The 72,089-nt window shown below is 40.9% G+C and overlaps 1 non-coding gene across 1 annotated transcript; it reads left to right on the top strand.

The window, feature by feature from the left end:
* The first annotated feature begins 37,160 nt into the window (after positions 1 to 37,160).
* Positions 37,161 to 37,267, top strand: LOC125996689 (U6 spliceosomal RNA). Its single transcript, XR_007491370.1, has one exon. It is a non-coding gene; the product is annotated as a U6 spliceosomal RNA (small nuclear RNA).
* Positions 37,268 to 72,089: the final 34,822 nt, after the last annotated feature.

Below are 72,089 nucleotides of genomic sequence, written 5' to 3'. Positions count from 1 at the left end.
CTGAAAAGTGTTACTGTTGATTAGCAGACATGTGGAAATAAAAGTCCAATTCAAAATATTTGCTTAGGCAAAGTTGAACCTCTTTTTTAAAAGAAGAATTATGGGGCCAGGGCAATAGTACAGTAAGGAGGGCTCTTGCTTTGAAGTATGAGGCCGACCTGGGTTCAATCCTCAGCATCCTATAAGTTCCCCTGATCCTACCAGGAGTAATTCCTAAGTTCAGAACCTGGAATATCCCCGAAGCACTGCCGAATGCACCCCTCCAAAAAAAAAAAAAAAAAAAGAACAAATATATATGTATGAAATTTAAGAGGCAGATAAATGGCAACCAGAAATAATAGTATAGCTTGTTCTGTAGTGTGCTTGTCTTGCATGAGACTGATTCAGGTTCCATCTTTGAAATCCCAGATGGTCTTCCAAGCACCATCATAAGTAACTCCTGAGTGCAGAGCTAGGAGTCACCCCTGATCATCTCCAGGTGTGGCCTCCCCCAAAACAAAACGAACTAAACATAAGACAAGTTGAGCACCCATCTACTTTGCTTTGAGTTCTGCAGAAGGCTAGAATGCTCTGATTGTCAGAACTGTCCAACTTTGTCCATGTGATGGATCATTCCTGTATGTGGAATCCACTTCACTGGGGATGGGGATCTGCTCCATGGCTTGTTTGGTAGATATGTTCCTGGTGACATAGGCTTTCAGTACCTTAATATTGTGATGATATTAGAGAAAGGCAACTTTCAGTGACCTTCTGCTGTGATCCACCTTGAGTTTATTAAGATTTTGCAGGGCTGAGAGGACTGTTTATTGTACTTTTTCCAGTAGGTGGCAACATTTCCTAAAGAATTTTCAGGAAGCTGTGCAGCTTCAAGAACCGATCTTTTCTCTCCAGACACAGCGTTTTTGTTTGCTATTGAAAGGCACGGTACAGAATGCACGGCCCCTCTGAACCCCACGCCTCGCTTATGCTTGCCAGATTCAAAGAAGAGTTATTTTCTCTCTTCTCTCTGCCTCTCTCTCAAATTTAAATCATCAACATTATCAGGGTAGGATGAGCTTATGCTGAAATGAATTTACATCCCTGGTGATTTTACATATTAACCTCCCTAGCTCATATCAGACTAAGAAAGGGGGTGTATTTTGGAAGAAGCTGTCTGAAGTCACATTTTAAGCAGTTCACGGAGAGGCCTACTTACAGCCATGAAACCCCCAGTGAACCTCAAGATAAAGTCTTTGCACTGAACATACTTTTCCCCAAGAGATGGCTCTCTTCATGGCTATAGCTCACGAAGCAGATAGAAGCAAGATGAAAGAGAGTCAAAGCCTTTAGTCAAAAGCTCAGGTTGTGAAAATTAAACCGATGGTGGATTAGATTGTTTAGATGCCAATCTTCAGCTTCAGTTCAATGTCTCAACAGCAAGTTAGAGATTAGTGTTTTGAGAACTGCAAATGCTGATGTGTAGTTTTCCTGCCTCCAACTCTATCTGGTTCGTTCCCCCATTCCTATTTGCCAGTCAATTTTATTATTTATTATGATCCTATTTTTTTATGTTTTTGGCCACACCCGGTGACCTCAGGGGTTAATTATGGCTCTACGCTCAGAAATCACTCCTGGCTTGGGGAACAAATGGACACTGAGAGATCAAACTATCTTGGGTCAGCTGTGTGCAAGGCAAACACCCTACCACTGCACCATCGCTCCAGCCCTCCCTGTCTATTTTAATTGTCAGAAAGCATAATGAATCTGGGCTTAAAACAAGTGTCGGGGCTCAAGTATTTTTTGGAAATGAATTTCTTTTGTCTGGGCCAAAAATGTATTTGTATGATATATAATCTTCCTGATTAGAAAAGAAAGTTGGAATTAAATATCATTCAGCTAGAGGACCTAAAGAATTGTTCTAACTTCAAAGGAACATGGATTTTAAGTGTATTTAAGTGATTCCGTTAATGTGTTAACTTCTGTCTTTCTATGTCAGAAAGAGGAGCTATATATTTATGTAGAGGAAATATGACTGCAGCCAGCCCTGCTGTTCAGAATCAAGTCCTCTTTTCTGTCTGTATCTCTCTCTCTTTCTCTCTCTCTCTCTCTTTCTCTCTCTCTCTCTCTCTCTCTCTCTCTCTCTCTCTCTCACACACACACACACACACACACACACAAACACACTTTCTAGTAATGAGCACTATAACTTTCTAGCTTTCATGCTCCAAAATATACTGATTGATTGCAAGCAATAATTCTCCATGGTCTGAGAATGGAAGTAGTTTTTCCAACCTGGGGTTCTGCCTGTCTCCCCGAGACATGTATAAGAATCTTCCCTCTTTCTTGCTGCAGTCACCCATGCATTAGTTTCGTTGGGTTTCAAGAAATCTCATTCCCAAGATTCTCTCTCTATCCCTCACCCACAGACCTGGGGATTCCTCCTCCTCTTCTTTAGCTCTGCTCGACAACTAGGTCACCTATTGTATTCCTGGAGAGAAGCCGCCTGGATAGGAGAGGGCCCTTCCTGATTACCCTAGAGGCTGTGTGCATTTGTGGGTGGCCCAGAGAGGGCATGAAAAAGGAAGAGGAAAATGTCTTGTGATACAGCCCGTCACCTTAAAATAATAAAAAATTTAAAAATTGCATAGATCAACTGTAAACCTATACTACAGTATAAAATCAGCACCACCATACAAAGTAACATTGCTAAGAGTGCTTTTTGGCGTTTTTTGTTTGATTTTTTTTTTGTACTGTTGTTATGTTTTTCTTCCTTTTTCTGTCTCTTCTCTTAAATTGACATTTATAGCCTCTAGAAGGACTCCACCCAATTTTTTGTTTGAGTTTTGCCCCCCCCTTTTGTTTCTTCAAACAGAACCACATAACTTGAATCATCTTGTTCTGTCTCATGAATTGAAGGGGAAGTAATGGATGATACTGAGACCAATCATTTGTATGAACATTGAGTAGAAATCAGAAAATGATCAGACTTAAACAACAAATCCAAAGCCAACAACAACAGAATCGATACCCAATCTACAACAAGGTAGACACAGAGGGGACCATCTATACTAGCAGCTCAGGGGGCAAAGAAGGGGTATATGGGAATATACGGGTATATGCTGGGAACAGGGGTGGAGGCAGAACAACACTGGTGGTGGGAATGCCCCTGATTCAATGTCACTATGTACCTAAAATATTACTGTGAAAGATTTGTAATCCATTTTGGTCAAAATTAAAAATTATTTAAAAAAATGTTTAATGCTATCTAAACCTGGAACATAAACTCTTCTGAAAGTCAAGAATTTTCCATGTGTGTAGCTGATTCAGACTTAAAAAATTATTTTTATTTCAAAGCATTGTGATTTAGAGTTATTCATAGTTAAATTTTAGACATACAATGTCCTAGCATCAATAGATTCTGACTTCTCTTGAAGCAATTGGATCCAAAGTGCAAATTTGCTCTTGCAACACTCCTCTGGTCCAAGAAAAATATGAAACCTCACCTTTTGTTCTGCTTAACTTATCACCAGCTCCTGCCTGTTGGATGGGCCTCAGGGATCCCCTTTGGAAAAAGTTCTGTGAATGCAGCCTTGTGCCTATGTTTGCCTTTGCTTTTTTTTTTTTTTTTTTTTTGTCTCCCCTAAGGCTCACCCCTGCTTCTGTTCCTCTTGCAGATGGCTTGTGTTTCTTGGAAATGGCATAATCTATATCTCTACTGTCTTCTCAGACAGGCTGACTGGCATTTCCTGCTCCTGGGTGTGATGACCTCTGAGGTGTGGTTCATTGCTTTCAGTTTTGGTTGGGGGGCACTGATGTGTTTGGGGACCATTTTCCCCTTTATCTTAATGTTTCTAACAGACAGTTGAATCATTCTGCCCAAGCCTGAGTTGGCATCATCCTCGAACAGGGCACAGAGGTTCTGTTCCCCTGCAATCTACTAAAAAGGACACTTAGGTGCCTACCACTATGGAGCACTGTTATATCATTTCCACTGATGAGCTGTACTGTCCCCTGGGCACCACTCCTGCCTCACCTGGGATCATGCCCAGGGTTCGTGGCATCTCTCCCATCTTTCTAGATACTTCAAAAGCTCTGCTCTGCCCTCAGGATAAGGAGTGGACTACAGGAACTTTGATACTGGAACTTGCTCGATGTGACTCCTTTCTTCTCTTCTTCCCACAGTCCCCTGCTAGGAAAGGCAACTTCTAAGCTTGCTTAGGGTTTAGAATATTTCACTGGCTGTTTTCTCCTATGGGATCTCTTCTTGCTACATGAAGCTCACAAGTGTAATCATAGAGGGTCACAAGCAGAAGAGAAAATCTTGTGTGTGTTAAGAGAGAAACACTCAGAGCTGTTTCCTGTTACGCTAAGGGAACGTGGTTTCTTTTCAGGAAACTTGCATTTCTTGCACCCTTTTTACAAATTCTACCTTAAGTAATGTGTTTCTCAAGTTTGAGTGCTGCATGTCAAATGCAGACCCTTTTTTCCTTTATTTATCTATATCTATCTATCTATCCATCCATACATACATCCATCTACCTACCTACCTACCTACCTACCTACCTACCTACCTACCTACCTACCTACCTGCCTGTCTGTCTGCCTGTCTGTCTGTCTGTCTGTCTGTCTGCCTGCCTATCTATCTTTTTCTTTCTTTCTTTTTCTTTCTCTTTCTTTCTTTCTTTTTTCTTTCTTTCTTTCTTTCTCTTTCTTTCTTTCTTTCTTTCTTCTTTCTTTCTTTCTTTCTTTCTTTCTTTCTTTTTTCTTTCTTTCTTTCTTTCTTTCTTTCTTTCTTTTTTCTTTCTTTCTTTTCTTTCTTTCTTTCTTCCTTCCTTCCTTCCTTCCTTCCTTCCTTCCTTCCTTCCTTCCTTCCTTCCTTCCTTCCTTCCTCCTTCCTTCCTTCCTTCCTTCCTTCCTTCCTTCCTTTCTTCCTTTCTTCTTCTTTTCTTTCTTTTTCTTTCTTTCTTTCTTTCTTCTTCCTTTTTTCTTTCTTTCTTTCTTTCTTTCTTTCTTTCTTTCTTTCTTTCTTTCTTTCTTTCTTTCTTCTTTCTTTCTTTCTTTCTTTCTTCTTTCTTTCTTTCTTTCTTTCTTTCTTTCTTTCTTTCTTTCTTTCTTTCTTTCTTTCTTTCTTTCTTTCTTTCTTTCTTTCTTTCTTTCTTTCTTTCTTTCTTTCTTTCTTTCTTTCTTTCTTTCTCTTTCTTTCTCTCTCTATCTATCTATCTATCTATCTATCTATCTATCTATCTATCTATCTATCTATCTATCTATCTATCTATCTATCTATCTATCTATCTATCTATGTCACACTTGGTGGTGCTCAGGAGTTACCCTTGTCTCTGTGCTTAGGGATCACTCCTGGTCGTACTTGAGGGGCTATATGAGATGCCAGGAATCAAACTCAGATTGGCTGCATGCAATTGCCCTAACTGCTATGATATCTCTCTGGCCCTCTCTTCAGACCTTTGTCTGATTAATTCTTTTGCTTTATACCACCTCTGAATTTAAACAGATATTTTTGCATGAGAGAAGCTTGTGCAGACTGAAAGATGGAAGAAAATCGATTTGATGCTACCTTCTCCAAACTTGAAAAAGGCACCTCCTTGGGGCCGGAGAGATAGCATGGAGGTAAGGCGTTTGCCTTTCATGCAGGAGGTCATCGGTTCGAATCCCGGCGCCCCATATGGTCCCCCGTGCCTGCCAGGAGCAATTTCTGAGCCTGGAGCCAGGAATAACCCCTGAGCACTGCCGGGTGTGACCCAAAAACCACAAAAAAAAAAAAAAGAAAAAGGCACCTCCTTACTCCTTCTAGGCAAAGGTGAAATGCTCCTTCCCCATTCTGTTATTCCCATGGGTGCAACAGCAGTTGCACAGAGTTGAACAGAATTGCAGGATCTCTGGGTGCGGTGAGGATGTGGGGAATGTGAGCCTGGGTGTATTAACTTTTAAAGTAGCTGCGTGACTTAGTCTAACTCCCATCCACCAGGATGCAATAACTCATTTCCATCTGGTACATTCTAAATAGCATATGTGGGAGGCAGAGTGGGGAGGGAGGTGTGGGGATACAGGTGTTGGGACAGGCAGAGAGGAGTGTGTCGGGAATGCAGGTCCTTTATCCACTTGATCTTTAACTTACTGCTGGAAACCAAGGACACCCATGGGTGTGGTCCTACTAGGGGTAACTTTGATTCCGCCCACCAATCTGGGCTGACATTTGGGAGAGAAAGAATAACCCTTCTTGGCTAAGTTGCTTGCCTTGCACCCAACTCACCTAGGTTTGATCTCCAGCACCACATAGGTTCCTGCCAACCTTGCCAAAAGTGATCCCTGAGCACAAAATCAGGAGTAAGCCCTGAGTACAGCTAAGTGTAACCCCCAAACCCAAAAGGTGAAAGATAGCTCATCACTAATGCTTTGTCATTCTAATGGCAGGCAATCTCATAAAGAAAAACCTATTACTAGAAAAACTCTAGCATGTGGTATTGGGAATGTCACAGGTTCATGGAAACTTCTAGGAGCTGCTGTCCTTTCAACTTCCTCCTGGTACTTTGAGGAGGTTGAATCTGGAAAAGGACCTTTGCCTTGAGAAGTCTTCAAGGTCACTGGATGATGAAATAGCTCAAGTTCTGTGCAAAACTTCTGCTGGCTGAGCTCAGCTGGTCTGTAGAAAATAGAAACATGCCAGCATGCTCATGTGCTCTGGGATCACGTTGGCTCCTGTGCAATGTCCATCTGTCTATCTGTCTTAGTGGTTGTCCATTTTGAGGTCCTGGCTTATTATTTGCTGCTGGTTGGCACGAGATGAAGAACTTGCACTTCATTGGCATGTTTGAGGTTCAGCCATAGTCAATATTTACACATAATGATGATTCTCATCAAGGCATAAGGACTTCGATAGTTATGAAATGATTAGACATCACAGCCCATCTATAAACAGGATTTTAATTATCATCAGCAGTGGCAACAACAAACATATTGAGGAGTTACCCTGTGCTGTAATTGAATTAATGGATTTGCTAATCGTTGCTTCCACTTCTTGTAAACATTTGTTTAAGTTCAATCTTAGTCTAATCATCAAGGCACAAGACGGATACCTTGTCATTTCCAAAGATGAGCTGAGCGATCCTCTCACCATGTCCAGAGGTCTTTGCTTGGGTTTGAAAGTGTAACTAAAGTTTCTGACTGGAGGGCCAGAGAGATAGCACAGAGCTAGGGTATTTGCCTGCACATGGCCAACCCAGGACGGACCTTGGTTCGATTCCCAACATCCCATATAGTCCCCTGAGCCTGCCTGGAGTGATTTCTGAGAGCAAAACCAGGAGTAATCCCTGAGCACTGCCAGGTATGACCCAAAAACCAAAAGAAAAAAAGTTTCTGCCTGGGCACAGTAAGAAGTGTCTGTGTAGACACTGCAGCAGTCAATTGGGACACTTTTAGAGACTCTAAGAAGGTGAGATCTCTCTGGATATTAAGTCTGGTTGTCTGACATATATGCAGATAAGACATGTTTGCCCTATTAGAGTGTTATTTTGGTGTGATATTGGCCATATCCAGCTGTGCTCAGTGTTTACTCCTGGCTCTGTGTTCAGGGATCATTTCTTAGGGAAATCACATATGATGTTAAGTATTGAACCAGGGTTGGCGCCATGGAAGGCAAGCATTTTATCCTCTCTCTCTGTACTCTTTCCAGTTCAGGAAATTTACTTCTAGTTTGTTTTGGCCTATACCTAGTAAGACTCAGGGGCTATCCCAAAACTGTGCTCTGGAGATCATCTTGGCTGCACCCAGAAGTTTATAAACAGTGCCAAGGATGCAACTGGAGCCTTCCACATGCCTTGCATTTGCTTAGCCTGTGGAGATCTTTCCAGCCTGTGGGAAAATTTCTGTTGTTTGTTTGCTTGCGTTTGGAGTCATTTCTGTGATTCTCAGGGATGACTTCTGATTCTATGCTCAGGGATCACTCCTGAAAGTGCTTAGGGTCTCAAGGATCCAGCTATGATTGCATGTGAACAAGGGAAATAATCTCTATGGTAATCTATTTCTCAGGTCATGGCTTTACCTGACTCTTGTAGTGGTTTCCTCATGTTGCTTGTCTGCAGTGTATTTTCTTTCCACCTCTTAGCACCACTTTGTAAATGACATTTCATCTCTCTTGCTTCCTTTGTAAAGCTCTTTCAATCTGGCTCTGGGCAGAGACACAGTTAAGTGGCCATGTATTTCTCTTCCTCAGTGTCTCATGGTGACCAAAAGCTATGGTCTTAGATGGGATAACTTCTATGCAAATATTTAGTTAAATTTTACAAATATACAGTTAAATTGTAGACTCCAAGGTATAATCGTCTTGTATTTGTAGATTGCTGATATATATTTTGGAATGATGATTCTTCAACTTTATCTCCCTGGTTCCATTTAATCTACTCCTACTCCCAACCCAATTCTGCCAGGAGCACGCGAGAGATGGGTGGGGAGACACATTGGGGCGTTACTCTCAGGTACCCAGGTGTGTTTCTACATCCTCACATTTATCCCAACACTTTACAGAAGCTGCTTCCCAACAATAGTTCCAAACCTCATCCCCATGTTAGGAAGTCAAGGGCCATCTTGTCTCCTCTTTGTTTAAGAGCCCTCTGTGACAGGAGCATCACTTGCAATTTCAAAGTTTGCTTCCTTTTTGATCAATAATTTCTGTTTGGAACTGAAATTTGACATGTGTTTTCACTCCCTTCAAAAATCCAGGAGTGATTGAAGAGGAGCCCTTTCTGGCTTTGGTGAAAGCCCAAGCTTTGAGGAATCTTCTGAGAAGGAGAGGAGAGATGTGGGTTTATAGCTGAGCACTGCGTATAGTGAAGAGAACAGTCTTTTCTTCCAGGCTGTAAGATTGAAGGTTGACCCACTTTGTCAATCTAAGTGAGTTTGTACCCACAAAGGCTGCTACTCTAGCAGCATCACTTAGAAGGAATGTTCGTTTGATTCACTCAGGATCTGCTGGTTCATATGTTCTGAGTCCCATGAAAGGAGCAGAAGTGAGTCAACTTGTATAATTCCAAGGACCAGAATCAGGAAAATTCCATTAATCTAAAGATTGGGGATATCAGGCCCAATAGTATACCTCTCTTAGGGTTCAAGTTAGCTGATAGCCTGAATGTGGAGGAGACTCATGACTGTATTTGACTGAATAGGATCTGAGAATTATAATTTGATTGAGATAAAAAAAAAATGAGATGAATTATGTCTTGCATGGTCCTCGTGACTGGTCTTTGGCTAAACATGGTCCAGTCCTTGCACCTCCCAGAAGGTGGAAATAAATACTTCCATCTTGACAATCTTGATTTCATATTGTGGGTGTGTGCAACCATGGGCAACCACACAGGGTTCTGATGCCCTCAGATTTATTAACTATTTATTAGAATCTATATTCTCAGTTCTTAACCTAGAAAGGTTTTTGGTGGTGATGCACAGTCTAGTTTAGGTGACATGAAGCAGGTTAGACTTGTTATGCGTGGTAGGTTTGCTTAGTACTTGTGAACAGAAAAGCAGGGCCCTGCAGAGAGCAAGAAGCAGAGCATGTGGGTAGACAATGGTTGCGATTGGGACACTGAGACTTTGCATTTGATGGTCTGGTTTGGGAGGGGAACTTGATTCATTATTCATGTCTACCTATTGCTTTTACGCTGTGTTCTAATAGTTGCCCATGTGGCGTTAGATTAAATAAGGTAGTGTCACAGTGAGATCTATCTTTTTGTATTTTGATCTGGAACTAAACACAATGACAGCTGCCTTCTCTTTCTTACCTGCATTGCATGATAGATGAAGATAATAAACAATACAGGAGATTGAGAAGTGCTTCTTTTGGGCTCTTTGATACTGCAAACAGGCTTGGGGGAGAGCCTAGTGGCAAAATGACATTTGTAAATTCCTCTCCACATGTCTCTCTTCTTTTTTTTTTCTTTAAATAAAACTACTTCCATTGAAACCATTGTGATTTACAAAGTTCTTCATAGTTGTATTTCAGACATACAATGAATCAGGGTCAATCCCACCACTGATATCAACCTCTCTCCACCAATGTTCCCAAGTGCATCCCATACCACTCCATTTTTCTCATTTCTAAAAAAAGAATAAGTGATGCAAGATCAGGGGGAACAAAATAAAATTCTATTATATGTGTATGAAGAAAATCGTCTAATTTCCTTCTCCTATATTATTCACCCTTTTTCATGGGTGTGGCTTGCTACTGACCGCTCTACACTTACTCCCCCTTAAAAGTCTCTATTTAAACTATATTACAATAATGCTAATTTATAAATGATGGATTAAATTAAAAAATAATTTTACTCTCTGATCATCATGTGCATGAAGGACCTTTTCATTCTCATCACTTTCTTATTTTTACTAATCAGTCTTATTTTTTACAGTATTAAACAATTACTTTATTAAACACCATGGATATGAGATTGTTCGTAATACATTTGTTGTTTTTTCCACAGTTAAAGTCATACAATATACAATACCCTTTACCAGTGCACATTTCCCACCACTGATGTCTCCAATTTCCCTCCCATCCTTCTTTATGCCTTCTCCCCTGCCTGTCTCTGGGACATACATTTTCTCTTTTCTCTCCTTTCCTCCACTCCCCTACTTTCTCCTCTCCTCTTCTCCCTCTTCTTCCTCCCTCTCCCTACATCCAGAATGTCTGGACTAACTTTAACTAAATTGAATCATCCAGAGGAAATAAACATAGTTTTAGAATCTCACAGCCATTCAAGACTTAATGGAACAAATAGTAAAAAACACCAACAGACATATTCAATTAAAGGTTTAGAGTCAAAGGAGCACTGTAAAAACAGTGTTAGAGTGGCAATTATTGTTTGCATAGGCCTACCAAAGTATCGGAGACATGGAAAGGAAAAACATTGGCCTAAATACAAGGAGACCTTACCCCCGAAGTTTTCTGACATAAGTCCAATTCTAGACTCCTGGCAAACTAGTTTGTCCAATCCAGGTCATTGTCTGTAGTGTCAGTACTACTAATCAGTGTCTTTTAGAAATAAAAGGCACAGATATGCTTTCCTTTAAAATATTTTATTTTTACACTTTTGCTTTTCTTACTCTCTGTTTCCCCCCCTTGTAGATAAATAAGACATGGTCTAGCTACTGAAATAAACATCACTGACAAATCACTCTTCTAGATACAGAGAAAACAGTTGAGGGCAGATCAGGGAATGACACAGGCACAAATTCAGTGGCCCAGTTGGTGTCAGGAATCAGACATAGGCCACAAATTATATGTCCGATACCCCAGAGGTATCAGACACAGGCCTAAATTAAATGGCCCAGGTATCAGACATAGGCCATATCAACAACTTTTTGAAAGACATTCATGTCATTGTTTTACAGAAACGTAGCTTTCAACTCATTCAAATGCTTAGGAAGGCAGATAGACCATTCAATGAAACCAGAAACCAAACATGCATCTCTCTCTTCAGACTCAAGTCTAGGATCACCTTACAGTTCAGCATAAATGCTTAGACTTAGGAATCAAAATAGATAGCAGAGTTGTTTCAAGAAGAGATAGGGCAAGAATCCCACAACTGCAGGATTTAATAGATTGGATAAAAAAAAAATGGAACCTACAAAATAACTGGCCAATTATCTGATCACGTAATGAGACAGAGGTCTGACAGCTTATCCCAAAGCATGGTTTAGAATGGTTGTTTAGATGAAAGTGTACAAGAAATTCACAAGAGGGTTAAAGTATAATCACTTTCTATTGCTTTATTTAAGTCATAAAAAAGATTAACATGTACTGAGCTGAACTGAAATTACAGGGGCAAAGCTAACAAGAAGTAATTTTGCTTTTGACAGATTCCTTCCTTATTCCTCCACTCGCTCCAGATGGAGGATAATGTAAACTTTATATCATAGGAATAAATGCCTATTGATTGATTAAACATTGATGACGGCACTCTGTCTCCATCTGTATGGGAAAGTGGCTGTTTGCAAAATTAACCCTTTTATGGGACTGACACATGCTATCAAGATGCCGCCCGAATTTTGGAAGGCAGACTGCCCACAGCTGTGCAATTATGCAAACTAGGCTATTTTCCAGGCTTCATTTGCATGCAATGGTAAAAAGCTACTTTTGTAGTTTAGTTTAGATACAACACACATTGAAATATTGTTATTGACTTCCATTCTTTGGGATTGCAGGATGCATCCCAATTATTTGGGCCTTTCCTTTTACTCTATAGTGCACAGATTTTTTTTTCCCCCTGAGGACAAGATCACCCTACAGGGGTTCCCCAGTAATCCAAATAAGAATCTTTCACTTGAGATTATTATCTCTTCTCTAGGCAGTTTATTTTGGCCAGATGACAAATGCCCTATGCTTCTCCTTGCAGTCAGCATAGAAATGGAATGAAAGGTTTCTATTTTGACTGTCATGCGCAAAACTTCATTTGGTTTCTGACACTCACACATGTGAATTGTTGTTGTATGCAACCTCTCATCTATCCCACCCAGGGCTCTTTCTCCAAATTTACTTAGTGCATAGATTCGATAGCACATCGATCTAAAACAATAAGTGATGAAACTCTAAATGTTCTTTGTTTATTGTTGGTGCCGTGCCCAGGATTGAACCCAGCGCCTCACACCTCAAAGCATGCACTGAACCGCAGTTCTGGGTCTCCAAGTATACGTTGCTTTATTTTTTATTGCTTCAATTTTTAGTGAGGGACAGTGATTTATAATGTTTTTGATAATAAGGGTTTAGGGGCACAATGTTCCAATACCAAACCTGTCATCACAATGTCAGCTCTTCTCTGCCAATGTTTCAAAGTCCTTTCCCACCTACCAATTTCACCTAATAGACAAAGTTAGTTCTGTTGGTAGGCTTTCAGGGTCTGTGATACTATTGGACATTTTTTTGTTCCTTTAATATATAAATGTATATATATACATAAATATATTTATATGACAGTGCAGTCATTGTTTTAATTTTGTCACATCAGCTCTCTGAGCAAGGCATTGGTATACAATATGGAGAACACTCAAATGTATGATAAAAAACACTACCTTTAGGGGAAAAAAATTGTGCATCTACAGACCTGCATATAGGAGTGTGAGGTATCAGCTTGCAGTTTTGCACAAGAAATAAGACAGAGTTACAGGAATAGGTACTTTATGGCCAGGGGAGTAGAGAGCAGTTTCTTGGATCTTACTGATCCAGCCAAGTTTCTTTATTCTTTTCTTTCTTTTTTTTTTTTTCTGCTTTCCCTGCCACTTTTATTAGCCAGAGTTTAACATAAATCATGTGAGGGCCAGGGTTGATGTAATTAAGGGTTCTTATGCTAATTAACTCAGAAAAAGTGAAAGAAAAAAAAGTAAAGTGATTTTTACAGATATATGACAACATAAGGGAGTCAACATCATTTTCCATAAAAGGAAAAATTCAATTCAAGTGGGAAGTGATGTTCTCTTAACAGAGATATTTAATATAAGCTATGTACTATCTATACCTTCTGCATGCATCTGTCTAATCTTTCTGGAACCTCAACTTTTCTTTTCTTTTTGGTTTTTTTTTTTTTTTGGGTCACACCCGGCGGTGCTCAGGGGTTACTCCTGGCTCAGGGGTTTCCTGTCTGCTCAGAAATAGCTCCTGGCAGGCATGAGGGACCATATGGGACACCGGGATTCGAACCAACCACCTTTGGTCCTAGATCGGCTGCTTGCAAGGCAAACGCTGCTGTGCTATCTCTCCGGGCCCACCTCAACTTTTCTTAAAGAGAATTTTTATTTAAGGAAATAGTGAACTTCTGGGAGGCATTTCATAAGTGTATACTCTCTGAAATATCCACCTTCTTTTGGTCTGTGTCTCTTTTGTTCCTTGGTATCACCTGACCTCAAACTTGCCTTTAAGATTTACTTTGACCTCAAACATTTTTTTTCACATTTGTCCTCATTACTCTTTTAAAAATTAAACACTCATTTTTAAAATAAAATTTAAAGATCTTGATGCTGATATATAGTAATTTCATGGCCTCCATGTTCAACATGTAATGAAGTTATTTAATAGAATTTAGCATATAATGAGGTGTTGAGTGATTTTAGTTTCTTAAGGACAGCCTATAGGAAGACTCCTTAGCCGTAGATACCTTTAGGTTAGCAAGACACGTGATTTAACAGGTAGGATGAAATATTGGCCATGACTTCCAATTCTGCCACTTGTTCATTGAGCAGTCACTTAGTTGTTTTGCATGTAAATTTTCAAGACAATAACATACATATATTTTGATTTTTGCGCCATCACCAGAAATTGATGGTAGGAAAGTCTTTTGAATCCTGATATTAAAAGGAACCTCTGAACAATGTCAGATAAAATATACAGGTAGAGATGTTTAAGGACACTTAGAGTAATTATGAGCATTTATGAATGGATAAAACTATCTTCAAAAAACTGGATAAAAACTTTGGCAGCTAGAGAGAGAATGAAGCCAACGGAAGCACATGCTAGAGGCCTGGTTAGATCCCTGGCACGGCATGGTTCTCCAAGTTCTGAGCCAAGCCTAGATTTCACCCAGCAAAGCAAATGCTTTACTTTTGTGTTCTATCCCTAATATTAAGATAATTTTTCTGATGATGATCTGTCTCAGGCATTATAGGGGACTCTAAACTGAAATTATGTTTCAGAGCCCTCTGGCTTTGAAGGATTCCCTTTCTCCTCCATAATTTTGTCACAAAGCAAATATGGTCTTAAATTAGCTACATGGAAGAAAATATCTACTCTACAAATAGTCACAACTTCTAGGATCTCTGGGGTTCTATAAAATAATTGCTCATCTGCTTCTTACTTTTATCTCAAGTTCAGAAGAAAAGTTTTAGGACCAGGGAGGTATGCAGCTTAGTGGTAAAGGAAGTTCTTTTCAGATATGAGGGAGGTCCTGGGTTCAGACAATTCACATCATGCAGAACCACAAATATGTATGCACATATTTCTTTCACATGATAATCTGCTTGGATACTATATTTCTAGCAAGAGCTAACCTAAGAAAACCTGCATGTTGACAATGATGTCTGTGAATGATTCTTTCCAACTTTAGTCCTAGAAAATAACCAAGCTTCCTTAAGAAATTAAAAACTGTCCTCATAGCCTTAAGCCTGTAGAGAAAATAATTCTGATCTCCGCCACCTAAAATATGTGCAGAGAAGGGGACTTGTACAACTGCGTCTGCCATACCTCAAGATCCTGAGAAAGCAAATTAAATGCTACATGTGTACAAGACCTCAGAGATCATTGCATGGGACAACCATAAATCAGCTTCTTTGAACTGCATGGACCTCATCCCTCATCCCGAAAATCTTCCAGAGATGAATGAACCTACTGTAGATGTACATATCCAGGCTAAAAAGCTAGACAAGAAAAGGCCATCTGCAGAGCAACAGAGCTAAAATCCTAAGCATGTAGCTATGAGGGGTGCATTCATTTACTTGTCAGGTTCCATGTTGAATATGTGGGGCAAGAGGTAGGAAGTGAGGAGAGTTGGCTTGGGACCAGTATTGATGCTTCTGCTAAATTTTTAATCAAATATTATATTTTGTTTAGTATGCCATATATTTAAGCAATATTACATATATGGTTTTGCAGTACAGATTTCCACACTTCACCACCACCAGTGTCCAAAATCATCCAAAAGTGTCCTCATGCTCCTTTCAGTCCACCTGTTTATTCCCCCCTGTCACACTAACACCTGTAAATAAAACCCATGGCTTGTAATATCACTCCACGCACTATATTTCTTTCTTTCTTTTTTCTTTTTTTTTCTTTTTTCTTTTTTTTGGTTTTTGGGCCATACCCGGCAGTGCTCAGGGGTTACTCCTGGCTGTCTGCTCAGAAATAGCTCCTGGCAGGCACGGGGGACCATATGGGACACTGGGATTCAAACCAACCACCTTAGGTCCTGAATCGGCTGCTTGCAAGGCAAACACCGCTGTGCTATCTCTCCAGGCCCCAGGCACTATATTTCTAAACCCCATGCAAAGGGTTCTGAAGAAACAGAGTAGCAGTGAAGAAAAAATAAACCAAGTTAATCAGGATAGGATGATCATGGCATCTGTGAACCTTTGCCTCGTGTTCTCTGACTGATCCAAAAGCCAGAACTGCTCTTTCTTTATTAAACCAATTCCCAATACCAGGAGGGGGAAGGCTGGATAATCCAGATGGGCTTTTACAAATCAAAAGAGAGATTTATGGGAAAGAGGAAAATGGAGAACATCTTTGTTTTGAGTTAATAGCTGGGTGTCATCTTACACACTGAACTTGACAGTTCAGTTCTATCACCCAGGACTCCAGGACTCAGGGTTTGTTGTCATTGATATTGTCCATTCTTTGTTTTATTTTTTAATATATCATAGGTGAGTGAGATCATTAATATTTATTCTTCCTCTGACTTATTTTAACATGTGATCATCCAGTTTCCACCAAGTTGTAGTGAAATTCATGAATCTACTCTTTCTTATGGCTATGTAGTGTTCTATCCTGTTTATATGCCACAACTTTTTGATCCATTTATCTCTTGACAATGAAATTGTTTCCAAATCCAGTCCAATAGTGGCTATTGGACTAAGTGATGTAATGACCATAGGTGTGCATGTATCTTTTTGAATTAATGCTCTTGTGTTTTGGAGGAGGTCAGATGCCAAGAAGTAAAATCACTAGGTCATATGATAGGTCTACCCTTAATTTATTGGTTAAAATGCAGTTTAATTTTCAATAGATACCGCATCCACTCCAACACTGGCAGTTTCTGGTATTTTTGATATAGATTCTATTCTGACTGGAGTAAGATGACATGTCATCATTGTTTTGATTTACATTTCCCTGATAATAAGTGATGGTAGCATTTTCCCAAGGTTAAGAGATAATACAACAGATAGGTCATTTACTTGCCTGTAGCTAACTCCAATTCAAACCCTGGGACTACATATGATCACCAAGCCCATCATGAATGATCCTTGTCTGTAAAGCCAGGATTAAGCCACAACTACCACTAGGTGTACCCCCCCCCAGTAAACAATAAAACTTTTATTGGTGGTCTTCCCATCATAAAAAGATAGGAATAATCTCATTTTGTCCAAGATATATGTCCTATCTATTGGGCATATCTAACTGGTTTGGTATCTTGATTTAGAATTTTAAAGTATTCAGAGATATATGGACTTCTGTGGGTATTCTGGTCCTGTGCTCAGGATAGGTTAGTGGAGAGGTATGTAGTCACCCACCCATAGCTAGGACTGCCTTGCCTGAATGAGTCCTCATCCTGCTTTCCTTTAGACTCCAGGGACTAGTGCCTCATCTCAGGATCAAACCTAACTCCTTGATTCCAGCTTCTCATAGCATTATGGTCTTTCATCATAAATTTTCCTCAAAACTTTACTATTTTCTTTGGCTTCTTAATAAGTCGCTTCTGTTCCCTTGGAAACAGAAATAAAGATGGACAGAATTTTTATTGACTATTAGTATTCTCTTCTCCTTCACAGTTAAATTTATTTCAAGTTTCTTTTCTACATAGCTTTGTCTTACTATCTTTACCTTACACTTTTCACTCTTCATTATCTTCATTATTGATAAATTCTAAGATTCAATAATGGCTGTTCTGTGAATAATTAATTCAATAGCTTTATTTTTAGATGCATTTGATTGTTGATTGCCTCAATCACCTTCTGAATCTTGAACTAAATAAGTTTTTCACATCAAACTGTGTGATGTTTCTTTTCATCTATGGCCATTTGTCCTTTGACTTCTCTTAAAATTTGGTGAGCCTTAGGATGCTGGTCTGTATTCATTATCCTAAAATTAGGAAGTATCAACCAATGTGGGATGTTTCCCATCTCTCTAATGAGACTATACATTCTATCTTGCTAGTTTGTGGTCTATTCTCAACCTTGAACCCATACATTCAAATGAACATAGGTTAGATCTCATTTAAAATGCTATTAGATATTCATGTTGACATGTTAGTCTAGACTCAGCACCTTTCGTATGCATTTTCTCACTTCTTCACTTGGGAATCTCCTAAGTTTCTTCTTTTCTTATGTCAATCTTATAACTAAATCCTGATAACTTAACATCATAAATGTTTCTCAAATCTGTGTCATCTTTTCCACTTCTTTTGCTATTGCCACAGATTAATCTTTTCTTTTAAAATTCCATTATCCTACTAGTTACTCTGCTTTCTATTTTTCTCCAAATACTTTCCCTTTTCCCATTTCTGCCAGAATAACTTATCGAACATACAAATGTGGTCAAGCCATTCTGCTCTTAAAAATCATTGGTAGTTCGAGAATCATGCTAAAGTTCCCTGGTGTAGCATCCACAGCCATCTGGAATCAGCTTTGCGAACCCTGGCCACAATTTGCAATAAAATTAGGTTCCAGTAATATTGCCTTGTTGTTTAGAGTCTGCTTCAAAACACACACACACACACACACACACACACACACACACACACACACACACATGTCTGCACTAGGGAGCTTCTTTTCCAATGTACTTTCTGCTTGAAATGCTTTCTTAAATCCTATTTCTTGTTCTAAATTCATGCACTAAATCATGTCTTCTGGAAAAAAAAAATTATTTTAGCTCACTGTCCCTAAAAGTTGAGCTAGACAGTCTCCACTTCTGTGATTTTATTATATCTGCTTATGCTGTATATTACTAAAAAAGAAGCCAGGGGTTAAGGGCTTTCTATACAAAGAGTGAAATTAAAACTCCTTCAAATAACCAACAAATGCATAAGGTCTCTGTCTCATGTCCAATGGACCTATCCCTTCCTTGCTTCTCTAGCCCTGATTAATTGTGTCCCCACTTTCTCTTTTCCCTCTTTATCACTCATTCTACTGAAGTGAGGCTGGACTCAGGTATGATTTGACCTACAAGACAAAATATGGTGAAAGTAACCGTTTGTCCAAATGAAACGTTGCCTTTGGAAGAGCTGGTAGCTTCTGTTGCTTTCATCTGTGACCTTGGCTGCTGACATATTGGAGGAAGCCCAAACAATGGTGTGGGAAGGCCACAGAAGGAAAATCACGAACCCAGACCGACAGCTCAATCTGAGCATTCAGAGGAGAACCAGCACCAGATTTTTGGCCACGTGTGCTTACCATGCTGGAAGTCTTTTTCAGATTTAGCTGCCATGTCATGATTGATAGCTCAGTGATAAATTGATAGGTCAATGATAAATTGTCTTTACTGGCCCTATTCAAGTTGAAAAGCTGCAAATAACAGGGTGGCACAAAGATCTTCAGACACCCATTCTCTTTTTACTTTGGGGTAGGGGAATTACACCTGGTGTTCAAAGCTTCTACCTGGCTCAGGGATCACATCTGGTGGTGCTTGGGAGATCATATGTCATGCTGGGAATTGAACTGTTGTTGGCCATATGTAAGGTCTTATAACTTATGCACTATCTCTTCAGCTCCTACCAAGATATTTCTCAGATCTATGCCCAAGTCTTTTCTCTACAGAAAATCATTCTTTCCCTCCTATCTTCTCAATTACAGTTGCAACTTTTAATCTTTGTTGTCTCCATACACATGGATTGAAGTAATTGATTGAAACTAGATTCTATTTTAATCTCTGATATGCCACTTATGTTTTAGATTTAGTCCAATTGCTCAAAAATGGCTGAGTCTCTCTGCTCCTTGCCTCTTAACAAGGGGGTTGTATTGATCATACCTCTCCACCTAAGCCCATGCATGAAAGCAAATGAAATAATGCATGTGAAGCACTTAATGGAATGCCCAATGTGTATGAGTTCCTTAATATTAATCAGCATGATGGACAATCTCATTCAGAGAGAGAACTATCTCTGGACTCATCTTTGGCTTCTAGGCACTTAAGCATATTGGGAGAAAAGAGATGTGGGAGGCTCTTAATACATTCATTCTTTGAGAGTCAGGACAGCCAGGCATCACTCATGATGATCTTCGGACCCTCAAGTGCTTTGGAACTGGAGCTGAAAATGGCTCCTCTTGGAATGAGACTCAGGTCTGGTGTGAGGTTATAATTCAACCATTATAGCCCTGGTCATCTCCTTCTATTTGTCCAGCTCTTGTCCTACACTGAACAGGAGAGCCCAGGAAGATAATGATCCTCATTTGTATCAGTTAGTCCCTCAACCTGCTCTGAAATGCTCTTCATTAGCCTGGGAGGCAGTATTTGTTTTCATTACTCTTATACTTGCAGGGCTATTTGCTGGTGCCTTTTTCCACCCCTTTTCCCCCCACTCCTTCTTGCTGTGATCTTCTCCTGCTATGTGAGAAATACACCTTTCTACTGCTCTCTGTGGCATTGAGCACTATTTTTAGAAAATAGGGACACACTTATCATTGATAGACACTCGCCTCCTGTAACCAGATTTGGTTCCAAGTTGAGCCTAAGTCAAGGATGCTTTTTAGCAGAAGAGTCTTACATGTGGGAAGCCCTGTGCCTAGCATCTCCTTTGCTGTATCAGAGAGTTAACTTGGCATTCATTGTCCTCTAATTGTTTGAATTGTTCAATAGCTCTTTGGATCCATCTGCTAAGCACCGTGGAGTTAAAGGGAAAACATAAATGTTGAAAAATGTGCTCTCCCCCCTTCCACCTCCTCATAAACAGTGAAACATTGCTTCCCACAGGCAGGTCTATGTATACTCTCCGAGGAGAGAGACATCAACCCAATACATATCACAGTCAAGGGCACAGCATTGAGGGGGCCGCGGCATTGCCTGTAGCAAAAAAACTACATCTACTGGAACTGAGCCAGGGCTGGGAGAGCTGAATCCCACCAGGAGGCAGTAAGGGGCTGGTCCATTCTCTGTTCCTGGCTCTCTGAAAGGCTTCTGGACCCCCCTCATCATCTAAAGCGCTGCTGAACACAGCCACAGACCCCCTCCAAAGTGCAGGCAAGCAAAGAAAATTCTCCTTCAAGGTACCACGGAGCAAGTGGAAACCTATTTGGTATTTCCTACAGCCCTCGCTCCCACGTGGTCTTCTCACTGTACCAAATGTAATTCTGCTAGTAACTGTTTTGGTAAATGAGTCATAGTGTAGCAATCTTCATGAATCAAAGATAATTATATTTTTACTCAGCTAGCACTGGTTAAGAAAACTCTCATTCTTCAATTAGCCGTCTTTTCTCTCGGGTGCAGCATGTCGACCTCATGATTACGCTGGTCCTTTTGTCTGAGCCTTTTTGAATTTCATGTTTCTGATGCTTTCCTAGATGCTCCTTTGAAGGAAGATACTGAGGTAGATTCAATGAGGCCTGCTTGGAGGGGACAGAGGCTGGAGGTTCTCAGACCCTGAGAGTTCTTTACTAACCATAATAGAAGGTTTACACTCTGCAGGGAGAAGGTCATGGTTCCCATCTCATCTGTCCCCTGATAAGAATGTCCCTGAACTTGAAACCAAATGTCTAATTAGTGCAACAACTCTGGTGCATCGTATATTTATAAGTTATACTATTACTATTACATGGATCTATATGACACATACATTATATTATGCGTCGTACATTATACATTTAGTTCCTGGTAGGTTATTCTTTTCTCCATTTTACAAATGAGATAACTGAAACCAAGAGGTAAACTCATGTATCTGAGATTATAGTGTGGAGGCAGCCATGTTGATTGTATCAGCAAAGATCTACAGCTTGTCGCTCCCTTCCCTTCTCTACCCAGACTGAATATGGCACATAGATGGCAAATCACCGCCCCATGGTTGCCTATTGATCTTAAAACTAATTCAGTTAGTGTTTTCCACACTCACCAAAACTTAATCAGAAACAATACAGATGAGCTCTCAGACAGATTGAAGAGTGCATGCCTCCATACCCCATGTTCTCAACAAGGGAACAAGATTGTGACGGCAACTCAGTGAGGGGGTCCATATCTCTGACACATTGCATCTGTCTCTCTCAGGCCTTCCAGCCTCCAGGACCTTGTCAGAAATGCAGATTCATTTGTTTCTTTGCTTGCATGCTTGCTTTGTAACATATCTGGCTAAGTTCAGGGGCTACTCTTAACTCTGCACTCAGATATTATTCCTGGCAGGCTTAGGGGACAATATGGGTAGTGGGATTGGCCATGTGCAAGGCAAACATGCTACCCACTGTGCTATTGACCTGACCCCAGAAACACAGGTTCTTAAATGGAAACGAGGGTGATCTCCATAATTTTTAGGCTCAGGAACCTTCTGCGTGGAAAGATCCACATAAACTTCCTAAGCCTGAGACTGAGGAGTCCCTCAAATAACCAAACTTCCCAAATCAACATAAATTAGTGGATCTTTGTCTATACCAACGAAGCAGGAAAGAGTGTCTTTTCTTGTGGGATATTCAAGACATGCTGCATGTTATCATCGGCTGATGTACAAATGTATAGACCTGAATTCACCTGGAATTTCAAACACACATCAAAAAATTCTAGAGCCGTGGAGTCTGCTGTGATTTGCTCTAGATCATCCAGCTAAGCTGGGTGAACAAGCTCTCTCCAGCTTTTATATTCTCATTGCCACACTGCTGGGCATGTCCATGCCTTTGTTAAACTAACCAGGATCCATTTGTCTTCCAGGCCTTTGAGTTGAAATAGTTTTGTCCTATTTTGCTCCCTGTAGTTCTCCTCTCTAGATAAATCACCCAGGCAGGCCTCATGCTTTGTGTGATTCCGGTTTTTGTGATCTAGATATGAGGTGGGTCTCACTGGCAGGCTGGGCAGTACCTTCCAGAAGTGAATGACCAGCGTCATCAGCCAGGCTGGATTCAATTGCAGGGGGTGGAGCCTATGAGTCTGCTTGTCTGATGCCTCTCCAGAGGCTGAAAAACTGCAGAGACTGGAATTCCTTTTGTCAGGGCTTGGCTCCATCCTCAGCCTTTCTTACAGGAATTCTAAGGAACAACCCATCTTGAGAACTTCTGTGTGGGATTTATCTGGCCTTTCTCTCCAGGTATTTCAAACCTGAAAACTTATGGATCAGGAAGATTTATCTAGGAATCTTATTCTCTGTCTGTCTGTCTGTCTGTCTCTCTGTTTGGGCTACATCAAGCAGTCCTAAGGGTTTACTTCTGGCTCTGCATTCAGGCATCACTCCTGGCAAGCTTAAGGTACAGTAGGGGGTGTTGGGGATTGAACCCAGTTGGCCATGTGCAAGGCAAGTGCCTGTACTATCTCCGTGGTTCTAAATAAATGACTCTCCTCCTTCCCTCTCTCTCAACATTGTTTTCTATCAAACTTTCACCCTCCACCAGAGCTTGCTCACTACTCAAACCCCAAAGTCCAAACCCCAATTTGCCTGCTAGGGCACCTTGAACAAATCTCTTTTTCTTCTTAGCTGGAGAGATAGTACAGGAGGTGAGATCTTGCATATGGCCACTTCAACTGATGTTGGTTCAATCCGCAGCACATTGTTTGGGCTCCTAAGCATTGTCAGGAATCTTTGGGTGTGGCCCAGTGCCACCCGTCAACAACAACCACCCCTTCAAAATAAATCTTCTCACTTCTCTGGGCCTTAGCTAAAAAGTGAGTAATATCAAGTGCTTATAAATATGTGTTTTTTTTTGCCAAAATATTTAAATTTAAAATAATGTATTTGGGAGACCATTTGATGTGCTAAGGGACCATGCAGTGCTAGGGACTGAAGCCAGACCTTCTGCATACCAGGTACATGTGTGTAAATACATTCAACTGAGTCATCTCTCTGGCCCAAGACACTCAATTATTATACTGAATCAGTGTCAAACTGGGGGTAGGGTTATCACTAATGGGGATCATTGAGCTTATGGGAGAGCAATTGGAGGAGAAGGGCATGGGGTACAGCTAGTTTGCTAACCTTCCCAGTGGGAATACTTCCTAGCACAGTCAGCTTGGAGATGGACCCTGGGGGTCTCAGCCCCACCTTGCCAATCACTGGGGCCTTGAAATGTAGGAGCCATGGTGCATTATTGGGAAATTCTGATTAGCTCCTCAACTGGCTTCTAAGTCAGTATAGCAGGAAGCACAGGAACATTTGCAAAGCAGCTTTTGAGCTCATTTTTGGGGCTGGGAGGAGTGCCACCCAGGCACCCATCCCTACCCTGGAAAGGGGGTAACTGAGGATGCGGGCAAGCTGCCCATCTTTGCAGGGTTCCATCAGTAGCTTTCAAGTTCAAGATATCTGCGAGAACCAGGAAGCTCTTTTCCCATCTCATTCCCATAATAGAGAAGATGAGAAAGTAGCTGTAAGATGAGCAACCCGGAAGCTGTTCATTTGGTCACAATAAAAAAGACTCTGGCTGCTGCCGTAGCACTGCCTTCAGGCATGTGACCTGGGAGGCTCCACCTCTCCCCAAGTTTCCTTTTGTGATTTTCCAGCTGAATCTATGAGTCTGAGGTGAAATGGGGGTCATAGGAAAGCTTTGCTCCTGGATAGCTCCCCAGGACTGTGGCACATTTTTGCACCCCCTGGTCTCTACCCCAAACCCATCAAGACCTGCTGGATCTGGGACCCCTGATTCATATCAAATTCCCAGGGGGGGTGTTATTCCTCATTCAATTTTGCAGCAAAGGGACCTTAAAAAGTTTTGGGGAATCTTGCAACTGTGCAAGAAGGTCCTTTGCCTGAGGATCAAAGAAACCAGGGATGTTAGGACCCCCACCTCCCAATCTCCAAGTCTTCTTTTGGGGTCCGGCAGTTCCCTGGCTATGGAGCGAAGCTGGCCTTGTGTGGTTGTGTTCATACTCTAAGAGCTGGTGGAGGAGCTACCCCCATCACCATACACAGAAGGAAGAGCTTCAAGGCTCTTCCTTGGAGCACCTTCTTCCTGGTATCTAATATTGAGTAAAGATGTGGATGTCAGGGGTGCAGAGGTAGAGGAAAGAATACAGGACTAGAGCAGAGAGTGAATGTATGGGGCCTGCAAGCTCAAGATGTGGGCACCCTGCTGCCCATGCTTGGGGTATGAAACAGGCTTTGTATTCTGTGAATGTTACTCCACCCTGGATTTAGGTGTAGCTACCTGAGACCCACTCATTTCTGGGAGGGGTCTTGGGAACCAGATATTAGGTGTAACCTTACCTGGAAGACGCCTCCCATTCCCGGGAGTGGTCTTGGAAGGTTATATAAAGCCTTTGACCCAGAAGATTAGGGTCTCTGGGCCCTGCTGCGCTCCCTGGCTTGAGGTGCTTTGCCTCTTTTGGTCTCTGACCAGGATGGAGGTCAAAGAAAGATGGCTGAAAGGAGTTAAGATGCAGGGTAGCTAAGAATGGCTGAATACTTACTTAAAAGGTTATGAGATAGGCCACACACATGTGGTGAATAGGGCATGAATAAAGCTGATGGTTCCTGAAGCCTGCCTGTGAGTGAGTGATTTCGCCTTTCACCTGGGCTGGATGGGGTTGCGGAGCCACGTGGCCTGGGATGGCATCCACTTCCATCCAGCCCCATCTTTAATTATTTACTACTACACCCCTTTTCTGAGGGGGTGTTGTTAATGAGCCACACTTAGTTGTACTCAGGTCTTACTCCTGGTGGCAGTTTTGGGGAGGATAGAACCAAGGTCAGCACCTTGGTTCTGTGCATCAATCCAGTCTACTTGTCTGTTGGCTCCTGTCTGCAGGGCAAATATCAGTCAGTGAGGCTTCAGCCACCGCGGGTGGATGGTCACACATTCAGTTGTGGGGGACAAGTCTGGGCTGGGCCGAATAGTTCTTTCTGGATACTCAAATGGGGGTACCTGGCTCTTGTCTTTCAGAGCTTCTGGGTCTTGCTGGCTTGTGTTCCTGCACCTTTTCCCCTGGCATCATCTCTGAGAAGACATCAGCATCTCTTTGGGAGGATCACGGATGCAGGAACACAACCTTGACCAGAGCTGAAGTATTTTTTGGTCAGTTGCTCTGCCTCTGGGCCAAGAGACAGAAATTTTCCTTGTTTCCATCTCCCCTCTTCTGGACCACTTTTGGCGTGCAGAAGGTGGGCTCTGGACTGGTGCATCGCGTGGGCAGGACCACTGGAAGAGAAAGCAAGAGCGGAACCCACCCACTCTAGGTTGCTTCTTCTTCTTCTTGTTGTTGTTGTTGTTGTTTAATGTTTAGAAAACTAAAGAAAAGGAAATCAATTATGGGGCCTACCTGAATTTTATTTCCTCACCCCAAACCAAATTACTCAGCAAACTTATCGCTTGCTGTTGCAGGCTTTGGTATTAAAGAAAACAATCAGGCAGGCAGGATTAATCTCTGACAGGCGCCTTATCTTTAACTTGCACCTTTGTTATTTTCTGATGAGCGGCTGCTTTTTTGCTGCCACGTTGTACCATACCTCACTGGTTCCTTTCATTTTATCATCAGGCAAGAGCGGAGGACCTTTCAGTTTATTAAAAAACCTTTATTTGTGAAGAACAAAGAGAGGGGGAAAGGCAAACAATGAGGTCAGACAATCTCCCGCCTGCCAGGAGTCACTCACCTGTTATTTAGAGAGTTATCAGTAGGGAGACGGGCAGCGTGGAAAGGAGGGTCTGAAGGGAGATTTGGTAGCACAATTCCACTCAAACACACACACACACACACACACACACACACACACACACACATGCTTCCCAAATCTGACGGACACACAACAGCCTTCACAAAAGGTCTGTCCTTGACAAGCAAAGCTGCCCTATTTGTTTCTGTCTCACAGCCTCTAAGTGGCAAAGGCCTGACTCTCTCTTCATGCTTGAACTTAAGCCAAGAATTCCCTGGAAGGGTAACCCCCTTGCCTGACCATTCTGGGGGGGGCCTCATAATTGTGTGGGCTGAGGGTAATTAGGTTGCCCTTCAGGGGTACTTGTGTTTCTCTGCTGCTGCTGCTGTTGCTGCTACTACTATTGCTGTGGTTGCTGTTTCATTTGGGGATCCCTGGAAAGGCTGGATTTGGGGTCCACACTGTTGGGCATGTGATTCGTGGTTGTTTGGCTGTCCAGAGCATGCTGACATGCTTGTGCTCATTGCATAGGTCCTTGCAAGAGGTTCAATGTCCTTGCCTCGCTTTCCACAAATGGAGAAGTTTCAATTAGCTGAGAATTGAGGCAACAGCAGTTTCCAGGACTCTGGACTCAAGTCTGCTTGTACAGAGGAGCTGCTTCAAGGCAGTGCAGGGCAAAGACTGGAAAGTCTGGGCTCTGAACTTGCCTAAGATCTACAGGAAGATGGGCAGCAAGTTTCCAACCCAGCGTTTTTCAACTAGGGCTCAGATAATGAGATTCCAAGAAGGCTACAAGTAAACACTGCTGGAATTGGAGAGAAGGCACAACACAGGACCAGGGGAAGAACTAGAGCCAGAGGACAGTGGAGAGGGGGTAGAGGAAGGAAACAAGGTCAGAATGGAACCAACGTAAGCCAATGGCTGAGAAAGGCAGCCATGAACCATTTTGAGCATTGGATGAGATGTACTCTCTGGGTTCATGTGACCTAGAATCTCAGACACCCCCCCAAGAGGCACTGGAAATTCAATTTTGTATGCTCATTTTAAAAATATGTGCCTACATAAATATATAATGTTTAATATATAACATTCAATATATAAATATTAATACATAAATGTTTAACTATTTTAATTAGTTATTTCATTTTATAACCACACTTTAACTATTTCAATATTTTAATAATTTAGTATTTAAGGATGATATTCATACACAAATATTGATATTTCTAGATAACATTAATATATAACCCAAAGATTTACGTAGTTTGTTTATTTATATATTTAGTTGATTTATTTATCGAGTTCTCATGAAATTATAAACTTATTCATGTTAGGCATCAGGCCCACAAGGCTTTAGCACTGATCCCTTCACCCATGTCCATGTCCCTCCATTAATGCCCCCCACCTTTGTTTGCCTCCTATCTCCCTCCAGTCTGCTTCTACAAGATGTACCCCCCCCCCTTTCAGATTTTGCACTATGGTTTGCAGTACAGTTGCTGACAGAGTTTCATACTTATAGCTTTACCACTTTTCATGTTTCCTCTTCCTGTTAAGTGCTTCACCCCACCAATTATTGCCATCTCCTTATCCTCTTCCTTCAATCCCCTCAGGTGAAATGTTTCCTCCTGAGGGACAGAGACCAACACCCAATGAAACATAATGCTCAAATAATGCTGACTGCCCAAAGACAATGAGAACAAAGAATAAGGGAATTTCACCTTTGTGCTGCATAGCAGAATTCCACCCCGGGTGGCCCAGTTCTGGGGGCAGTAGCCCCTGCAAGATTTAGCTGGGGTCTCTGCTCAAGGTCTCCTAGGCTATAACATTCAGGCACTGGCTGGGAGGAGGTTGAACTTTCAGCAGAAATTAGTCTCTGGGCCAGGGAGATGCGTCCCAGTGCTAGAACACCTACTTTACTTGTGGAGACCCTGAGTGGGGTCCCCTGCACTGTATGGTCCTTCTTCTCCTCCTTACTCTCACAAGCATTGAGCCTGTTGGTCTTGGAATACTGCTGGGGTGATCCCCATAATCTCTAGTACTATGGTGCCTAAGCAGACTCGAACACAAGGCAAGAACTTTTGAGCCCACTGGGAGGAGGCTTCACCCCAAAACCCGAGATTCAGAATTTCTTGTCAGGGGCCACACTCTGCAGACAGAGGTTCCCCACAGTTCTGTGTTATAGGCCCCCACTACATTTTTTCCAGGACATCAGGAGAAAGAATGTTTTTCTGCTGCTGCTATTTGAAAAGCCTCCTCTGATTGGGTGAGGAACACTCAGGATATCCCTCTTTCTGCATGGTAGGGGGCGAATATCCCATTATTTTCCCTGCTCTTTAGATGCTCAAGACAGAGGATCAGAACACTTGACCATCCATCAGCAGGTGGACATCTGTGGACCCATCTTAGGGACTATTGCACCATGTCCCCAAATTCTTCCCTCTTAACCTTTCTCTATGATGCATTACCCCCCTAATTCCAACCTTTAGATTTCCTTCCTGTTGGCTTCGAGTTCACTTGGTTGGTGAAAGAAACTCTAATGGTTCTCTGCTTCATCCTCTCCTATCACTGAAGACATATAAATGAAATGTTAGGAGTTATGGAAGGAACAGCCCTTTATGGAATCCACCTCTCCTTGGGGTTGATTGTTCTCTGGATGGGGATTGGGGTGGAAGTCATTCCATGGGTGGCAGATCACTATGGAGAAGAGAATAGACTTCAGGACACAGGTGGAGTTATTGGGGAGCCCAACTTAGTGTGGATGAACCATTCTGACTTTCCAGTGATCATAAGGGAGTGGCCCTATAAGCCCCAGGGTCGTCTTTAATTTCTTTCTTTCTGCCAGTAATTTGCTCTATCCACAATCCCAATATAGAAGCCCAGCATGGGCTGTCTTGTGTTTTGACCTCGTTTCCTGTTATTTTCTGTCGACTTGACTCCAGATCCGAATCTCTGAGGTTCTGACCTCTCAGGTTCTGAGAAAACCTGACCCGGATTCTGAATTTCACCCTTGTTTTGTATTTGATTCTATCTTTGAGTCTGAGCCGGAACCTGATGGGCTATAATTAGCTGTGACGACTCATTAAGAGGAACACCATCATTTCCTGGAGATGCTGGGGAGCCAATAAGTCCCAGAGCTGGACCAAGATGGGGTTCTGATATGCACTCTGACCCTTCTGTCCCCTCTTCTCTACCCTATTTTTTTTCATTCCCTTCAAGGTTCTGAAAGACCTCTGGGCATGCATTTTAGAAGGTATGACAATAATTCAGCTTTGCAGCTGAATTTGAGTCTCATAAACTCTTGTGAACTTGCCCGTAGTCTCTGGGTTGAGATCAAGAGTTTCATCCTCTCTCCGGGGACCAATGTCTTGCCCTTACCAAAAGGACAGAGATCAGAATTTAATAATGACAGTGGACATTTATGCCCCAAGAGAATCTGCAATTCTCTATCTTTAGTGACAGAGACACACATAGAGGAACAGCAAAAATGGTAACGAGATGCCACTTCCTCTCCTTTAAGATGGTCATTATTAGATGCAAAATTCAAAATAAACATTGTTGATGAACATGTGAAAAAAATCCCTTGGATGTTGCCACTGAGGCTTTAAGATGATGCAGTGAAAGAATATGCTAGAGAAAGGACATGGTAAGACTCTACTTTCAGGGATCATTTCTATAGTATGAGAAAGGATATGGTGTGGTTCTTGGAAAGGTATGGAGAGAATTAACACATGCATCTCAAATTCACTTGGTGTGGGCTGATATATAAAGAGTCAAACATGTTCTGGGCCTCCGTTGTTCATGGCAACTTTATTTACATAAGACAAAGGCTGAAAATCACTTCTGTGCTTCTCAGCAGATGAATAGAAAGATCAAATGTTTTTCACACACCATGATACATACATACAAATAAATATTATTTATCTTGTGGCAGAAGAAAATTCCTTTCGCTAGACTGGAACATGTGAGGAGCTCATACTCAGTAAAATGAGTCTGATCAAATAGGACAAAAGTAGAATTCCAGTTGGATGATGATCCATATAAGAACTCACAGGAACAGAAAATGGAATGGTGGTTGCCAGGACCTGGGAGAGCCAAGGAGGAGTTCTTATTTGGTTGGTTCAAGATTTCTATTTGGGAAGATATAAAAGAGTCCTAGACATGAAAGGTGTTGATGGTTGTACAGAAATGTCAATACATTGTGTTGTCTTCACATTTTTACCATGCCCAGCAGTGCTCAGATCCTGTTTTCCCCTAATTCCTTAAATGAACAGAGCTTACATCCTACTTTTCTTTAAACTGATCAGCTGAAGCAGAGTATAAGTATCCTACTGTCACCTAATATAAGCTAGTAATGTCCTCAAAGTTGTTCCCAGGTGGTTTGAATCTACATGCACCCATCTTCTGCTGTTCTGCACCATGCTAAACCACCTAGTCATGAACTGGCTTGGGATCCAATATTTCTGGCTTCATCTGCAGTGATCAAGGCTTACTCCTGGCTCTGAATTCAGGAATCACTCCTGAAGGGCTAGGGGGACCACCTGGAGTACCAGAAATTGAACCTAGATTGGCTGCATGCAAGGCAAGTTTGCTACTCATTATTCTATCATTCAAGAGGCCCCATCAATGTATTTTATAGCACTGATCCTTTTAGAAAGGTTCAAGTTGGGGCTGGAGCAGTGGTAGGGCATTTGCCTTGCACGTGGCTGAACCTAGGATGGATCACAGTTTGATCCACTGGCATTCATATGGTCACCCAAGCCAGGAGAAATTTCTGAGCCAGGAGAAACCCCTGAGATTCATCAGGTGTGGCCCACCCCCCAAAAAAAGAAAGGTTCAAGTGGCAAATCTAATGTGATCTATATTCCACTACATTGACATCCCCAAATATACGAGCATATTTTTGTGTGTGCTTTGAAAGTTTCCAATACACACATGATATAATAGGTCTTGTAGAGTTCATTTTTTGGAAGAATGTCATATTTAGTTCATGACACACAGCCAAAAGGAGAACAGTTGGTGAAAGCACTTCCGAGTATGGGAATTCTTTCCAACTAGGAGACTCTATAGACAGCTGTCTGCAGTTCATATCTAATAATCAGATACAAGAACAACATCCTAAAGAAATGCCCCATACCCCTTGCTTATGTAATCAAGTCTTTAAACTTGGGCAAAGATAACTCCTCAGGACTTCCTGACCTGCTCTACTGTTATAGAAAATGCTTAAGGGAAATAGGAGTCCCTTAAATATCTATTGAAGGATCCCAAGAGAAAGACTAAATAAACTGGACCTCTCAGCTAGGAGAAGATGGCAGAGGCCAGTTGTGCTATGCAGGTGAATAATTCTGGGCCAGAGGCCAAACTCTGCTCACTGGGTCACATGTTCCTCTGAGAAGCAGAAGAGGGGCTGTCATCATTCCGTGTTGTCAATCCAGCAGCTTCCTTGGGCAGGGAACGATGCTTGAGATTTGGAGCTGCCAGAAAGAGCCAGCTGTGGTTCTGCTGAACACCTACTTCTTGGGCACCATCCTCTTTTAGGAATGTCTTTGCAGTCTTTGCTTTCTCCCCTCTGTTTATATTATGTTTGTCATTATTGGTCTCTTCCCTTCTATGGTATTATCCAGGTTCCTTGCAAACAGCACCCAGTACACTTGTTCACAAAACTCTGAAGCTCAGAGGACATGAGGCGTCACATCTAGTTCTTTCTTCCTCCCTTTCTAATGACTCACGGGTCATCCCAAACTTGTGTCCAAGACAAGTTGGAAGGACTCACTCTCCTAACAGGAAAGACGGAGGATGTGAGCTGAGAAGTCCTGGCCCTGGAGAACTTGAGAGATAATGACAGGAAAAGGAAGCTGGGCCCAGGACAGGAGCTCCCAGAACTTGGAGTTGCTGGCTCAGGATTCAGCAGGTCGGGCTGCCAGACACACCTGGCAGTGCCAGGCAGTGCCAGGATGTGGAGGTGTACAGGTTGGTGGGTGGGGCCTGCCTGGTGGCTTGTGGAAGTGCAGACTAGTGGTGGGCGCTGGGGAGGAGTTGCAAAGTGTGGGCGGGAGACAGGGAGGGCCAAGTATCTTCCAGCAACAGTTCCCAGCTGCTGGGAAAGCCCTAGGGAGGGGAAGGCAGGAGGTTGGTACAGCCTAGGCTGGGCACAGCAGAACATATAGAGCAAAGGCCTTTAGCACCACTGCGTCCCAAACATGAACCCAGAGAAGCAAGTGGGATCAAAGTGGGAACCAAATCCCAGAGCAAACCAAGAGGCAATAGAAAAGCAGCTTAGGTGTTGATGTGTTTGTCTTTTATTTGACAGGTTTCTAGCCAGGCCTACATGGTGCCAGGCAGGGAGAGGGGGGAGGTGGGGAGAGGTGACCTCACAAGCATGAACCACCTTTTCCAGGGATCCCTCCATCTTCCCAGAGGCAGCCAATTAAAAATTGGACTAAGAAAATCTCAGTCCTCAACACCAAGATGGACACAATTAAACAGAAACATTTGTCTTTTCCCATTAGACTAAAATCAAGCTGATGTGAAGGAAGCATTTAGAGGGCAGGGAAGGTTGCTCAGCAAATGTGCTGCTTAATGAGACAGACTTGGTGCATGGGAGGCTCCCATGTTGTATCTGAAAGGAATCTCGGGAATCCCAGAAGAGAAATAACAAGACCCAAGATTCAGAGGCAGGAGATTAGGGAACAGGAAGAGGAAAGTACAGGGGTGGAGGTATGGAAGGATTTCAGGGCTCTGAGATAAACCACAAGGAGGCAGGAGGCAGAGCCCACAGAGCCCCAAGGGGGTGACAAGGTGTTGAAGTTTCATGCCAAGAAAAAGGGAAAGCCAAAGAGGGTTCCAGAAAGGGTTGCCGTTGGTGGCACAAAGAATTGCAAAACAGTTGAAAGTTGTTTCTTGGAGTTCTAGAGACTAGGAGAGCCAAGTCTGGGGGCAGAGCTGGCTGGGTTCTATGAAGACACACCTCTTTTCCTGCGTTGGACATGGGCACCCCTGAATTCACATCTTAGGGGACAGGTGGTCTTTAATGTGGTTTCCTCATCATGGGAGGACCCAGGCCCATCATGGGAACTCTACCCTCATGAAGTTTGTCTCTCCCCTCCAAATCCAGCACCTTGGGGTGTCAGCGCTTGAACAGATGAGTATGTGGGTGACTTGACATTTTAGAACTATCTACCTGGCTGCTGCATGTAAATAGGATGTTTTTGCATGCATGCGACTGTGTGCACATTAAGGGAATTAGTGAGGGGGTGTGAAAGGAAATAGTTACTTCATTTCTTTTTATAATTATTAAAAGTAATTTTGGGGGCAGCCAAAGGGATAGCACAGTGGGTAGATGCTTGTCTTGCACATGGCCAACCTGGGTTTAATTTCAGGTACCCCATAAGTTCCCCATGCACCGTGCCAGCAGTGATCCCTAAATGCAGAGCCAGGAGTAAGCCACTTGAGCATTGCCAGGTGTGGCTCATTAAACAAACCTGGGGAGTGGAAACAGGGTTGCAGCATGCAAGGTAAGAAGGTGCCTCAGCCTTAGAATGATTTCTCTCCAGCCCTTTATGATTTTTAAACACAGTAGTTGACATAATCATAATCGTGTTAACATTAGTGGTCTCGAGGTACAAAGTCACTGCACTGAAGTTAAGTTATTTAGTTTCTTACAATCTATTTCCTCTGTTAAGAATAGGAGATTCATTTTTTGGATTTAGGGTTTTGGAAACTTAGAGGTGAAAACTTAGAGGGGTCAGTTGTGCGTACAGAAATCAGCTAGTTGAAGTCAGTAAAAGAAATGTGTGTGTGTGTGTGTGTGTGTGTGTGTGTGTGTGTGTGTGTGTGTGTGTGTGAAGAGAAAAATCTCATGCTAGTTTCCTGATTCTTGTGTTTTAATGGTTGCCTTCCAAATCAAGAAACAGGAGTATCTAAAATCTCAGCGCCATTCTGGTGGTCTTATGAAACACAGCATACCTTCAGAAAAGTATTTGCTTCTTTGGGGGTGGGCAGTTGGGATTGGCTACACCCGACTCTAACCAGGCCTTACTCCGGACTCACTCTAGGAATGCTCAGGGGACCACACATGATGCTGGGAATCAAACTCAGGTCAGTGTGTGCAAAGCAAGCACTCTTCCACCACCCTTCTGGCAGTCACAGGGGGACCACTCAGCCTCTTCTCCCTTCCTCCCCTCCCTTGCCCGCATCCCCTTCTACTCCCCCCCGCCCCTGAGTCACAGGGGCCTCATTTCCGACAGCCTAGATTACTTTTGCTGGCTTGTGAACTGAAAATAAATGGAATCGTTGGATGCTATTTTAAAGCTGGTTCCCAAGCTTTAAAGTTTAAGTTTGGAAACTTCCAAAATGATACCCAGCTTTGGAACGAGAGGGAAACGAAGAAAAGAGTAGAGGAAGACTTTCTATGGAGACCCTTAAGCACCATCTCTGCAAAGGGAGCCTTGTCTTTCAAACAAGGAGTCTGTCGTGTTGTGATTTGCTCTTGGAGCCAGTTTTGGCTCGAGAATATTTTTTAAGTGTTTGAGCCATACCCTCTGATGCATAGGAGCAACTCTTGATTCTGTTCTCAAGAATTACTCCCAGTGGAACTCAGGGGTCCATATGGAGTGTGGGGCATTGAACCTAGGTTGGTTACATGCAAGGCAAGCACTCTACCTACTGTACTATCTCTTTAGCTCCTGGCTTCAGAAAATTTTTTTAAATGTATTGATTTAAACACTGTGATTACAAACATGATTGTAGTTGGGTTTCAGTCATAAAAAAGAACACCCCTCCTTCACCAGTGCTACATTCCCACCACCAATGCCCCCTATCTCCCTCCTCTTCCACCCCAGTGCCTGTATTTGAGACATTCTCCTCTCACTCATTACCATTGTCATGGTAGTTGTTAGTGTGTTATTTCCCTAACCGCACTCACCACTCCTTGTGGTGAGCTTCATATTGTGAGCCAGTCCTTCTGGCCCTCATCTCTGGGCATTATATCAATAATGTCTTTTATTTTTATTAAAACCCATATATCAATGAGATTATTCTGTGTGTCTCTCTCTCTTCCTCTGGCTTATTTCACTAAGCATAACAGTTTCCATGTACATCCATGTATAGGAAAATTTCATAACTTCATTTTTCCTGATGACTGCATAATATTTCATTGTGTATATGTACCACAGTTTCTTTAGCCATTCATCTGTTGAAGGGCATGTTGGTTGTTTCTAGAGTCTGGCTATTATAAACAGCACTGAAATGAATATAGGTGTAAGGAAGGGATTTTTGAATTATATTTTTTTGTGTGTAGGGTATATCCCTAGGAGTGGTATAGCTGGATTATATGGGAGCTCAATTTCAAGTTTTTTTTGAGGAATCTCTATATTGTTTTCCATAAAGACTGGAAAATTAAAAACATTCAAACAGTATGATACTGGAATAAAGATAGACACTCAGATCAGTTGAATAGACTTGTGTATTCAGAGAATGTTACCCAGATATACAATCTATTAATCTTTAATAAAGGGGCAAGAAATGCAAAATAGACCAAGGAATGCCTCTTCAACAAGTGGTGTTGGCACAACTGGTCATCCACTTGCAAAAAAGCAAACTCAGACCTCCATCTAACACCAAGCACAAAGGTCAAATCCAAATAGATTAAAGATCTTGATATCAGACCCGAAACCATAAGGTATATAGAACAGCATGTAGGTAAAACACTCCAAGACAATGAGACTAAAGGCATCTTTAAGGAGGAAACAGTACTCTCCAAATAAGTGGAAGCATAGACAAATAGATGGAACTTTTTTAAGATGAGAAGCTTCTGCACCTCAAAGAAAATAGTACCTAAGATACAAAACCCACCCACAGAATGGGAGAAACGATTCACCCAATACCCATCAGACAAGGGGCTAATATCTAAGTTATACAAGGTTACTGACAGAACTTAACAAGAAAAAAATACTAACCCCATCAAAAAATGAGGAAAAGAAATAAACAGACACTTTGCCAAAGAAGAAATACAAATGGCCAAAAGGCATGTGAAAAAATGCTCCACATCACTAATCATCAGGAAAATGCAAATCAAAACAACAATAAGGTACCATCTCATGCCACAGAGACTAGTGCACATCACAAAGAACAAGAACAATCAGTATTGGTGGGGATATGGGGAGAAAGGAACCCTAATTCATTGCTGGTGGGAATGCTGTCTAGTCTGGCCTTTATGGAAAACAATATAGAGATTTCTCAAAAACTGGCTTCGGAAATCTTGTTCTGTGTTTGCTCTACTGAAATTCTGTCAGTTGTGTTCTAAGAAGTACCATGTGATAGGGATTGGAACTGTCTCTAGACTGTCCCCTTGAGCATATTTTATTCCTGGATTTCACACTCTGATTTTGCAAATCAAAATACAAGAGAATGATAAAATAAATACAAACTAATCACAACATTATTTTGAAGTTGACAGTTATCTTCATTGTCATCATCATCATCATCATCAGAATAACAAAACTAAAGCTCAGAAAGGTAAAATAATTTGCTCAAGTTCACACAACTAGAGAATACTTGAGTCATTTTCTGACTATTACTATAGATGGTTTCAGGGCTAAAAAGATAGCTCAAAGTCTCCTTACACCCACAAAATCATCATGAGGAAGGAAGCCTGAGCATTGATCTGGGAGCTATCCCTAGCACCATTTGGATGAGATCAGAAAATAAATAAAATATGTGCTCTCTTTCGCAGCACCTATACTAAAATTGAAAAAATACAGAGAAGATTAGCATGGCCTCTGTGCAAGGATGACATGCAAATTCGTGAAGCATTCCATATTTAAAAAACAAAAACAAAACAAATATAAGCCACTGTTTTAGTCATAGGAGGATATCATAGATTTACTACCTTTTCTTTAGTAATCAGTATGTTTTTTTTTTTTTTTTTGATGGAGGAAAGTTTGGACCACACACAGCTATGTTCAGGGACCATATGTGGGAGTCAAACCGGGCCAGCCACCTTCAAAACAAACATCTTAACTCTTAAACCATCTTTCCAGACCCAGATATCATGATTTTTTAAGGTCATATATTTCTTTCATTCATTTATTTAACAAAGGAAGTACATCATGGTACTAAGTTTCTCTTATCTTTCAGTCTGTCCATGCTCTGGAAATACAGTAGTGAGCAAATTCAGGCCAGTCTCTGTCCTTGAGAAACTTCTAAATGAATAGAAGGTATAGAAAAATTATAGAAGAAACAGCTTTTTCAACTATGTGTGTGCACATGCGAACACACACACACAAACCCACACACTTTCTCTCTAGGGATTTCAGAAAAAGCTTCCTGGAGAATCAGTGGTTTTGCCCTGAGTTCTCAAGGCTGCCTGGGTGAAATAAAAGAGCAAATGTCATCACCTATAAAGGGAGGTGTCTGTGCAAAAGCCCCCTAGGCAGAGAGAGCATCATGTTTTGGAAAGGACTGAAAACAGCGTGGGGAGATCAGAGAGCAAGGCAGGGCAGGGCAGGCTCGGAAATGCAAGAAAGAAGCTTGGTGAGTTTGGAAAAGACAGAAGCAGATCTGGCCTTGAATTTTGACAGAGGGTCAAGGGGAAAGAAACATCATTTTTAGCATCCTTGATTCGTCTCTTGTTTTCTAGAGAATGCTTTGCTGCGAGGTGTGAAGTCCCTTGGCCTTAATATTGTTTCCTTTGGGAGATCAGTTTATCCCACAGTGCTCTATAGAACTGAATCAAAAATAAACATGGAAACCAAATTAGACTGCCTAGAAACTTGGGTAATACAAGTCAAATTGAAACTAAGTTGAGACACTGAGTTCAGGTTGGTTGACATTATTGTGTCTCTGGTAGTTGACTCTATTGTATCACACACACACACACACACACACACACACACACACACACACACACACACACACACAGTGTCCATTAACCAAGAAGATTTACACTAACACCCAGAGGACCATTTTGCATCTCTGGGGCATCCCACACACTGTTGTGATCTGGAGGGTGAAGGGTGGGACCAACCAGGGCTCAAATCAGAAAATTTCAGAGATGTAAATTTCTAGTGATTTCAAACCATATTTTACTCTCAAAGCACAGAGGCAGTCAGCCCCCCCTCAATTATTTGAACTTGGTATTGATACTAGAAGCTGTTAACTAATGGATGGAGGTTCTTAGGGAAGACACAAAATTGCTGTAAAGATATTGGAGATTCTCACCTTGTGTGTTTTGCAGATACTGACTATTGATAAAGGAAGAAGCTGGACTCAGATGCTTTATGGATATGAATAAAGATATGGTTTTTTTTTCATGCAATCCAGTCGCAATAAGAGGAGAACAAATGTGTAACAATTGCTCAAGGTTGTCCTTGACACTCATCAACATTGACAAGGGAGCCTCAACTCAGAAAGGCTGTGTAGCCCTTACCTCAGCAAGGAATCAGCATATTCAGATCTGATGAGTCTTTTTGTGAGCCTCTAGATTATTTGTGAAACAAATGAACCTCACAAGCACTCTGGGATGAAGGTGAGGGAGCAGCGAACCTACTCTGGTTTTAGTTATCATGGGGAGTGATAGACACAAAAGAATTGGTTCTAGAAGGCAGCAAGAGAGCTGACAAAGCATCTTAAGCATTGGATTGACTAGTAAAGAGATGAGACCAAATTGCCTGCATCCACGATGCAGTACCTGGGTTGATAGTGAAGCTGAGATGGAGGCTCAGGGAAGTTGCGTAACTTGTTCAAGTTCATAAAAATCAAAAGGAGGAGCAGAAATGTGAGTCAGTTCTTGCTCAGCTGGCTTTGGTCTAAATATTTTTCTGAACCTCTGGCTACCTCCCTATCACACTCAAGCAGTGGAAAATGAGCTTCCACAGGGACTCTTCATTCCCTGGGAGTTCTGCTTTGCTAGGAGAGCAGGCATGAGACTTCTGAGTTAGTGGGAGCTGAGGGAATAATGACTATTACAGTGTGTGTGTGTGTCTGTGTGTGCGGGGTTGGGGAGTGAGGTGGAACTTGTCTCTAAAGTCTCAGCATGGTTCTGAAATTGTCCTGATTTAGGTACTGAAATGCTCTAGCACCTCCAGATCTCAAAGATTCCTTTCCACAAACTTAGATAGCTGGATGTTTAATAAAATAAAATAAAATAAAAGCTGTACCTCACACTGTTCGCAAAGTAAATTAAAACTGGATTAAAGAACTTAAGGTTAGACCAGAATCCATAAAATATATTGGAAAAATATTTCTGGAGGGAGGTAGAATCCTCCAAGAAATTGACAACAGAAGTGCCTTCAATGAAATCACCACAGAGGCAAAGACAACAAAAACATAAGAAAACAAATGGGACTTATATAAAATTCCAAAGCTTCTGAGCAGCCAAAGAAACTCAAGTTATAAAGACACATCTCTGGATGGCAGAAAATATTTGCACACAACTTACCAGGTAAAGGATTGATACTATATATATATATATATATATATATATATATATATATGATGTCCAAGATCAGAGAGCAACTGGCATATTTAAAAGTGCCTATAATTATGGAAAGGCAAAACAAAATAACACAAAGATATCATTTCATTCAAACAAAAATAGTATATATCAAAAAGTCTGTAAATAGCCTCAGAATGCAGATTTGGGGTGAGAAAGGAATCTATATTCACTGTTGGGATTATAATCTGGTTCAACTTCTGTGGAAATCAATACAGATATCTCTTTAAAAAATAAAAGAAAGAAAGAAATGAAAAGAGTAGAAGCTCCCATTGACCCATCTCTGTAATATAACACAAAAACATTATATGCACACCTATGTTCACTGCAGTAATTAACACAATAGCAACAACATAGAAACAACCCAAATGCCAATCTATGGATGAGTGGATGGAGAAGTTGTGGTACATAGACACACAGTGTAGCTTTAAACTAGGACAAAACTATTCATTTGGCACAACATAAATGGGTCTAGAGGGTATAATGCAAAGTGAAGTCGGTCAAAAGGAAAGGGACAGATATAGAATGATGTCTCCTATATGTGGGATATAAAAACAGAACATAAAGGAGTAACAAATGAAGAGGAGAGTTCGATATGCAAGTGAGTTTATGGGCTGGGACAGGGATGAGTCTCAGAGACTTTGTGGGGGATGTTTACCCTGGAGATGGATGTGGTGTTGGAAACATATGTCCACACGAAGCCATCATTAGCAGTATTGTCAATCACAGAACCTCCATCAATACATTATTTTTAATATGTATTTTTAAAAGCTAAAAAGGTTCTTTCCTAAAAAGATAAAAAGGTTATTTTCTGCTTTATTGGCCAGACCCTGGCTGGGCCACTAGCAACCTTTGTCACTTCAATTCCCATTGACTTAGTGTCTGATGATATTCTCTCTCTCTCTCTGTCACTCTCTTTCTCTTTCTTTCTTTCTTTCTTTCTTTCTTTCTTTCTTTCTTTCTTTCTTTCTTTCTTCTTTCTTTCTTCTTTCTTTCTTTCTTTCTTTCTTTCTTTCTTTCTTTTTCTTCTTTCTTCTTTCTTTCTTTCTTTCTTTCTTTCTTTTTTTTCTTTCTTCTTCTTTCTTTCTCTCTTTCTTTCTCTTTCTTTCTTTCTTTCTTTCTTCTTTCTTTCTTTCTTTCTTTCTTTTCTTTCTTCTTTCTTTCTTTCTTTCTTTCTTTCTTTCTTTCTTTCTTTCTTTTTCTTTCTTTCTTTCTTTCTTTCTTTCTTTCTTTCTTTTTTCTTTCTTTCTTCTGTCTTTCTTTCTTCTTTCTTTTTTCTTTCTTTCTTTCTTTCTTCTTTCTTTCTTTCTTTCTTTCTTTTCTTTCTTTCTTTCTTTCTTTCTTTCTCTCTCTCTCTCTCTCTCTCTCTCTCTCTCTCTCTCTCTCTCTCTCTCTCTCCAAACTCTGTAATCCAAAGAAACAAAAACAAAGAAGGACAAGCCCAGACAGGTTGAAGATGACAGGTGGCAAGTGGTGTTGGTGGGGTATGTGATAAAATCAGAATTTCATCCTAGCAGTTTAGTGCCTCCTGTTCCAGGAGCATGTATGTTCATTTCCCCTTTGTCCCTTCTTTTTGGGTGGCACTGGGAAATGGAGATTTATCTCCTGGATTACCTGAAGACTCTCATCATGCCACTTTTCTTCTTTTTAATTTCTAGGTATAATAACCCACTGAAACTTTTCTCCCAGGCCCATTTTCCACTATTGTCACTAAAAACTGAAATGTATCATGGATTTGGGCATATCTGACAGATGGTGCTGCATGAAGAAGACAGTCCTTTTCAATAGCTACCCCTTGTGATTTCTTTTCCAGGGTCCTTATCCTTGCTGTGCCCTTTCTCTCTTCCCCAAGGGTCTCTGAGAGATGAAAGGGGCAAAACATCCCTGGGACTTGAGGAAGCTATGGACATGACCTCAAGGGATGAGGAAGATCAATGCTCCAAGTTCACTCTGGTGACTAACTGCTAGGGCTGTCAACTCCTATCTGCAGAGGATGAATAATCACAGAAGGTAATTCCCCCCCAGCCCAGTGCTCACCTCCCTAGCAGAAGATCTGCCATTGTCAGCACGTTCTGCCCAGGTGAGAATGACATTCAGCTGAGGACTAGGAATGTTAGGAGCTTGATCTCTCCTGAGATTTTATTTCGAAAAAAGACACTCCTGTGTCCCACATGTCATAAAAAGTTACTGACTTGATGTGTAATTCACTGTTTTGGCTACTCCAAGATTGTTTTTTCAATTATATAGTGGAAATAATTGCACCATCTGATCTAGTCATTGTACTCCAAACACAAAAGTTAAGAAAAAAATATATGCAGTACTGTGCTTTCAGCAATGCTATTTATAATGGTCTTGCTCTTGAAATAGTCTAAGTAGATGATGACAGAGGAGGGGATAGAGATTTGGTCAACATACACCCATGGAATATGACTCAACTCTAACAAAAGATAAATTCATGTCTTTTGTTTATATGTTTTTTGGGGGGATCACAAATGGTAGCTAGTGCTCCGGGGTTACTCCCAGCTCTGCAGTCAGGAATCACTTCTGAGCTCAGGGGATCATCTGGGATGCTGGATATCAAACCCAGTGCACAAGGCAAATGCACACTACCCACTGTCATTATTCCACCCCCAAGAATTCATGTCTTTTTAACAATATGGATAGAACAACTGTAGGGGTCATGCTAAGCAAAGACATTTAGAAGGAAAATGACAAATGTCACAGAATTAAAATAAATATAACACCTATATGTGGTCAATAAACAGATAAAGAGGAATTGCTCTAAAAACCTGTATCCAATTAGAAAAAGAATTAAAAACTTCTATCCTATCTTAAACATGTATCTCTCTTAAAAGTTTCACTTCTTTTTTTTTGTTCACTTGCTTTTTGTTCACTTTGGAGAAGCCCATGCTTCTCTTAAACATGCAGTTCCTCTCTCACTTCTCACATCTTTCTAAGTTTTCTCATTAAATAAAAACGATCTTGCTTCAGTAACAAAAAGGAGGCATATACAATGTCTAATAGCAACAAACACTTAGATGTGCCATAGAATTAGTCAGAATTGGTTGCCAAGGGATGGGCTATTAACTGCAAGGTTCCAGTGGACAATGAGGGAGAGACATTGGTAATCATTAGTAGGCAGAATGGGTGACACTATATGCCTAAGACATAAAATTATTTGCACTCTTTAAAATGAATATTAGCTATCTCAAAAATAAAACTATTTTGAGGCCAGAGACATAAGTACTTTGGGAAGGCATTGTATGTGCTTTGCATGTGTCTAGCAGAGTTTGATTTGAGCCCTACAGGTAGTTCCTTGAATACTGCCAGGAGTAATTGCTGAGCAGCCCTGAGTCCCAACAGGTATAAATGTCAAGAATATAAAGTAACTAAACATTTTTATTGAGACTATTGTGACTTACAGGTCCTTCATAGTTGGATTTCAGGCGTACAGTGACTGTGTTGACTGTGTTGACTTCCCTTCACCAAAGTTCCCAGCATGCATCTCATAACTCCATTCTTATTCCCTTAGTCTACTGGTGTAACAGGTTCATTTTAAGTTTAGATGGTTATAGTTTGGGTCTCTGATTCTATTGTTGTTGACTTTGGCTTGGGTATTTAGTTTTAACATTTTTTTCAGAAAGTAATTCTTTTTATTTTGGAGCGGAGCACACCCAGTGATGCTCGAGTTACTCCTGGCTATGCGCTCAGAAATAACTCCTGGCTTGGGTAACCATGTGTGATGCCAATAGATCGAACCACAGTCCGTCCTAGGCTAGAGTGGGCAAGACAGATGCCTTACCGCTTGCACCACTGTTCCAGCCCCAAGAAAGTAATTTTTAAGATAAATTTAATTTAAAGAGCATGTATTACATAATTGACATAGTTTAGCATAATACATTTGTTTCAAGGTAAGTGGAAGTAAAATTATTAAAAATAGAATGAAATAGTATGAAGTTGGTTGTGTGGCCACATCTAAGAATTCCAAGCACTATAGTGCTGATATTTTGACTTCTATGGGGCATGATTTTGGCTGTCTGGGATTCTTGAAATATGAGAAGGTGGGAGTGGGGTACCTGTTCTCACTCCAAGCAAAGTCCACATGATTTCAGCTCAAACACCAGCATACCTGCAGTTTTGGTCAGATTGGTGTCTTTGCAGAGAGCTGTAGAGGATTGGTCAAGTAGGGCAACTGGAAGAGCAGATATTGTGGAAAATGGGTGCAGCAAGAAAGACCCAGTCTTCTTCTACAGAGATTTCCAGCTTTTAGCTGTGTGTTCAATATACTAGTAATTTTTCACAGCTTGGATTATATTTCTTTTGAGAACAAAGTCAGTCTATAGAGCTGGCTGGGTACAGACGTGGTGACTATGTTTGTGTGCATGGTTTCAAAATAAAAAGGTAATATTTAAAAAATGCAAAGCCCCTTACTTTAGGGACTCATGAATATGGAAATAAGTAAGCACAATGACTAATCTACTGAGGCAGTGACTGTGGTGTGTGTGTGTGTTTTGGGGCGGTACACATTTTGGTTCCTGCTTCATGAAATCTATCTAGAGTAATAATATCTTTAACATACCTGGTTGGTGGCGTAAACTCCCTATGAGCACCTCAAGTGGATATTGCTATAGAAAGCTAAGCCAAGAGTTATTTCTTCAAGTCAAGGAAGGATTCCTAAAGCATCCTTCTCATTCAAAAGTTGTCAACCAAGGCCAGAGCAATAGCACAGAGGTAGGGTATTTGCCTTGCATGCAGCCTACTGGAATAGATCTGGGTTCTATTCCCTACATCCCATATGGTAACCCAATTCTTCCAGGAGCTATTTCTGAGTGCAGAGCCAATAATAACCCCTGAGCACTTCTGGGTATGGACCCAAAGCCTCCCATCCCGTCACCAAAAAAATTGTCAACCTTATATTTTGAATCTGGTTGCAATTTTATAAAATGTTATCTCTTATTGTCTAGAATATTATTGAGTATGATTTGATCAAGAAGGCTTCTGGGAAATATTTAGGTTGGGTGGAAATGAGACAGCACATATATGCATACTCACACGCATATATGCACAAAACAAGTGCATATGCCTCTGCCTAATACGAGGAGTAAATCTTTGAGGTAATGGGTGTGCTGCCCAGAGCAAAAGGTAGCAAATTGAGTGCTTGGTGAAAATTCAGAGATTGAACATCCTGGCCTATATGTATCTAGAAACCAAGCAAATATCTGGTGCATTTCATGCTCTGATTGGTAGAGAGCCCTTCTCAAATGTAGAACGAGTCTGAGCAACATTCATCAAATTAGTAGCCTGGCCTTTGGGAATATAGAGAGGTATCTCTCTTTTTGGATCAAGAATCAGAGAAGTGAAAACCGGCTAAGCTTTGCAAAAGCCAGCTCCCTGTGTGTGACACCAGGCGGGGAAAATCCGCGAAAGTACACCGGCCCAGTGGGGCCCAACTGTGAAAAACTGTGAGTGTGACCTGTCTATGTCTGTCTACTGTCCTCTTGCATGAAACTCTTGCGAGTGGGGCAAAAAGAGGCTCCAGAAACCTCGCTCGCCCAGACGCCATATTCAGGGAGGGACTACAGAGCATGAAAACTGGCTAAGCTTTGCAAAAGCCGGCTCCCTGTGTGTGACACCAGGTGGGGAAAATCCGCGAAAGTACACCGGCCCAGTGGGGCCCAACTGTGAAAAACTGTGAGTGTGACCTGTCTATGTCTGTCTACTGTCCTCTTGCATGAAACTCTTGCGAGTGGGGCAAAAAGAGGCTCCAGAAACCTCGCTCGCGCAGACGCCATTTTCAGGGAGGGACTACAGAGCATGAAAACCGGCTAAGCTTTGCAAAAGCCGGCTCCCTGTGTGTGACACCAGGTGGGGAAAATCCGCGAAAGTACACCGGCCCAGTGGGGCCCAACTGTGAAAAACTGTGAGTGTGACCTGTCTATATCTGTCTACTGTCCTCTTGCGTGAAACTCTTGCGAGTGGGGCAAAAAGAGGCTCCAGCAGAGCACGGCCACTCCGCTTCACTACGCCGCCGTGCACTCTTTCTAAGGAAAGAACACCATTGCAACAAGAAAGAAAAATCACACTAAGAACGGCGCTATATCACAGAAGCAAACATTTCTCTCCAGACTGTCTTCTCTGTTGCATGCTCGGGCCTAAGATTTGACCCAGTGTGAGGCTTCATCCACAGAGGACTCCCCTCCCTTAGAGGCAAGTCAACCCATCCAGAAAGGGAGGAGCCAGAGGAGTGTGCTGCCTGCATCATATAGACAATGAATACCACCACAACACGTAGAAAAACCCACAATACAAGTGTGACAATGGGGAAACAACGCAGGCCAGCATCCGACATAGAGAATGAAGATGACAATTCTGAGGACCAGATAATGACCAACCAACTAATCAACCTCTCAGATAAGGACTTTAGACTAGCAATATGGAAGATGCTCAACGGACTCCAAGAAACCATGGATCGAGTTGAACAGAACACTAATAAGAACCAAGAAAATATGAAGACAGAAATTACAAAACTCCAAACTGAAATAACATGTCAACTAACAGGACTGAAAAAGTCAGTAAACAAAGTGAGTGACAAAATGTATAAGCTCTGGGACAGGGTATCAGAAGCTGAGAATAGACTTGGTGCTGTGGAAGATGAGATACATAACAATTCCATACAGCAGGAGAGATTGGACAAAAAACTTAAAGCAAATGAGCAGACAATGGAAAAATTAGTCAAAGAATGGGAACAGATGAAAATAGAAGTCTATGATAAGATCAACAGAAACAACTTAAGAATCACTGGAGTCCCAGAGACCCAGGAAGAAAATTTCCAGGAAGAATCAATGGTCAAGAACATCATTAAAGAGAAACTTCCAGAGCTAAAGAATATATGTGATCAAATCCTGCATGCCCGAAGAGTACCAACCAAAAGAGACCCCAGAAAAACCACCCCAAGACACATCCTAGTCACAATGACAAATCCCACAGATAGAGACAGAATTCTGAAAACAGCAAGATCAAAAGGGGAAATCACGTTCAAGCAAGATTCCCTGAGATTTACAGCAGACCTGTCACCAGAAACACTCAATGCCAGAAAGCAGTGGTGGGATATTGTGACAAGACTGAATGAAATGACTGCTTCACCCAGAATACTATACCCAGCAAAACTCACTTTCCGGTTTGACGGAAGAATACATGGCTTCACAGACAAAAAAAAGCTCAGAAACTTCACAGACACAAAACCAGTCTTAAGATAAAAACTGAAAGACCTAATCTAAGACAAGACTACCCAAAAGACACACCAAATTTTGAAATAAAGATGGCGTTAAATCCCAGGACAATTCTTTCTCTCAATGTCAATGGACTAAATGCACCAGTTAAGAGACACAGAGTGGCTAAATGGATCAAAAAACTCAATCCAACCTTCTGCTGCCTACAAGAAACGCACCTGAATAGTCAGAACAAACATAGACTCAAAATAAAAGGCTGGAAAAAAATTATCCAAGCAAACAACACCCATAAAAAAGCTGGAGTGGCCATATTAATATCAGATAATGCAAACTTTATACTCAGGAAGGTTGTAAGGGACAAAGATGGACATTTTATATTAATCAAGGAATATGTAGAGCAGGAAGAATTCACTCTCCTAAACATATATGCACCGAATGAGGGGCCAGCAAAATATTTAATACAACTGTTGACAAATCTGAAAAATAATATCAACAACAACACAATAATTGTGGGGGACCTTAACACGGCTTTGTCAACACTGGATAGGTCAACCAGACTGAAACCCAACAAGAATATACTAGACCTGAGGAGAGAAATGGAAGAAAGAGGCCTAGTGGATATATATAGGACACTCCATCCCCAGAAACCTGGATCCACATTCTTCTCCAATGTACATGGGACATTCTCCAGGATAGACTACATGCTGGCACATAAAACATACCTCCATAAGATCAAGAGGATAGAAATTTTGCAGACTACCTTCGCTGACCACAGGGCTCTGAAATTATTTGTGAACTCCAAAGGGACTCAGAAGAAACACTTTAACACCTGGAAGTTAAACAACCTCATGCTCAATAACCAGTGGGTCCGAGATGAAATCAAGGAGGAAATAAAAAGGTTCCTGGAAACAAATGACAATAAAGACACAAACTCTCAGAACTTATGGGACACAGCAAAAGCAGTACTGAGAGGAAAATTTATAGCTTTGCAAGCACACATCAGGAAGGAAGAAGGAGCTTACCTGAGCAGCTTAATGACACAGCTAATAGAACTAGAAAATGCTCAACAAAAGGACCCAAGAATAGGAAGATAGAAGGAAATAACAAAGCTGAGAGCAGAAATCAACGAAGTGGAAACTCAAAAAACAATCCGAAAGATCAACGAAAGCAGAAGTTGGTTCTTTGAAAAAATAAACAAGATTGATAGACCACTGGCAAACCTAACAAAGAAAGAGAGAGAGAGAAACTTGATAACTCGTATCAGGAATGAAAAAGGAGAGATCACTACTGATATGACAGAGATTCAAAGGGTAATCAGAAACTACTTTGAAAAACTCTACGCCACTAAAAATGAGAACCTGGAAGAAATGGATAAATTCTTGGACTCTTATAATCTTCCACGGTTGAAGGAAGAGGATGTAGCATATCTAAACACCCCCATCACCATTGATGAAATTAAAACAGTAATCAAATGTCTGCCGAAAAACAAAAGCCCAGGTCCAGATGGATTCACTAATGAATTCTATCAAACTTTCCAAGAGGAACTACTGCCAATCTTGGCAAGACTCTTTCATGAAATTGAACAAACAGAAACACTTCCAAATAGCTTTTATGAAGCCAACATCACCTTGATACCTAAACCAGACAGAGATGCTACCAAAAAAGAAAATTACAGACCAATATCACTGATGAATGCAGATGCAAAGATCCTCAACAAAATCCTGGCAAATAGGATTCAATGCCTCGTTAAAAAGATCATCCACTACGATCAAGTAGGTTTCATCCCAGGAATGCAAGGCTGGTTTAACATCCGTAAATCTATCAACATAATACACAACATAAATAACAAGAAAAATAAAAAACACATGATCATATCAATAGATGCAGAGAAAGCATTTGATAAGGTCCAACACCCATTCTTGATCAAAACTCTCAGCAAGATGGGAATGGAGGGAACCTTTCTCAATATAGTGAAGGCCATCTACCACAAGCCAGTGGCAAATATTATCCTCAATGGAGAAAAATTGAAAGCCTTCCCTCTAAATTCTGGCACAAGACAAGGCTGTCCTCTCTCACCACTCCTATTCAACATAGCCCTGGAAGTACTTGCTATAGCGATTAGGCAAGAAAAGGATATCAAGGGAATCCAGATAGGAAAGGAAGAAGTCAAGCTCTCACTGTTTGCAGATGACATGATACTCTACGTAGAAAACCCTAAAGACTCTATCAAAAAGCTTCTAGAAACAATAGACTCATATAGCAAGGTGGCAGGCTACAAAATTAACACACAAAAATCAATGGCCTTTCTATACACCAATAGTAATAAGGATGAAATGGACATTAAGAAAACAACCCCATTCACAATAGTGCCACACAAACTCAAGTATCTTGGAATCAACTTGACTAAATATGTGAAGGACCTATACAAAGAAAACTATAAAACTCTGCTCCAAGAAATAAGAGAGGACACACGGAAATGGAAACGCATACCCTGCTCATGGATTGGCAGGATTAACATCATCAAAATGGCAATACTCCCCAAGGCATTATACAGATTTAATGCCATCCCTCTAAAGATACCCATGACATTCTTCAAAGAAGTGGATCAGACACTTTTGAAATTCATTTGGAACAATAAACACCCTCGAATAGCTAAAGCAATCATTGGGAAAAAGAATATGGGAGGAATTACTTTCCCCAACTTTAAACTGTACTACAAAACAACAGTTATCAAAACAGCATGGTATTGGAATAAGGATAGGTCCTCAGATCAGTGGAATAGGCTTGAATACTCAGAAAATGTTCCCCAGACATACAACCACATAATTTTTGATAAAGGAGCAAGAAATCCTAAATGGAGCAAAGAAAGCCTCTTCAACAAGTGGTGTTGGCACAATTGGATAGCCACTTGCAAAAAATTGAACTTAGACCCCCAGCTAACATCATGTACGAAGGTAAAATCCAAATGGATGAAAGACCTCGATATCAGCCCCCAAACCATAAGTTATATAGAACAGCACATAGGCAAAACACTCCAGGACATTACAGGCATCTTCAAGGAGGAAACTGCACTCTCCAAGCAAGTGAAAGCAGTGATTAACAGATGGGAATATATTAAGCTGAGAAGCTTCTGCACCTCAAAGGAAATAGTGCCCAGGATACAAGAGCCACCCACTGAGTGGGAGAAACTATTCACCCAATACCCATCAGATAAGGGGCTAATCTCCAAAATATACAAGGCACTGACAGAACTTTACAAGAAAAAAACATCTAACCCCATCAAAAAATGGGGAGAAGAAATGAACAGACACTTTGACTAAGAAGAAATACACATGGCCAAAAGACACATGAAAAAATGTTCCACATCACTAATCATCAGGGAGATGCAAATCAAAACAACGATGAGATACCACCTCACACCCCAGAGAATGGCACACATCACAAAGAATGAGAATAAACAGTGTTGGCGGGGATGTGGAGAGAAAGGAACTCTTATCCATTGCTGGTGGGAATGCCGTCTAGTTCAACCTTTATGGAAAGCGATATGGAGATTCCTCCAAAAACTGGAAATCGAGCTCCCATACGATCCAGCTATACCACTCCTAGGAATATACCCTAGGAACACAAAAATACAATACAAAAACCCCTTCCTTACACCTATATTCATTGCAGCACTATTTACCATAGCAAGACTCTGGAAACAACCAAGATGCCCTTCAACAGACGAATGGCTAAAGAAACTGTGGTACATATACACAATGGAATATTATGCAGCTGTCAGGAGAGATGAAGTCATGAAATTTTCCTATACATGGATGCACACGGAATCTATTATGCTGAGTGAAATATGTCAGAGAGAGAGAGAAAAACGCAGAATGGTCTCACTCATCTATGGGTTTTAAGAAAAATGAAAGACACCCTTGTAATAATAATTTTCAGACACAAAAGAGAAAAGAGCTGGAAGTTCCAGCTCACCTCAGGAAGCTCACCACAAAGAGTGATGAGTTTAGTTAGGGAAATAACTACATTTTGAACTGTCGTAATAATGAGAATGTATGAGGAAAATGGAGAGCCTGTCTAGAGTACAGGCGGGGGTCGGGTGGGGCGAAGGGAGACTTGGGACATTGGTGATGGGAATGTTGCACTGGTGATGGGTGGTGTTCTTTACATGACTGAAACCCAAACACAATCATGTATGTATTTAAGGTGTTTAAATAAATTAAAAAAAAAAAGAATCAGAGAAGTAGAAAACAGGTATTTTATTTCATCTCTGATTTATTAACCAAGGTTTGGTTGGGATTGAATTTTTCTCAATCCAATTGCAGTGCTAACTCTCAAAGTAGCTCAGGGCATGTTTTCCCAACTTTATTGTATGAGCTGGGCAGAATTTACGTCTCCCAATACAGCACCAAACCTGCTATCCACAATTTATACTTTCTTATATTCAAATTTCTTTTGTTGCTGCTTAAAAATACCCTCCGGTCTTAATGATTTTAATCTTGATTTATTTTAGATTGATTCACTGCTGACTCTGCTTCAAATCCTAGGCCACGTATAAAAATACAATTTTGAGATGCAGAGTCATTTGAGTTTTGGATACTGAATGCAAACTTTTAAGTATATTTGTTTCTTTCACAAGTTGTAAGAATGAAGGAGAGTATTGAAAACTAGTTATAAGTACATAAGACGTCTTTGGGCCAAGGGATAGAACAGCAGGTAAGTTGCTTGCTGATGTGAGTTCTATCCCCAGCACTCTGGATGAAGGAGAAAAAGCATGAACAAAAGTCAGGGGTTAGAGAGCTAATATAGGAAGAAAGATGTTTTCCTTGCATGAAGATGACTTGGACTTGATCCCAAGCACCCCAGTATTTTCTCTTGAATACTTCTAGAAGAGAGAGCCCCAAGCAGATCTCCCCAATACATAGAAGCTGTCTAAACTAATTATAAGAAATACAACTATATTTATACTTCACATTCTGCATGTCATGGATTCATAAGGGCATTACAATAAATGATAGTTCTTTGATTTCATTCTAGCACTTTAATAAAGTAAATAAATGAATAAGCCATGAATAAGTATGCCATTTGTCTCTTCAAAAATGAATGAATTGTTTTAGTGACAATTCATAAATTTACATAGTTGATAAATTAACATCATAAATATTGCATACACATATTCTAAGTTGAATTTATATAAATATAAGGGTGTGACTATTTGTTGGATCCCCTCTGTGACACTGTTCCAGAACTGCCTGGCAGACTGGAACCCCATAGAGAAACTAACTGTTCTGGGGGGCCATAGAGCAACTGTTCCAGGAATTCTCCTTGATGTGAAAACTTCAGAGACACCTCAGAGATGGGGAAGAAAAGCACAATAAGGGGTGCCATCTCCCCATGATTAGTGTTTATTCTCAGGCTTGACTCCTCCTTCCCAGATATCTCCTGTTCAGGGAGATTACAGGCCACTCTTATTGACTATTGTTTTGCTCTCATAACATTCATAAACCTGAATGTTGATGCTTATCTTCTCCCTGGCACCTCACTTCCCTCTGGCTATGCTTCTTCTATGTCCTCCCACCCTGAACATATCCCAGTTCCTCTTCTCCCATATAAGCATTGCTGGAAATGAACAAAGCATCTCTAATCATCAGCCTGAGGTTCGTTCTTTCCTTGTCATCAACTGGGGGAAATGTCCTCAGTCCTGAATGCACTGGGAGGACATAAGTTGACCATCACTGGCTGATGACTGGGTCAACAGAACTATTAACAATTTTTTCCTACATGAAACTTCTTACCTAGAAGAAATGCTTTTATATATCTGATGACTGTGGGTCCAATTTTCTGGATTCAAAGCCGTACCCTCCACCATCATTTTTTTCAACCCCAAGGAGAAGTTACCAGAAGACAAATACTAGCAAGTAAGGAACAGGAGAGAGAGTACAACAGATATGAGTGACTTGAGTTTGATATCCCCTAAGCAGTTCCAGAAGTGATTCCTGAGTGAATAGCCAGTAGTAATCCCGAGGTATCGCTGAGTGTGCTCCCTCAAAAACAAATAAAAGCAACCCCAAAAGACAAGACAAGAAACAAATAAGAAGCGACAGAGATAGTACGGGGCTCAAAGTATTTGTCTTGCATGGAGCTAATGCTTCTTTGATTGTTAGTACTGCTAATGCCCCTTAAGCATCATCAGGTGTGCTTCCTCCCAAAATACCCTCAAAAAATAAGAAATTTAAATGATGGTATATAGTGAGCTAGTCATTTCTCTGTTCTTCCAAGAATTCAAGCTCAGGTTGGTTACCAACTCTTTGAAGTTCTATAGAGAAGTTTTCAGAATTAGAAGGAAGAACACAAACTGTATTTCATCAAGAAAGTCTATACTCCTTCCTTTTGATTCTTAGAACAAAATAAAGCCTGCACATTAAAAATGTGACTATAAAGTTATTCTCAACTCCCATAAAAATAAACAATAACTTGACTCATTTGGTTATTGCTTTTTATGATCATGTCATCATTGTGTTAGTTGTGAGATTCACTGACATTTATTTTTAGTCTCAATACTATATTTAAAAGTACCATATCTAGAAAGAAAATAGGAAATGCTTGTGTCATATCCTTGAGCATAATATCAAGCTTAGAGATGAACCAGGTATGTCTCCTCTGATCAGCATCAACTATAAAATATGAGACCATTATTCCATCTACTAATAAGTGGGTTTCTTTTTAGCCTAAGAAAATCAGCAATGAGCTGGAAGTTACAGCTCACCTCATGAAGCTCACCACAAACAGGGATGAATTTAGTTAGAGAAATAACTACGTTTTGTACTATCCTAATAATGAGAATGTACGAGGGAAATAGAAAGCCTGTCTAGAGTACAGGCAGGGGTTGGGTGGGGAGGAGGGAGATTTGGGACACTGGTGATGGGAATGTTGCACTGGTGATGGGTGGTGTTTTATACATGACTGAAACCCAAACACAATCATGTATGTAATAAAGTTGTTTAAATAAATATATATAAAGAAAATCTTCAATAAAAACAGATAACTAAAACCAAAATTTGAGTTTCAACTATGATTCCTCTAAAATCTCAGAATTGTTAAAAATTTGTTCAGAACCATTGAACTTTGAGCTTCCAAGTATGTTTATATGTGTAGGAACTCTAGTTCATTAAAGTGTAAAACCATTTATTGTATTTCTGTGGACTCTTTCAAATATTGGCATAGGCATTTTACTTAAGTAAAAATATAAAGGGCAAATTTTTGTTATAACACATGTGGAAGCTATTCCATGTATATTTATGCTATGATTAAATATATCTTTAGAATTATGTCATCAATCTTTATGATTAAAGAGGAATAATTCTTAATTCTTGGTAGAGAAAAAAGTGGTTGATTCAAGGTAAAAATTATAGGAAAGGCTGAGTGATGAAGAAACAAAGAGGTTGAAGTCCTGTTGGCTGAGTTTGAATGTCTATTCTATTATTTAACAGGCATGTGGCCAAAACCTTGATTTCCATCTACCTCCTTGGGTTGTGAAAATTAGAAATACTGATATCTTGGGGCCTCATATGTTTATAGTTACACTTGACATAAGTGTCTCTAAATGTGTTTTATTCTTGGCATTTTTTTTTGAGTTGGAGTGTTGGGACACTGTTGTGTTCAGGGTCTATATTGTAGATTCTATGCTCAAAGATCATTCCTGGAGGAGCTCAGGAATCATACTGGGGTGCTAGGGATTGAACCTGGGTAAATGCATATAAGACAGGCACCTTACTTCCTGTACTATCTCTCCAGCCTCTGGAGCTTGTTTGGAACTGCCCTGACTTCTACCTCTGCTTCTCCTCCTTTTCCGGGTTCAGTCCCCACAACATCAGCCTTGCTATATGATCTGGTCTATGCCCCATGCATTTGTGTGTTTCCAATATTTTTCCTATAAATAGAAAGATTTAATTTAATGTTTGGTTCTAAGATGCAATTTTTTTTCATCCAAGTTGACATTCAGCTCAGAAATTTTCCTGATAATTCTAATTTCTAGGGTTTCACATTTTACATCCCAGTTAATGTATATAATATGACTTTTCAGACTGAGAATGAGAACTAACATATTGATGCTCTACCTCTAAATAAAAGCAGAAGGTAGCAAGATATGGCATTAGGAATGCCATTTAGCTATTGGATTTGCCCAAGAAACTTGTGGAGGAAGTGATAAAAAAATTAGATAGTGTTTAATAAAAAGATTTCAACTCACTCAAATTTATCAAAACACTGTTATATTGTCATGAGAAGTGACAAATAGATTGACAGAGCAGAATAATGTCTAATTAGAAGTACTTTTAAGCAAGACAACAATCTCTTTTTTTCTCCAATTTTCATTGAAGTCCCATGATTGACAGATAGTACTATTAATAATTGTGTGCACAGATTGTCCTAACACACACTCTCCACCAGAGTGCCCAAGGACACCCCCTTTTTTTCACCCAGGTCAACTCAGTTCTGTAGACCAGATCCCTAATTCTGTTGTCTTTGGCCATTTGTTGCTCTCTTATTATGATTTTATATGTTTTTTGTGGGTATAACATACATAATTTTTTGTCTCAGAAAACCCTTATCTATGTATTTATCCAAGTGTTGGAATTTCCACCTATTGCTGTTCGTGATTATTTTATTTATTTATTTATTTATTTTGGTTTGGGGGCCACATCAAGTGACACTCAGGGGTTACTCCTGGCTATGCACTCAGAAATCACTCCTGTCTTTAGGGACCATATGGGAAGCCAGGGGATTAAACCACGGTCTGTTCTAGGTTAGCATGTGCAAGGCAAACACCCTATTGCTTACTCCACTGCTCCGGCCCCTCATGATTATTTTCAACTTTCAAAGTATTGTAGTCTGTAGAGAGAGTTGATATTTCTATCTTCGTGGTTTTGTGGTTTTATAGAGATAGGTTTCATGAAACAGCATATGGCCTAATTAGGATGTGCATTGGATGAGACGACAGCCTTAAAAAACGGTAAGAAAGTATAAGTCGATGAAGAGCACAATATGGTTAGCATCTGTAATATAATAATTCATTACTCACTTGCAAAAATAATGAACATCTCAATAGAAAAATGAGCAAAGAGTGAGTAGGAAAGTTTCGGAAGAAAATAATGCGGTTGGTCCATAGAGCTGTGAAAAGATGAACAATCATCTTAGGAGTCAGGAAAAAGCAAAGCAATGTTGTAGTGTAACTGAAAATTGTCATTTGACTGTTTGCCCAAAAATTATAAGTTGCAATGAGATGAAGTTCTGGTTTGTAAGTGAGAGGACAATTACAGGAGGAATGAGAAAAGCATAATCTTTTGGGAGAAGCAATCTAGCAACTATTGATTTCAGCTAAAACATAGGTAATTGACCTAGGATTGCTTCTCCTTGAAAGTTATCCTGCAGAACCCAAACTCAATATTTAAGGGATATATAAACAAAGACTTTGAGGCATCTCTGCTCATAGTGGCATCATTTTTAAGTGGAAGAAGTCTCAAAGGTCATTAGTTGAAAATAATTAAATAAGTTGAAGACACATAATCACAGTCTGTACTTATCTCTCCCCACCCCCAAAATGTGTTAGAACTTATTTATTCACCAGGGAAGGCTTACAAAGCACTGTGAAGTGAGAAAAGAAACAGCAAGAAAATGCATATAGCAGAGTTTGCTTTAATAATAATAAAAAAGAAAGTGCCTCTATGTGCTTATAAATAATTGTATATGTTTATGTGGTTGTGAATAAAGTCATGACTTGAACGCTAAAATTGGGAAGGAAATGAAGCTAGATCAGAAGTTTCTTAACTTATTTGGTCTTACTGTTCTGAGGGAATCACACATAATATAAATGAGCAAATAAATCAGGAGATATGAAACAAACCAGTATAAATATCAGAGAGACGAGTAGCCCTGTTTTCTTCCAAGCCAGAGACAAAATGTCCTCCGAATGATGCCTGTTTATGGTGCTTCATTCTTTCATTTATACAGTCTGCACTTTGCTACTTAGAAATCCAGCATGAATGGAAATTCCTGCTCTCGGAGTTTCCCAAGGCCCAGTGCTTGCACAGGTGGACATTGGCTAACTTGACACATTGAGGCAGAGGACAAGGAGGCCAGGCTGGGGAGTTGCATGCAAATGAATGGGCATCCCCTTGTGGTCCCATCGTTGGCTGGCTGGAGTTCAGCTCCTCAAATACAGCCTGCTGGGCTCTCTGCCTGGTCGGGCCAGAAGGGGCCAGAGGGAGAGGCCATTCCTGGACACCCTCTCAATAGGTGTATTGAGTCTTTGCACAAAAAGAGAATCTGGGCCTGACTCAATCTGTGTCCAGCAGCCTGAAAAGAATGAGAAGGGGGTGACTGGGCAGTATTCTTTTGGGTCTGTGCTTTGGCCACAGGATGCAACCAATAACTTTGGATTTGTTTCCAGGATGGGGAATCCTCGGGTACTGGCATGTCTTTTATATGCCCCATGGGATTCAGCCCCAGACCGGAGACAGAGCACTGACAAAAAATGACTATAGGGAAGCAAGAGTCATCTTTGTGTGGATCACAGAAGATATGGAAATGAGAGGGAGAGAGAGAGAAAGAGAGAGACAAAGATAGAGGCAGAGATAGAGACAGAAACTGAGAGAAACGGAAAGATCTACCCTAGAGGCAGATTCGGGGAACAGGAGGGAAACTTGGGACATTGGAGTTGGAAATATGCTCTGGTTAAAGGAATGGCTATTGGAACATTGTGTTGACTGAAACTCAATCAGGAACAACTTTGCAATTGTATTTCTCATTGATTTTCAATTGGAATATTTTTTAAGTAAAAAATAGAAGTTCAATGCAACATTCTTTCTATAGAACCACCAGGTCGCATTCCCCACCTAGTCCACTCTTCCTCCCTTAACCCCTCCCTTGTCTCATGGTCTCTATTCTTTTTATTGCAGATTTCGACTCAGTCACCAAACCTTCTGCCTCCTGCTGAAGCTGGTTTCCTGTTCAGAACTCTCTGGAGAAACTGAGATGTGTGAGATTGCTGGTGTGGTCTCTGCACATATTCTCAGCACTCACACTTATGAACATAGGCATACACACACACATACACACATGACTATGACTTTTTCCACCCAATAGTCCAATAGTAAAATTCAAGGCAGATTGTGGATTAAATGCATTTAAATTCGTCTGGATAAACTAGGGCTATAATAAGATTTTTTTTGGACCACTATTTATTTTGGGCGCTACACCCAGTGGTGCTCAGGGTCTACTCCCAAAGTCCCAAAATATTGCTCAGGGTGCTCCTGGAAGTGCTCAGGGACTAAACCCAGGCTTCCCATGTGCAAACCAGGCACTCCAACTCATCAAATTCTCTTTATAGCAGAAGAATTCAAACCTTTTGGATTGGACTCATAGTCTGCATGAATCTAGAAGCCATCACAGCACTCTAGAGGACTCTTTTTCTAGCCAAAGACTCAGTACAGCTGTGAGAAGTGTCCAAAAATAGTCTTTTCTTGCCTCTTTCTAGTCCTGCAGGCAGGATGTGCTTTGTTTTTTCTTTTCTTTTTTTTTTTTTTTGTTTTGTTTTGGTTTTTGGGCCACACCCGGTGGTGCTCAGGGGTGACTCCTGGTTTTCTGCTCAGACATAGCTCCTGGCACGCACGGAGGACCATATGGGACACCGGGATTCGAACCAACCACCTTTGGTCCTGGATCGGCTACTTGCAAGGCAAACGCCGCTGTGCTATCTCTCTGGGCCCAGGATGTGCTTTGGGATCTGAGCCCAACCAGGGAAGAATGAGCCACATGTTGTGAACCCCCTCCCCAGGACCACCTGAACTTGCTAAACTATGTGTTTTCTGAAGGCTTTCAAGGAAAAATCCTCCCTTGTGTTTCAATCTATTGGAAGTACCAAGATTTTTCTGTTGTGTTTGTGGTAAGTTCCCTCTCTAGCTCCATCCTCTCTTCCTGCCTTTGTCTTGTCTCCTGTCTCCTGTAGGACACTGCAGGTGAATTTAGGTCCCAGCTAATTCATTGAGGATGGCTAAGCTTTGGATCTTTTATGAGGGTTCATCTGCAAAACCCTTTATTCCCAACAAGACTGGATCACAGGATCTGAAATGAGCATTTGGTCTTATCTTTAGGAGGGGGACTCCCCCTAAAACACACCATAAAAGCATAGAAAACTCTCTTCCTGTTCAAAAATCCAGCTCTGGCTTACCACTTAGAATTAAATATTCCATTTTTTAGGGGCGGTGGAGAAAAAGTATCACACTGGGCTTGACTCAAGGGTTATTCTTAGAAAATTTATGTTTCTAAAATGAATAGATCCTGTGGCCAAAGATTTTTTTTCTAATGCCCCAAAGCTGAGGACATTGGTTTTTATCTAAGGACTGTAAGCAGGGACTGTCAGTATCCCCTTTCTAGGACTGTTAAGATCTCCAAGTTTGTGGCCGAGTGGTAGCACAAGTGGGAGGGTGTTTGCCTTGCACAGGCTGACCTAGGATGGACCGTGGTTCGATTCCCCAGTATCCCATATGGTCCCCCAAGCTAGAAGCGATTTCTGAGCGCATAGCCAGGAATAACCCCTGATCATCACTGGTGTGACCCTCTGCTCCAAAAAAAAAAAAAAAAAGACCTCCAAGTTCATTCTTTAACTTTGGACTAGAGAGCTAGTAGATTGGTAGGGCCTTTCATACTGTCAACACAAGTTCCATCTTCAGCATGGCAGATGGTTCCTTGAACACTTCCAGGAGTGATACCTGAGCACAGAGCCAGGAGTAAACTCCGAGCACCATTTTCTCTAACAAAAAAGCAATATAAAAAGTGTTCCTTATATTCTTTTGGCCCTAATCATCTCCACGACACACAAATAACCTAAAAAAATAACCTAAAAAGTACATTAATTGAGAAAGAAAATTTTAGGAGTAACTTCATCTTCGTACAGAAAGCTGGACCACACACAGAGGGACTTAAAAGGAAACTCCAAGCATAGAATTTCTTGTCCAGAGGTCAGAATGGGGGAAAAAAGTGCATATCCAGGAGTAATGGAGGGTCACTCTTGTATGGTGGAAGAGGAGAGACTGCTAAAGGCATAATCTTGAGGACTGCAGAGCAGAGAATGGGTTCTATTCCCATGGGACTTGGAACTAGCAGAGAAAGTGAAGGACCCTTCTGTCGATTGTCCTGGGAAGGGGGGTGAGAGAGGTTGTTTCAAGGGTGTGTGACTGGAAGGAAAAGAAAAGCCATCTCTCATTTGCTTTCCATGAATGTTAGTTGATCTAATAAACGAATTAGCATTTTTATTAGAATTTATCTATTCAATAAAATGTCTTCAAAACATAATGTCCTTTTTTTTTCTTGTGTCTTAGAGGGCTGGCCTCCTGGGTGGGGTTCAGGAGACTCAGCAGTTCCTCCAGCAATTTTTACTCAACCAGGCTGCAAGTTCAGTGTGAGGGTCCAAAGGTGTCATTAGGGACCACCCCAGTCATGCTGGGGGACCATGTGATACTGAGGATTGAACCCAGGTTGGGTATATGCAAGGCATCCGTCCTAACTGCTGTCTTATATCCTGGCCCTCAAACATAGTCCCAACATTGTTTATTTTATGAAAATGATGATTAACCTTTGCTGAGAGTTGACATCAGACCTTGTGCTGTGGGTTTTTATAGAGTGTGTGTGCACAGATATCTTATAATACTCATTGGCTTTCATATATTTCCCTGACAACCTCATCAAGTAGGAATTTGCCATTAGCATCTCATTGCAAATGAGTTAATGGAGACATAATAGATAAAGTAATTTATCTAAGGTCAACCAGTGAATAAGTGGCAATGCTAGAATTTGGACTGTTGTATGTTTTATTAAAAATCCCCAGATTTTAACCACTCTGCACTGGCATTATTGCATAAAATGTGTGCCAATTTAGATTGCATTTTCTGGAAAGGGAGATGCAAGAAGAAAATATATTTTGTATTCTTTAAGAAAAAATATATATATGAGCTTGGAAAGACATTACAGCATGTCTTGCATGCATCTCACCTAGTCTAATCCCCAGAAACTCTGGGGTCCCCCAAGCTTGCCAGGAGTGATCTCATTTTGCAGTCAGGATTAAGACCTAAGCAAAGTCAGGTGTATAATTAAGATAGATTTTTATGCAAAATATATGAAACAAAATAGATGATACGTGGCTTTTTAATTCCTTACAATCCTGCAAGGAAGATAAATCATGGGCCCAGAAGTATTTTCTGGCCAGAGGATAACCAGTAGCTCTAGAGACCCAGCATCAAACAGGGACCTGAAGAATAGGGAGTTTTCAGATACCTGTTCCAGACTAGAAATTCATTTTCACTCCTTTGTAAGATAACCAGAAATAGCCAATAACCCAATTGGGAGAAACATGTGGGTTATATAGACTTGAAAAGTCAGAGGACAAATAGAGTAAATGGGGTACTTGGGGGTGCTGTTTCAGTCTAAAGGTGTCCTGTATGGTGTTTCTGTGGTGAAAGGATCTAGAACCTCTCTTGGTCCTTGAGTTCTATATGCAAAGTAAACACATAAGACTCCTGATATTTATGGGGCTAGAGTCAATTATTTAATAGCATCAAGAAGGTAGTTCAAATCTCTCACTAGTCTAGATCTATGCCTCACTCTGGCTCCCATATATGATATTCTTGGTCCACGATGGCCTCTTGTTGATTCTACTCTTCAGTGGCTACAGGTCCATTGTCCTCCAGCATCCTCCTGGTCTGAGGTCTACTGCTGGAGCTCATGGTCTGCTTCTCAAAATCCAAACTCTATGACTTTGACACTCTTTATTCCTTTGGTTCTCCCTAGTTCTCAGGTCACTTGCAGATGGGTGAAAACTGCTGCTTTCCTGCCACTGGGCCAAGCATAGCTGAAAGATCAAGGAGAAAGTTCCTTTTCCTATGTCATGTCTTTTGTCTCTATCTCTTTCCCATTTTTCCTTGCCATTTTTATCATCTGCCTGTCTCTGCCTCATGCAGGCAAGATTAAACATGATTTTTAATTAAATGAATAGTTATATTCAAAGAATTTAAATGGACTAGTTTACCCCTCTCTCTCCACTTCCACATAACAGTGGTAAGGGTGTTGTAAATAGTGGGGAATTGCCACTTTTTAGACCTACACTCTGAGAAATTATTTCCCTTGATAACTCATCAGGCTTTAGATTTTTAATGATGAGGATGAGGCAGTTGAAGCATCTGGTTTCCCTCTCAAATCTCAATTCACCAAATCTGTGCTTCTGTGAAATAGTGAGAAATGTTTGAGCAAGGAAGCAACAGAGACAGGGAAGAAACAAAAAGATAAAACAAAGAGAAGTGTCAATACAATGTCTTGTCCACCCACAACTTCCTACAGAAACAACCTCTGAAGAAAATAGCCCTGTGTATCTACTTGGAAATCATGTACAGCTAGAGGCTAGCACACACAAAAAATATACCAGCAACCATGCCATTAAACTCAAGATTTGATATCCAGGAACTTGAGAGCTTATTGCCTCATCAAGGAGACCCAGCATGCATGGAAAAATCGCCTGATAAATATGCCATATTGCTCTACCCAGGTTCAAATACATCCCTAATCATGTCAGCGTTTTTGATGCTTCCTGGGGTATTTCTCTTGCTCATTAGCATTTTCAGAAGGTTACATGATTCAAATCTATTAGTCACCCCTCCTAATTTCCTCCTACTGCCCCCACATACCAAGTGATGAGGGGCTAGAGAGAACAGATAGGGCTATGAACTTGGCCAATCACACCCCAGGTACAGCTTCTTTTTGGACCTGGACCAAGTTTGTGTCCTTGGTGATGAAAGCAGAGGTTCTGACCCCTTCAGACATCGTCTACAGAGAGGTAGAGTTCATAGACTAGAGAGAAGGGGGCATTCATTTTGAACACCCCTGGAAAGACTTCACTTCTTGTCCTTGAAGAACTTTCTAGCCTTGCCTGACACTCTCAGGCCCCCTGTTGAGATGACTCCAGGGTCTCATGTCTCCTTTGGAGTCCAGCTCTCTGGCTGTCACATTCACTTCCACCTAACCCTAATTCAAGGTGACCCTTGGGAAGAGATTTTACCTCTGTTTTTTTTTTTGGCAGAACAGAAGTTGCAGGAAGGATGATGGTGAATCATAAACTCAGGAGTGTAATTGTTTAACAATCCAGGAGATTTGGAACCAAAAATGTTTGCCGAGGAAAACAACTGTTGAGAGCAGATCAGGACATCTGCAATGCTTGAAAGAAGATCCAGAAGTGAAAGTTTTGAAGTCAGAAGGAGATCTGAGATAAAGGGAACCGATTGTTCCTTTGGAACCAACAGTTAGCCTGACTCAAAAAAAAGCAAGACAGTTTGTGAGAAATCTGCTGAACTTTGGGTAAAGACCAGCCTGGGATAGAGTCCTTATAGAGGTAGCTAGAGGCAATTAAGCAATTAATACCTTACTGTTTGCTGATCTGGACAGGGCCTAAAAAGATATTGATTATTGGTTTTCAAGTGCATGCTCATGTCTGTCAGCAATTACATTTAAAATGATTCAAACCAAATTTTAGATTTAGGAACCTGGGGCTGTCCCAGGATGGGCTTGGAAGGAAAAAGTGAATTCCTAAAAGATCAGAAGAAGATTCTTGTTCTCAAATTGTGATTTCATGTTAATATGAGAATCTGGGCCGAGAGTGGCATTGGGATTAAAAAAGCATTTGTTCCTCTTTAGAAAAAAAATTGGTCTTTCAAAAAACTCCTTAATAAAAACGAAAAATATTAGGTAAAGGAGGGCAAAATGTAAATAGAGTGGATAAAAGGAAATATTCTAAATATTGGAAAAACATGCATGGGGGCTTAAGGGTTGTGTGACAGCTTAAAGCTTCTACCTTGCAAGGTGTTATAACATTGTGAGTTTGGTCCTTCATGTTGCCTCATGCTCCAAGCATGATTCCGGCAGCTCTGTTGTCTATACTGAGTGCAGGATGTGTGTGAGCACCCCATTAAATAGGTTGGAATACACTCACCCATTGGCAGCACTGTGTGAGCACTGCAACCAGAATTTCTGAGCCCCACATAACTCCAAGTAAGCATAGTGCAAGGATAGCAACTGGAGGTCTATGACCCTCAGCAAGGGTCTGGCTGGGCACGGACATTGAAATCTGGAGCGCAAAGCCCCCAATCCCCACCCCCAGCAACCACCAGAATGAAGCATCAATGCACCAGGTCTAACCACATATCACACTTTGTCCTTGTAACAAAGAGAACAGCAAGGTAGAGTGAAAAAAAGGGAGGAGAAACACACACACACACACACACACACACACACACACACGATTCTGAGATTCAGCAGAAACTGGGTAAAAGAAGTAGATGGAAAAATCTCATGAGAAAATACAAATGTACTCATAAACCTGGGAAAGTGTTTAACCGGATAATAGTGCACAGACAAAAAATGTAAAAAGTGAATTTTCCCCAATTACATTTTTTCTTTTGAAGGTAGGTTTGAGTCACATTGGGCAGTACTCAGGGGCTGCTCTTGAACTGAAGCAGGGTCATTTACATGCAGGGAAAGTGCCTTAACTCCTCTACTATCAATCTAGATTTACATTATTTACTTAGGAACTGGGAAGTTAATGCACTGGTCAAGGGGATCCTCAGTTTTTACCCCAACATCATAAAATCCTCAAACACTGCCAGGGTGGTCTGGTGGCCCCTGAAACTGCAAACTCTGAGCATTCCTACATTCTTGAATTCTTTTTTTAATTTCTTTTATTTTTAATTATGAGAACAAAGATGCAAAGAAAGAGGACAAGGTAAAGTTACAGTGGAAGGACAATCACCCATAACATAATTCTCAGAAGAAGTCCCCTTGCTGATATCTTAACTTTGAACTTTCAGCCAAAGAACATGTACAATTACTTTGTCCTTCAAGTCCCCAGATTGTAACACATTATAATTTTTTTTTTTTGGTTTTTGGGCCACACCCTGTGACGCTCAGGGGTTACTCCTGGCTATGCGCTCAGAAGTTGCTCCTGGCTTGGGGGACCATATGGGACACCGGGGGATCGAACCGTGGTCCGTCCAAGGATAGCGCAGGCAAGGCAGGCACCTTACCTTTAGCGCCACCGCCTGGCCCCAGTAACACATTATAATATTTCTTAACAGCACACAAGGCAATCTAAAGCAATAAAACTTACGTAGCTCCTTAAACATTAGAGGCATAGTATTTTTTACATTTCCATGTACATGCATATTAGCTTAAGTTAACCTCAAATTTTAAGTGGTTTATTTTTAAGGATTAGAGTCAAAGGAGCACAGTAAAAACGGTGTTAGAGTGGCAATTGTTGTTTGCATAGGACCACCAAAATATGAGAGGCATGGAAAGGAATAACCTTGACCTAAATACAAAGAGATCCTACCCCTGAAGTTTCCTGGCATAAGACCAACTTTAAGCTCCAGGCAAGCTAGATCGTCCAATCCAAGATATTGTCTGTAGTACCAACACACTTTTCACACAGTCTCTGTTGTTGGTATCATGTTTCTGTATTAAAGATCCTGGAATCTGCATATCCTACATTGAAGTCAGGATGTGGAGCGTCTTCTCGTTTCACCTCACCATTAAAGGGCAATGCAGGGAGCCCTGTCCTGTAAGCAGGTCCTTGTTGTTGTTAAGTCTTCTCAGTGTTAAGGGAAGTCTCTTTTGAGCAGGTCGATGTCTGAGCGGTGGTAGGGTCTTCCATGGTAGAGGATTGCTTCCAGGTGATGTTATAGACCGTGGGTCTTTAAACTACGGCCCGTGGGCCACATGCGGCCTGCAGAGGAGTCTGATCCGGCCCGCCAGCAGTGAGCACTGTTTGGTTGCCAAGATACCTGCCAGCATATACACTCAGTGTATATCCAAATATCAGGGACCATGCACTCAAAATGGTAACCATCTTTGGTAGCACTTATGCCTATGAACAGACTTTTTCAAAAATGAAACATCTGAAATCTCCAACCAGATCAAGATTAACTGCTGCCCACTTGCATCACTAGTTACAGCTGGCAGTGACAAATATGAACCGGACATTGACCATCTCTTTAGCCAAAAGCAGGCCCACAGTTCCCATTGAAATACTGGTGTGTGACCTGTTTATTTATAAATGGTTTTCATTTTATTTATATAAGATATGTGCAGTGTGAGTAGGAATTAGTAGCTCATATAGTCCGGCCCTCCAGCTCTCTAAGGGACCGTAATCCGGCCCCCACTTTAAAAAGTTTGAAGACCCCTGTTATAGACAAACCTGGATGTTTCGTGGATGGCTTCCCTGGTTCAGGGGTGAATGGAAAATGCCCTTTCTTCTGAGGCCTGTGCCAGGTCGTTATGTCAATGTTCAGGGTGTAAGGTCCCTTTGCACTACAAGATTTGTGTGTTCCAATCTCTATTAGATAGGATCTTATTTGCATGTATAGTATTTTCCTATTTTAATGTGTCTATGCAAGAAAGGAGCAATGCCACGTGGCGTTATTGGCGCATATGGGGGCCGTAAGAACAAGTCCAACAATATGCTTGAATTCTTGCATTTAAACCATTCAACCAATTGGCTAAGTATCTCTGGGAGTGGCCTCTAGGCTCCCTTAACAGTGCTTGGGAACCCACCCCCAACAAAATCAGGCAAAGAAAACCAATGATACTCATAGAGATGGTGTTTGTTTTAACTGGTATTTCTTCTAAGGTATTTGCTAACATACAACAAAGATTGAAGTTTTTCTGCCCTTTGATTCATCTACTCTTCAGTGATTATACCAACTTGTTGATATAGATTTGTTTACCAGGGTGATATGTCAAATAGCAAAGCCAAGACAAAAGAAAACAATTAAATATCTTCTACTGGGGACTTGTGGACTAAATGAGAACATTTGTGTTATTCTGTGAACTACTAAGAGAGCATTAAGGAGCCTGTGGATGGCTAGAGGAACTATGAGGTTAATAACTTCTTTCTCAGGATCCCACGATCATGAAAGTTTCCCTGGTCACAGCACAATCTCTAGGTTTCTTTTGAGGGAAAAATATTTTTTTCAAAAAGAAAGACTCCTCCCATATTCCTTCTTATATCTCTAATAGAGCCACATTCCTGGAATCACCATGATCAGCATCATAATTGGAGGGAGAAAAATGGATGGTACCAAGATCAGACAGTAGTATGACCATTTGATGGAAATAAAAAAAAAAAAAAGATCAGACTTGAACACAAAATCCAAAGTCAACGACAACAGAAATGACACCCAATCTACATCAAGCTGTACATGGGGGGAACAGTTGCACTAGCATTATGGGGATAGAGGAGGGGGAAGAGGGATGCATCCTGGGAACAGGAGTGGAGGGAGGACAACACTGGTGGTGGGAATGCCCTCATTCATTACTACTATGTGCCTTGAATATTACTGGGAAAGATTTGTAATTCACTTTGCCCACAATAAAAATAAATAAATAAAATTAAATAAAAACATAGCAATCAATCATCATAAATGGACTTTTATTAACTTACTTTCTGATGGTGACTTTCATTCCATTAAGTTTTGATGGAAGAAAGATTTGATAGAAATTTTGTGAGATTTCATATTAAAATTTGTTTTATGACTTCCAAGAAAGAAAGTTGGGGGTGAGAGGGAATCCAGGGACATCAGTGGAGGGTAAGGGCAGTGGCGTTGGTGTTGAAATATTAAATGCAAGAAACAACTCTATTGTGAACAACTTTATAAACCATAGTAATTAATTAAACTTAAAGAAAAATAATAAAAGAAAGACAATGAGGAGCCAGAGCGATAGCACAATGGTAGGACATTTGCCTTGCACGCAGCCAACCCTGGACAGACCCAGGTTCGATTCCTGGCATCCCATATGATCCTCCTAGCCTGCCAGGATCGACTTCTGAGTGCAGAGTCAGGAGTAACCCACCCTGAGCTCTGCCAGGTGTGATCCAAAAACAAAACAAGAACAAAAAAGGAAAGACCATGAATAAAACTGCATTTTCTGGGCCACAATCATGGAAGTGTTCCTGGCCACACCACAGTCTTTGGATTTCCTTTGAAGGAAGATATTTCTCAAAATAAAAACAATGAATAAAACTGCATTTTTCTGGGGCCAGAGTGATATAGCACAGCTGGTAGGGCATTTGCCTTGCATATGGCAAACCTGGGTTCGATAGCTGACATCCCAAATGATTTTCTGAGCACTGTCCAAATCAGTGATGATTTTGGGTGTGGACCAAAAATCAAACTAAACCAAACTGCATTTTCTTAAAAGTGAAAGGTTTGGGGGCCAGAGCAGTGGCACAGTGGGAGGGCATTTGCCTTGCACGTGGTGTCCCATATGGTTCCCCGATCCAGGATCAATTTCTGAGTGCATAGTCAAGAGTACTCCCTGAGTGTCACTGGGTGTGGCCCAAAAACAAAACAAAAAAATAAAAGTGAAAGGATTTTTATATCATGCTAGTCATACTAATATATAATAGTTAAGATATTTATTTCATAGTAAGAACACTGTTATAAATATTAGGCTATGAACATAAGTAACAAGTAGATAAGATCAAAGTAAAACTGAATGTTGTCATCTGTTAAAGCACAGACAGGGTGACTAGTGAGAGTTGGGTGCAATGAGGTCGTGCTTGTGACATTCTGCATAGCAATATAGACATTTCTCTTTCTCTTTCTTATCTTCAAAACAAACTGCCAGCTGAGAGGCTATTGCTCTAGCTAACCACTGCAAGATTTGACTCCAGGCAAATCACTTCACCTCTCTCAGTATCAGTTTCCTCATCTTTACACAAAACTTGTGATAACATACAATAACTCATTTATTTCATGTGTATTGCCTTAAATTGAACAATAGCAGGCAATAAAATGCCCAATAGCATTTTTATATATTTCTGATACCTGCATGTATAAAACACCTGGTTTCTGTGCATTTAGTGGTAAAGATAATTGTGTATATTTATGGTTCAATTATAATTCTGTGCCTTTTTGTCTTGTTTTCTATTTTTTAAAGGTGTTCTTCATATGTTTTGAGGAGGAATTTGAGCAATATACATATGAAATAATAGTATTATACATTAGAAATAACCACTTCTAATAAAATACTGTTATAACAATATTGTCCTACTTTTTTCTACAGTATTTGAAGTTTCCTAAATCCATTAAAGTATTAGAGATGTTGGCCTGAGACATAGATTTTGTGAGCTCAGAATATCACATTGGGGCTTGAGAGATAGCTCATCAGTATGGAATACATACTTGGCCTTCATGAAACTGGAGTTCAATCCCTCGCAATGCATATGGTCCCCCAAGTTCTGTTGGGAGTGACCTCTGAACACCAAACTAGTAATAACCTCTGGCTATTATCACTCGGTGTAGCCCAAAATGCACAAAAAGAACATTGCTTTATATTTTATCATTTCTTCCACTGACCAGTATTATTTAGTTCTACACTCTTTTTGGATTGTCAATTATAATTGAAGTTGTTCCCCATCACAGCTCCCCAGAACAGCTGTGGGGGAAAATGTAAGTCTGGGGGACTTCAACATATCAATTTAGTAGGGTGGTGGCTGGCTAAAATTCAGCCTATAACAGATGGTATTCTGAGAAGTGCTGTGAGCAGGGAGCTGGGCCCCTCCAAGTTAATCCTTCCTTGCTTTTAATCTTTTAGATCTCTTGCCTTCTATCCCTAAAAGATATTTTTTTTGCCTCATGCTCAGATCCGAAGATTAGTATCAATCTAATTAATGAGCTGTTTCAAATTATGCTCCAATTTCTGCAAAAGGCAATGGTCATTTTATATATGTATAAGAGGCCCCCACTCTCTCTCCCATGTTGTTAGAAGGACACTCTGGCACTCCTTGAATTTTCCAGGAAGTTTTATTCTCTATGACCTTAAAGGTTGTACTGTTCTTGACTTTTGAAACTATCCTCTTCTTCTGTATACTCACTCTTTTCTGTAGTCCTTACTCCAGCTCTTCTCCCTTCAATGATGCTGAAAAAGGGTATGGAAAATGTTACTGGAGATTTTAGAAGAGAGAGCAGGGATAGAGTGATTAAAATTAAAACACATTGCAAGGGCCCGGAGAGATAGCACAGCGGCATTTGCCTTGCAAGCAGCCGATCCAGGACCAAAGGTGGTTGGTTTGAATCCCGGTGTCCCATATGGTCCCCCGTGCCTGCCAGGAGCTATTTCTGAGCAGACAGCCAGGAGTAACCCCTGCGCACCACCGGGTGTGGCCCAAAAACCAAAAGAAAGAAAGAAAGAAAGAAAGAAAGAAAGAAAGAAAGAAAGAAAGAAAGAAAGAAAGAAAGAAAGAAAGAAAGAAAGAAAGAAAGAAAGAAAGAAAGAAAGAAAGAAAGAAAGAAAGAAAGAAAGAAAGAAAGAAAGAAAGAAAGAAAGAAAGAAAGAAAAAGAAAGAAAGAAAGAAAGAAAGAGAAAGAAAGAAAGAAAAAGACATTGCAAGAGTCATTTTGCAATTGATGATAGATTTTCCTGTTTTCAATATTATCTGTCTTTTGCATAACTCTGAGCTATTATTATCTGAATCATCATTTATTACCTTGACTTTGCTGATGTTCTTCTCTTTGGGTTTTTTCCTTAAGACATTTTTCTTCTTTTCTTTTTTTCCCCCTCTTCCACATATAACCCACACTAAGCTCTCAAGCTGTCTGTGAACGATGGACCACATCTGCTTTGCAAATGAGCATTTGCAATATCTTGGATAGCAAGATGCATTTGCTCGTGCCTTACCTCTTATCTGTCTCTCTGGGTCCGGTTTTCTTGTCACAAAATATAGTCTTCTTAAGAGGCAGGCTACTTCTAGTGGAACCATTGTCAAATGCCCTCTGTGATGTTGTTCCTGAACCACTTGGCAGACAGAACCCCAGTAGACTCCCCAAATATGGGGAATCCATAGAGCAATTGTTCCTGGGATTCTTTGGGGGGGGCTGAAAGATTTGGAGTCACCACTGCATTAGAGATGGGAAAGGACAGCACAAAGAAGGGTGCCATCTCCCCATGATTAGTGATTCCTAATTAAATTTGACCTTGGGCATCTCTCCTCTCTCACAGAAAACTATAGTTAAGGGAAATAATACCTATCAACACTCTTGCTTCAGGAACACTCCTAAGCCTCATTATTCATGCTTAGCTTCTCCCCCAGAACCTCACCTACTCATCATTCTATCTCCTGTTACCTCTCAGAGATATTTCAGTTCCTCTTTTGGTTGTATATAAACATTGTCAGAGGGGAATAAACTCACTCAGGTAATCAGCCTCTGAAACATTGCTTCCTGGTCCTCATCTGAAGAAACAACCTTAGTCCTGAATATTCTGGGGAAACGAAAGTTGACCCTTGCCAGCTGATAGAGTCAACACACCCCTGGAATAGGGAAGTAGGGTTGGAAATCACTTTTCTCAAAGATTCAATTACAGCCAAAGCAATGCTTCAGATAGTCACCTCATTATCTCTTGCTAGAAATAATCTCTTGCTGGAGACTCTCTTGTTGGAGAGTCCAACATGTTATAAAGTTGTTCAGTCTCAGTTTAAAAGCAGATCCTTGTCTCCTGCTCCCATATACCCCTTTGATACCTTCAGACAATAATTTGAAGCACCGTTCTTTTCTCTGTCAGTGAAAGCATTAGCATCATAACAGTTGGGTTTATGTTGCCAATTTGTTTTGCTTTGTTTTGAATTGCTTTATTTAAACATGGCGGTAACAAAATTGTTCATTGTTAGGTTTAAGTCATACAATGTACAGCATCTTTCATCATTCACCAGTGCATCCTTCTTGTCACCATCACTGACGACACCTGTTTTTAACCCACCCCACCCCTGCCTTTATGTTGCTAATATTTTGTTTGTTTTCTTTACTTTTGGCCACACACTCAATGGTGGTACTT

This window comes from Suncus etruscus, chromosome 18 (assembly GCF_024139225.1).
Source record: "Suncus etruscus isolate mSunEtr1 chromosome 18, mSunEtr1.pri.cur, whole genome shotgun sequence".
NCBI classification, from domain to species: Eukaryota; Metazoa; Chordata; class Mammalia; order Eulipotyphla; family Soricidae; genus Suncus; species Suncus etruscus.
This window is presented reverse-complemented; position numbering and strand designations above follow the sequence as displayed.